This window comes from Doryrhamphus excisus, linkage group LG4 (assembly GCF_037039965.1).
Source record: "Doryrhamphus excisus strain RoL-2023G ecotype Guam linkage group LG4, RoL_Dexc_Guam_v1.1, whole genome shotgun sequence".
Lineage (NCBI taxonomy): Eukaryota > Metazoa > Chordata > Actinopteri > Syngnathiformes > Syngnathidae > Doryrhamphus > Doryrhamphus excisus.
Window position 1 is genome coordinate 24,458,004 of NC_136360.1, and position 68,799 is coordinate 24,526,802.

Sequence of the window (68,799 nt, forward strand, 5' to 3'; positions counted from 1 at the left end):
CGTTAAAGGTAGGAATTTGTTTTAAATAGTCCCTGATTTTGGTGAAGTTTCTACTCAAACTTCTGCTGTTGAAGTGTATGACTGAAAAGGTTCCATCCATTAATTTTTTTTCTGTAAATGTCTCATCTGTGTAGTAGTCACAGCTACAGTTAATTGTGTTATAATGATGATTTTCTGAATCAATACTATTGTCTATATCATACATCTTGTGTTCAGTGTATGCAAAAGTTTCCAAATTCAGCTGTTCTAAATCATGATGTTCACTGCTCACGCTGTCTGCCACAGTCTCAATCAGTCCATCATCGTCTAAATCACTGAAGGGAAGTCTATATTCATTGTTCAGTTCCATTATTGGCATCATAGTGTATCATATAAACACAGTTATAATTTGGGATAAATGCACTTTTGTTCATACCCTCATTTACCTCATATATTTCACTCATAATATCAATATCTATATTTATATATGCATCCATGTTCTAATATATGCCCATTTTCTATATCCCACCACAACATATTGTCCATAGCCTGTCTTTCAATCAATTATAACAACAATTGTTCATTTCCTTCTTCTAAGTTGTTCAAGGTCTTTCAAGTCTCTTATCATCCTCGGCTGTGACCCTTCTTGTTCTCTTATCCATATGTTGCCATTTCTGGTCCATGTTGCGAAAATGCTTTTTTGTTTTCTTAGTATCCTTGCCTCTCGTGCAATGTCCCCATTTTTCTTTGTCAAGTGCTCATTTAAGTATACATTTGTACCTTTAAGTTTCTTTGCTTGCATTAACAGTTCATTCCTATGCTTTCTACTGATAAATCTTATGATGATAGCCGGTTTCTCCTTCTCTGTCTTTCTGGGTAATACGTGACAGATAGATATATCAGCACTTTGAATGCTTATGTTCTTACTGTGCAGAAATCCCACTACTTGTTGCTCCAGTGTCAGTAGTTCTTCCCGTGGTGCATCTTCTGTTGTCTCCAAGTTAGCTGTAGCTCATGCGTAAGTTCGGTGTCGCGTTTCCAGACCTGTTAGTACCAAGTTGTCTCTTTTCGTGTATTGTTCCAATTCGTCCACCCTCTGCTCCAGCACAATAATCCTTCTGTCTTTTTCCATTAGCATAGCCTTCAAGGTTTTTACTTCCTCCACCAGTCCAATTAGTCGTTCCTGTTGTGATGTTAGCTTTGCAAGCTCACCAGACATAAAATTCAATGCTTTTTTAATCTCTTCCATGTCGTCAGCTGCTGCCGTGTCCTTATCTTTGTCCCGTGTATTGCTTCTCCCACTAGGCATTCTCGTTTCACTAGTCAGTGATTTGAGGGGGGGTAAATAATAATAATAATAATAGTCCGGTGTCTTCCGGGTTTGCGTAAAGCTTCACTCATTTCCCGGTAAGTCAGCATGATGTATTTTGTATGGATGAATTCATTGAAATCTCAAGATATATGATGGTTTGGCAGTAGTTTTAAAGCTCAGTCCGCTATATTGTCAAAAGTGTCACTCTTGTATTTTTTTCCTCTTATACAGCATGATACTCCAAAACAATTAGCTGCACCACATACAGTTGAAATAAAAGTCTATGGTCACGTCGCGGTAAAACAGTTCAACTTTGCAACAACTTTTCACTCCTTTCCCGGTCAGCAAGCATGATGTATTTGGTGTCAATGGATTGGTTGAAATCTCAAGATTCATATAATACCACTGGTTTGGTGCTACCTTTGAGTCCGCTAGATTGTCAAACATGTCCATGTTGCATTTTTCTCTCTTATGCAGTACGCTAGGAGCCTCCAGCACGCTAGGCCTAATGTTTGTAAACATTGCCAATCATGAATTGTTATTAGTAAGGATCATTTGAGATGGTTATGTTTTAATGTGATGTTTTGCTTAATGTCTATAGCCTGTACTATTTACAGCATCATTTAGTTTGTTTTTGTAACCCACATGGAAGTTATGCATCCTTGGAAAATAATGAAAATATATTTTATAATCAAATGATGATTATGAATATTTCTATCATATAAAAATATTCCCCGGTCTTTTATAACGTCCGTGAATGCAACCCAGTCACATGACGGAAGACGGAACGTTCTTCCGCTTGCGCTGCGTCTCAGCCAATCAGGTTCGCCAGGGCCGCAATCAAATACACCGGTGCGCTCTCCCTCACACACACTGGTGAGGAGACAGGCTACAGGACGCTGCTAACACGGTTAGTCTCGAACAAACTACTTCAACTTATATATATTGTTGATCGTTCTCTAAAACTTTGTGCATTATAAAACTTGTAGAAGCCGCGTGCCGTCGCTGCAGACATCTGGGTTCTAGCGGGGACTGAATTACGAGGGAATCGGTGAGTCTGGATGCTATTGTTGCGTGTGGTTAGCTTATGTAGCGTTAGCATATCAATGCGATCGGCAACCAACTTCGCTGCTGTAATGCGATTCATTGTTATGCTAACCCCCAAAACGATAATCAAACTTTTTAACTTGATTAACTGTTTAAATATTGAGCCACTGCTTTTGATTACTGTGTATTCTGAATGTTATGCACCTTAAATTGCATTTTAAAACAATCCTCTTTAAAGCTAAACCGGGGTTGATCATTGAAAATGTATTTTTATATTCTGATTTTGCATACTGATTCATTGATTTGTGTACACTGAGCTAGCTGATGATAATTATGACTGATTTACTGATAGTGGTCCTGTCTGTGATATACAGGCCAGGTGTGCCTGGTTGGGGACCCCGAGGCGAGCTAGACCCAAAGAGAACCGAACCACTTCAACATCCTCCTGCGGTCTGGTAGGGGTGTTGGCAGCCAGTTCTCTCCCACCTATGCACTGGTCACTTTATCTGTTCACATATGAACTCTGTTGCGCGCGATCATGGACAATTTCCACATATACCATGGACTCTGGGTTCCTATGAGATGGACATTCGCTCCACACATTGTTGTGGCCACTGACCCTTTATTGTGAATACTGTGATTTTGTGCTTTGTGTGATTTGAAGGGCGTTTACACCCTGGACTGTGCTGAACCACTGTTGAATTGTGATTTCTTTATTTGTAAGAAACAAATGAACTAGATTGAAAGACTGAAGTGCACTTCATCAAACAGCTATAGGAATTCCCAAAACCTCTATACCATTTTACTGCCGTTTGTAAATATTGTCAATAATTTGTCACTGTTTGCACTTAAAGCAAATAATAAGGCACCAAGCCACTTAAAAGTACATTTTGTGTCTTGTGTGATATTACTGTACCTCAACCTCCCTAGAGCCGAGCATAGATCTTCTGAGCTAGTCCGTACTTGTATTTAATTCATCTTGACCTTTTCTTGCATTTCTCATACGTATATGCTACATTTTCACAAAATGCAATTTGATATTGTAATACTTACTGTAATACATTACCGTTGTGGTGTACTGGCCACCGGTCCAGGGTGTACCCCGCCTCTCGCCCCCAAGTCAGCCGTACTATGTACTATGTACTATGTACTATGTACTATGACTGTTGTGATCAGAGGTGTAAATGTTCAGAAATCCTATGTGTTTGATTGTAGGACCTTCTGGGCTGTGACCTGTCTGAGACTTCAGGACCATAGACAGCGATGGTCACAGACTGAGTGCTGTCAGTCTTAAAGGTACTATATGTAAGAAATGTGTAGATTGATTGATTTTTGAAAAAATGGGACATGGGAGATGATAGCCGTATGGCTAATTTGCACTTCCCATTGGCAGCTTGGTTTTGAACATATAAATCACATTATTCATAAAACATGCAAGGTTATGTGTTTCATGCGTATTACTATATTGCAACTTGCCCAAGTGCACACTAGATGCTGTAAAGTGCTATTTTCATTTGACAATTCTCCAAACATTTTACAATCATGAAATACCAACAATGGTCATTTTATAATACTGAGAGAACTAGACTCTAAAAATGATTCATGGGATTAGTTAGTTGAGCTTAAAATCAAGAGCTTTTTCAACATAAAAGAATAAGGTTGTTACATGGACTTATTATAACAAGTTGGTAACTTATTTGAAGAAGTTGGTCCAGCTGAAAATATGGGCTTAGTTAGTTGAGTTGAGTTAAAATCAAGAGCTTTTTCAACATAAAACGATAAACTTGTGTCACTGACTTATTAAAACAAGTTGTTAACTTATTTGAAGAAGTTGGCCCAGCTGAAAATAGAAAAATAGAAATGTTAACTTAAATATGTATGTATATTTTGAAGCAAACTTTTGAACAAATTCAAATACAAAAACTTTATCTGTCCCCAGGGGTAATTCAAAGGCCACATTAAACATGCCGTTTCAAAACAAGAGCACCGCTCATGTTTCATGTTCATAGTAATGGGAGCTTTTATTTTGAAAAAAACAGGGAAGACGTTCTATTGTACGATGTCTCCGAGATGTCAGGACCAAACGTTTCTCCGAATTTTCTGGATGAAGGTAAGCTACAGGGTCACATTCTCACTTAAAAGGTTGTTAAAACTTGATGAAATGACATATTCCCACAGCTAGAGCCAAATGTTCAACAGCTTTCAGAAGCTGCTCTGCTCCTGCTCCTGCTTCTGGTTTTATCCTGCAATCACGTACAGAGAGGAGCCAGACTGCGACTGCTATTAATGCCTGTTGGAAAATCCCCAAAATCCCAAGAAAAAAACAAGAGTTTCTATGGAGCAATACGAGGTAAGTAACTGTTTTTGCTTTATTTTGTTCATAACGGCTACTAACTGTATCAGCAAATGTTGCACTAATTCGTGTTAACGCAGACATCATTGAAATGAAGCTAATGTAGCCATTTTGTAAAATGGTAGCTTCATAGCTGCCTATAACTGCATGTTACAAAACTTTAGAACTGAAGCTGTTCATAAATGTCCTTTTGCCCGCGCTCTCTCGCCCAGCGCCGCCCCTCGACCGTTTATCGTCAGACAAAGACGTCTGTGGCAGCCGAACGATTTGAATTAGCGGTAAACGTTAGTTAGTATATCACTCTTATCAAGGTAAGAGAAATGAGTGTATTGTTTTGTTCACATTTTTTCCAAGTTTGGACTACATTGATGAAGTTTGGCCAGCTAGTAGTTTCTGTTTTAAGTGACGTGTTGGTGTGTGTCTATGAGAGGTTAAGGCACCCACATTAGTTGTAGATACGCCATAGAACAAGTTTCCTTTTAGTAAGGCTGCAGTAGGCCTGGCTATTTTTCTCTTTTGCTATTGAGACAGGTGGCATTTTCTGAAGTTAGGAATGAATGTATACACACAAAATGTGTGTATAGTGGTGTGTAGTGTTTTTTTTTCTCATTTAGCTCACTTTAAAAGTCCAAAATATTGTGAAGCAGTTCAACCATATTTCAAATCCTTTAGAACCCAAGACAAAGGATCATTTTTGTGCAGTTGGTTGCAAGCACATTTTTCACACTTTTTCCATCTTCAATTTAGAAACACATCATAGGCAATATATTTTTCCAAGTCATGCTGCACACGCTGTAAGCACTAAAGCTATGAATCACTAAACAATTCCAAATGTCATGAAAAAATTCAAAGCCGTTTAAATAGAGCTTTGTTTAGTTTTAAAAATGAATTGGACCTGTAAACTTGTGTCAAGAAAAAGTGATCTTTGAAAGCATTATAGGCTTAGACCATGGTGGCCATGGTGGAGAACTTCTCCCTTGCCTCCATTGGGAGCGTTATTGGGAGCGTTATTGCTCGTTTAAAACATGGGGCAGCCTGAGAACCCATCTGTCAAGAAGCCATTCAACTCGTGAGACAGGGACACGCAGAGAAGTTCTGTCTTTGAAATGTTCATGTTGCTCTTTAAACACCATCTCCACAGAAAGAGAATACTTTGAACACATTGGCCGTCATTTAAAAAAGCAGGAAACAGTGTCTTGTGTTTTTGAAAATTGCTCTTGCTCTCAAAACAAACATTTCTGGAACATTTGCCTCTCATAGGAGCCGGAAACACACTCCTCATTCCCTGGATGACTTCAAGCCTGAGCTCTTGCAGAGGTACTGTATGTTCATCTTTCAAATACAGGGGTCCTTTTGATATGATCCTTTTGACGAGGATATGGAGGTTACAGTGAGTGAAGATCCTGAAGATGAAGAAATGAGAGAACTGCCACTGCAACTTCATTGAAAAAAATGTAGCCCACCTGCTGTTGAAAATGGAAAGCATATTCAATGTACCACAAAGGTGTATTCATGAGTTAGTGGAAGAACTGCACTTTATTTCTTCATCAGCTTCAGGTCCTCTTTTGAAAGATATTTTACAGTCATGCTTAAAGAGGCATAATTGTTGATGAAAAGTTGATGATGTGATCATCTCAGAGATGGCGACAGACCTATCTGTGCAAGTCTAAGCCAATGACATTAGCTCTAGGACATACTGCTCCTCTTTCCACCTTTCCACCTACAAAAGAAGGGAGCATTTTTCCATGGTGGAACCTACAGAATATCTAATCATGTCTTCTCAGTTCTTCTCAGGGAGAAGAAAAGTTTCCAACATGTACCAATTTGAAAGTCCTTGCATGAGGTTTTGAAGAAAAAAAGAGATCCAGGATTTGCTCAAACATAGCTCTGAAGCAGACAGCAGCTCTGACACTCACTACAATTCATTTCATGATGGCATACATTTGAAAAACAATAAATTGCTATGAGAAAAGAATCCAGCCATTTCTCTCATTCTGTATGTGGATGATTTTGAAGTGTGTAATCCACTTGGCACATCAAGAAAAAAACACAAAATGACTGCTGTGTATTGGGTTTTAGCCAATGTGCCACCATTGCTCAGATCCTCGCTCACATCAATCTACCTTGCCATTCTCTGCAAGGCTGATGATGTTCAAAAGTTTGGCTATAGTGCTGTGTTAGAACCACTGCTTAAGGACCTTCCTTGCCAGCCTAGAAGAAGAAGGACTTTACATTCCTTCAATAGGTCTACGAGTCAAAGGTACTGTGTATTGTGTCGTTGCAGATAACCTTGGTGCCCACTCTATTGGAGGGTTTGTGGAGAGCTTCTCACGTCTCACAAGTACACACACCTGCAGGTTCTGTCTTGGAGAAAGATCTCAATTCCAGGTGAGTGAAGTTAAAACAGGAACAACACAAGAGCACAGGTTGCATGTTCAGACAGCACAGAGAGATACAAGTGCATTCTTCTCATTGTTATGGAGTAAATAGACAGTGCCCACTGACTGACAAACTCAAATATTTCAATGTTTTATCTGGCTATCCACCTGATTTGCTACATGATCTCTTTGAAGGCGTTGTGCCTTTAGAGTTAGCACTATGCCTAAATGTGTTCATCAAAGAGAAATATTTCACACTCGAGGAATGAAATCAATGAATCAAAGAGTTCCCATACAGATGGACAGATAGAACGGATGCACCGCAACCAGTTCCACTGACTTTTGCTGCAAGAAAAACTGTTGGTGGAAATGCCCATGAAAACTGGGCTTTGCTTCGCCTCCTTCCCCTGATAGTTGGAGAAAGAATCCCTGAGAATGAACCAGCATGGCTGATCCTTCTGAACCTTAAGGACATAGTTGAACTTGTCCTTTCTCCTGTTCACACAGACCTCGCTGTTTGTTTCCTTGAAAGCAAGATTTCTGAGCATCGGCACAGATTCCTGGAGGTTTTCCCTCAGGAAAGCATCATTTTCTTGAACACTACCCACACCAGCCAGATGAAAGCTTTTGGTCCACTTGGTTCATTTGGTTCACTTTGTGGACTATGCGCTTTGAAGCTAAGCACAGCTTTTTGAAGCGTGTGGTCAGACATACGCATAGCTTCCGAAACATTCTGTTGTCTCTTGCAGTGAAGCATCAGTTAATGATTGCATACCATCTACATGGCAGTAAAATTGTTCAGTCTCTACAAGTAGCAAAAGTGTCAACAGTGGATTTGACTGTGCTGAGGGAAGACATTAAGAAAGCAGTGGAATGAAAATTCCCTGGTGAATCATTTGTCCACATGGCAAACACAGTGTGCTACAGTGGCACCAGTTATTCCACTGGCATGATCTTGGCACATGGTTCAACAGGTGGTCTGCCAGATTTTGTAGAATTGATGCAGCTTGTTGTCATAAATGGCAAGGTTGGCTTCATTGTCAAATGTTTCAATTCATGGTATATTGAGCATCTTAGAAACACAACAAGTGTTTTCAAGCTCATTGAGCCTCGTGAGTTGTTTGACATCTTCCCCATGGCAGCATACGGTGTTGCAGGGAAGCGTATGGTGACCCAGAAGTGCTACATGAATGTACCATAGATTGCAAAGGGGTCAGTATAACTCATCATTTGTTTGAGTTTATAGGAGAGACCTCAAAAATGGCATCATCCTCTCTGTATATGGGGTTACTGTCTCATTACAAAAACAAAGTTGTTGTTTTTTTTCAATGAACGTGCTTGCCCCACACTTGAGCACAAATGATCATTTTCACTTGCAGGTGTAGTGAGAATATACAACTCCTTGAATGTGTGTATTCCAATCATATTTTTGTGATGAAGTGTGATAATGTTCAACCTATAATCAAACATGAGACAATATTAGTTTGTCAATTTGCCAGAAGCATGGTAAGACTTTTAAACCCAGACCACACTGATTCTCGCTGAGGAGAGGATGTTAGGCTCTTGATGACTATGCCAATATGGAGATCTGAAATTATGATTAGTAGTAGTTGTAAATATGAGCTCCATAATACTGACACGAGATGGACAACAAGATGGTACAAGATCTTTGTAGTTTGACCTTTATGACATTATTCTTCAGGGGGAAATGTTCAAGTGAACAAAGCTTTGTTCCTATCCTTGTCTTTGCCACAGAAATAAAAGTCTTCAACATTTAATCATAGTATAAGCAGGCATATAGGATTCTTTGCATTGGCTTTTGTAGAAGTATACTTATGGACACAAATCTAAGACTTGGTGTGAAGTTTGATGATGAGGAAATGTCACGGATGTGTGATGTCAAATTTCTTGGAGACTGAATCAACCAGTACTTGTCAGCATACTAGTTTACTATATGATAAATGTGATGAAAATTCAAAGTCCAAAGCTTTTATTTATCTAGAGTCATTTTTAGTGGTCATATTCTTCTCCCATACTGAATGATGATGATTATATGATGTGTCTGCATGTATTCTAGAACCCAAACTGATGTCATGTTTTCTCTAATAGATACCCTGATGTCTCCTCAAGCCAAACTTGGGATCATTCTTCAGGACCGTGAAATTGGCAAACTGGACTTACCGGATGGAATCCCTGATGAACTTGAGTCTATTGTGAGGGAGAAATTTGGGCTTGATGGGAACTTTACCTTGCATTATAAGGATGCTGACTTTGGAGAGGAATATTTTTCTCTTACCTCAACAAGTGACACCAAGGACAAGGATACCATTAAGGTGGTTCACATTGTTGAACCTCCTACAGTTACTCTGACCTTTACTGATGGGTACTGACAGTTCCTTTGAAAGTGCATCAGTAGCCTCGCTCCCTAATTCTGAGACCTCTGTCCATCCTGCTAGCAGCAGCTGTTCCTCTGGATCGCAGGACACACTGATCACACTTTCATCACCTGAACAGGTTACTCACCGTACACAGTGTTGGCCCACTACATTTCCTGTACCTAATTTTGCTTACGACACAGAGCTTGTGCTGGCCTCAGGAAATGAAGTTTTCAAGAAGGATGGAATTCAGCTCAACTTTGCCACAATCCTTTGCCTCCAGACATCCTTGAGAAGCTGGCTGAAAGCATCTTACCCCACTAGTGCGCAGTTTAACCATGTTGCTGAGGCACTGATTCAGAAGCATCCTTGCCTTAAAGAACCAGGGTCATATAATGGATGCTACGCATGGCAACAAAGACTAAAACATAAAATGGCCAGCTATAGATCTAAATGGAGAGGGCTAGGATGCCCTGAGCTTGATGTGAACTCTCTCAGAAAGAAGCGAGCATAGAGCATGAGAAAGCCCCTGCAAAGAATATCCAAAAAAAAAGCCAAGAAGGGCAGGCAGAGGTGAACTATTTACCTCCTCACCCACAAGGAGAAACAGAAGGAACTTTGGAGCTCCTTGATGAAGTAAAGAAGAGGAACAACTGCCAGGTCATCAGTGAGAAAATGGCAAAGACTTTCTCCATTCGCAGGCAGGAAGTTGCACCACAAGCACCACAAATCTGTGACATAAGAGACCGATGGCCGGCTCTTTTCGATGCAACTCAGGTTAATCTTGTTTTATAAAATGGTTTGCAGTATGTGCTATGTCAGTCAATTTACTACATGAACAAATTGCACCTTTTTATTTGTATTTTACACAGATAAATGAAGAATTCAGAAGGATCACCGCTGGTTGCCTTGAGAGAACATTCATGGCAAAACTGGACCAGTATACCCCAAAAATAATGGCACTGGTGTCCTCAAGAGGAGGAGATTCAGCACATAAAGAACATGCTGCTAGAGGTATAAATAAATGTAACAAGGTTCATTTCAAATAGAAAAAAAAATCACTTTATTTTTAGGAGGTGTTGATGGGTTAGTTAAATAAATATTTCAATCAATAAATCATAAATTCATCTTTTTAAAGATTGTTTCATTTTCTTGTATTATTTTATTTACAGGACCAGTCGGTAGAAAGTAGGAGAGAAGCTGCAATCCGTAGCCTAATCGTGTACCTGAGAGAACAGGAGGAGGATCTCTTTAAAGAACAGCTGCTAAGTAATCCAACACTTCAACTTCAAGGATTTAACCTGGGCAGTATTTAGGGGTGGCAGACTGAATGACTGGGTGCAACTGAATGATAGGAACCAAAATCAGGACCATCAGTGATATATTCAGGAAGTTTGGTGAAAAGTGAAAGTTTTCTACGTTTTATCAGAACTTTATGGGCAGCGTTTGTTTGTCAAAAGTATGTCATTAAAAATGTTTGTTTTGCTACTAAACAGCCGTCCCCAAAGCCCACGTTAAATCCTGAAGTTAACCCAAGTGCAGATTCACTGTACATTATTCTTGTTTTTACATAAGACAAAAAACACTGATGTTGACTCTGATCTACTTATGCCAGAATGGTGATGAAGTGATGAAGATTGTTGTGAGCAGAGGGGCATCTGAACCAGCCAACGCAACAGTGGTGATTGAGGGAGCAGAAGTCCTGGATGGCCTGACTGTCCCAAGAGCATGTGCCTTGCTCATGGGACTAATGTATGCACTCAACCTGAGTTACCCAAAAGAGTTACCTGAAAAGCACTTTTGAGGTATTTCAAAAGATATTCCTTGAGCTGGATGCTCTGAGAGCAAGTCCCAAGGTAATGTCTCTAAAAGCTAAACTGCTGCACTGAAAATTAGGCTGCATTCTAATTTCACTGTTATGTTTAATGCAGTTTAATACAAGTCATTTCTTTGAAGGATCATTTTGAAGACTAGTTTGTCATTTTTTTTTTTTACTTTTGAGCTGTTAGCTGTCAATATTTAGACCTACATACATACGTACACATTTGATATATTCTGTGTTCTTTTTTGGAAGAAGTATGACTGCTATGTAAAATATGTTTCAATATTCTTCAGGAAGAAATATGTATAATATGTAATATTTGATTTCATGTCTTCATTTGGAGCTCCTCCATGTTTATTTGATGGTAAACAGTTGGACAAGTTGGCCATTATATGCAGTGGTGGAGTGAGTACACGACTTCAGTACTTGAGTAAGAGTACAAATCCTCCTTGTCAAATTTACTCCACTACAAGTAAAAGTAGCTCTGTCAAAATGTTACTCGAGTAAGAGTATGAAATCAATTTTCTACTCGAGTACAAATTACAAAGTACAAATCCTTAAAATCTGTACTCAAGTAAATTTACTCCGTTACTTTCCACCACTGATTATATGTAATAAACAAGTTTGACCATTAAACTGACTGAACTGTATTTATGTTCATAAAATTAATGTTATTGATAAAAAAAACAATTGAGAAAACAATTTGAAATATTTGTGATGAGGAATGAAAAACAAATGAGCTGGAATAGCTTAAATTAATTATATTGACAACTTCATTGAACTTGAACCATTTTATTAAAATTGAGTTGGTTCACCTGAATTGAACTTGAACCATTTTATTAAAATGAAGTTGGTTCACCTTAATTAACTGTTTGCAGGATGAAGTAAATCATGTCGGTTGTCCTTAAATAACTTAGTTTCTAACATTAAAAGACTTGTTGGATTTACTGAAAGGTTTTAGTTGGAATTTCTTAAAAAGATTGACGCAAATTGTTACCTTCATTGAATTAAGCTGAGCCACTATATTTTTTTTTAGAGTGTATAGAACAGAAATATAAAGTGCTTGTTGAATTGCACGTTGCTCTCCTGCCTAAGAATAAAAGATAAATGATGACAGAATTACAGACTTATGACATACTACAATAATGAATTAGCAGTTATAATTTGTGGCTACCCAACTATGTAAAAATGCAACATTATAACATACAATAGATAATAACACACAACAAATCAGCAGCAGTGGACAAGTTAAAAATGATCACAATCAGTGGCAACGGGTTTGATTTTCCAAAGTTGAAGATGCTTGGAAAATGAAGCAATAGTGGGTAGATCAGGCACTTGGTGCGGAGTTCCAAAAATTTGTCGCTCCGTAGGAAAAAGTTGCTTGACCAAAGGTCCTTCTCCTTAAAAGAACAGTGGGTTAGCACAGCAAATCAGAGACCTTTTCTCCAAAAATAACAGGTGGACGAGAGCTTGGATGACTCTGACCTATCTCGCTTATGGGCGGTACAAAGTCAAAGTCTTCTTTTGGAAGCCTCAGTCCTCCTGTGGGCGTCTCTTTCCCGAGTGAATGGTCTTATATGGTAGAAGCACATGCATGCAGAAGCCAACTTTTAACATACACTTGCATACTTGCACTTAAGTGCGTTCACACTGTGTACAAGCAGAACAGAGACACCTAGTGCCAAAAACGCAGAACTACAGCACACAGACTTCCCACAATGCCATTTTTCTTAAAGGGCCATGACGCACTTTCCGGAAACGATGGTCGCAACATTCAGATGAAGCACGGACGGCCGGAAGCCCCGCCCGGCACGCTATAGAGCGGTTTCAAATAAAAGAGGGACGGCCTGAGGGCAACCTGCTTCTTACGCACTTTGAAGAAAATTGAACAAGTGTGAGTAGTAAGTACGCAAACTCTCTGTACTCTTTGTACACGCTATTAAAACATTATAATTGTTAAATGGCTTTAAGTGACCTTTAAACGGCATACATTGAGCTAGCTTAAGTAGCACACGGCCTTCAACGTCAGAGGCTCATATTCAAAAAACTAAAGCAGACAGCAGGCTGAATTCTATATAGTTTGAAAGCATATTGACTGCGCTTTCCCTCCTTTTTTTGTTTTACAGAACTCCCTTCTATGGCAGGAGGCTGGTCCACCGGTCACACCTGTAATTGATTGCAGCAGCTACTAACAGTGAACATGGCCACCTTGTGCCATGCCATTCTGCGCATGCGTCAGAGGATCGTTTGAGCTCAGACTTCCCAAGACGAAGTTCGAGGGCGCCATGTTTTCACGGGAAGACAATGGAAGACGACGTGGACAGTCGTTTAACAAGGAAATTCATCGATGTGGAGCCATATGGGTAGGTCATATGCTTATCTGACTTGTTTTCTGTCACCTTTCCTGTTCCTGTTCAATGTTTACGTCAGTGTCATAATGTGACATACGCGACGTTAGCATTAGCTTACCTTTAGCCTGCCAGCCAGCTAGCTAGCTAGCTAGCTAGCTCGCTATCAACTGCGAGCTGTTTTCGGTTGCAGAACAGGAGATTTTTATGTTTATTAAATGTGTAAGGATTCGTCCCTTTTATATATGTTATGTGATTATTTTGGCAGCAGCAGTGTCCTCTAAGCCATGGGAACCGCGTGTAGCGCAAACATTTGTTGAAGTATGCTAGCGACCTGAGTCTTGTGGATACCGTCGGGGAGCGGGAGTTTTTGTTTGTGACAAGTATTCCATGGAAGTGAATTTTGGAACTTTAATTTCACCTATACACATACACCATCTCTAGACACCTGGGGTGAAGGACGCGCCACAGAGAGGCCGCCGCCGGGGTCAAGGTGGCCAACCCCTACAGAAGGTAACATTACAATATGTATATGGTTATTTGAATCTGGAAATGGCAGTTTAGCCTTTTAAGTTTTATTGATTTAAAGAGTTGGATAATGGAGTTCCTCAACGATATCCCGTTGTGAGGAAAAAAGAGTTTTGTTTAGGTTAGGTTTCAAGACACAGATGAAAAATGTGTATTAACCCGTAGATGCATAAGTGGGTCAAAAATGACCCAGTCAGGTTGTTTTCTTGAAATATCTTCATAATGAATTTTTTTTTTATCATTTCATATTCCAGTTATTCCGAAAAAAAACATGTTTTCAATATAATACCATTCAAATTTTTAACTTAGCTTTTATACATTTCAAGAAATATGGACTCTTATGGAAGAGTGTAGGGTCCAGTCACTCATGCATCTTAGGGTTAAGAACTAAGTTGATTTTGAGTGTTTTGTTTAAAAAAAAAAAAAAAAAAAAAAAAACCCAACAAATATTGTCAAGCAGCTTTGTCGTTTGGACTACTAACCATTGTGATGATTTTAGATTTTGTAGTTGCCATAATTGAAATGATTTCTCCATCCATTTAACAGAATGCTGAAGGATGTTGACGCTCAAGAATTTGGTCCCAACAGCTTAGACAAGGTAAGATTACAGTACAGCTGTTGAATGACACCAACATGGTTTAGTTATTCATTCATTTTCTATGTCTCTTATCCTCACTAGGGTGGGGGTATGCTGGAGCCTGATTTGGGGCGAGAGGCGGGGTACACCCTGGACCGGTGGCCAGCCAATCCCAGGGCACATACAGTACATCCGGAAAGTATTCACAGCGCTTCACTTTTTCCACATTTTGTCAAGTTACAGCCTCATTCCCAATTGTATTAATTTAATCTCTTAGCTCAAAATACTCCATTATGACAATGTGAAAAAGGTTTTTTTTTTTTACGTTTTTGAATTTATTAAAAATAGAAAACAAAAAAATCACATTTACATAAGTATTCACAGCCTTTGCCATGAAGCTCAAAATTGAGCTCAGGTGCATCTTTTTTCCACTGATCATCCTTGAGATAATAACTGTCTATATAAGGTCCCACAGTTGACTGTGCATGTCAGAGCACAAACGCCAAGCATGAAGTCAAAAGAACTGTCTGTAGACCTGCGAGACAGGATTGTCTTTAGGCACAAATCTGGGGAAGGATACAGAAACATTTCTGCTGCTTTGAAGGTCCCAATGAGCACAGTGGCCTCCATCCCTACAGTGAAGCATGGTGGTGGCAGCATCATGCTGTGGGGATGTTTTTCAGCAGCAGGAACTGGCAGACTAGTCAGGATAGAAGGAAAAATGAATGCAGCAATATATAGAGATATCCTGGATGAAAATATTGCTGCATTAATTTTTCCTTCTATCCTGGCTAGTCGAATAATGGGGGCCACTGTGCTCATTGGGACCTTCAAAGCAGCAGAAATGTTTCTGTATCCTTCCCCAGATTTGTGCCTCAAGACAATCCTGTCTCGCAGGTCTACAGACAGTTCTTTTGACTTCATGCTTGGCGTTTGTGCTCTGACATGCACAGTCAACTGTGGGACCTTATATAGACAGTTGTTATATTTCCAAATCATGTCCAGTCAACTGAATTTACTGCAGGTGGACTCCAATTGAGTGTATAGTAGACACCAAATGTCCAGAAGGAGGCGACTGGCACACTAGTGTGGGAAGTCCATACCTGCATGAGGAAAGTGGAAGTCAAAAAATAATCATTCTAATAATACGATTCCCAATTAAGGGAATAAATCCCAGGTCTTTGGTTTAGTTATGAAATGTTGAATTAATTTCACAGGTGCCTCAACCTGTGGCTGTGTTGTGTTTTTGTGCACCGCTATCTGGAAGTAAATACAGCTTTAGTACAAATGCAGTGAAGCTGTTCTGGTTTGAAATAATGTTTTGTAGAAGATGTGTTAAGATCATTTCATTCAAAGAAGGCCATCTTAAAAAAAATACTACACAATCATATTAGAAAAGTGGTGTAGGTGGTAGCTTAAATCATGTAAATATTACTTATAATTTGCTCCAAATAAAGTCAGGGAAAACTAGTTAAACAATCCTGAAAAGCGAGTACATTTATATGGATTTTGAAGTAGATTCAAAGGTAGTTTGGGGTCAAATTTACTAGCAAAGAGTACCTTTTTCATTCAAAAAAAGTAAATTTGACCAGAGTGTTTGCCAAGGAAAAGTTGCTTGGGAATTGTGCGTGCAAATTGTTACCTAGCTTTTCTCAAGTAAATGGCACTCCAAATTTTTTTCAGTGTACTGCCCAGTGGACCGCGACCTCCTCCAGCTGCTTTTGGGAGTTCTTTTGTCTCTGGACTGCTCCATGGTATGCCTTCTGCCCCCATCGCCTTGCTTTTCCTTTTTTGGACTGCACTAATGAATACAGATATTCTGGCTGCCACATGAATTACATGTGCAGCATTCTCCATCCATTTAACAGAATACTGAAGGATGTTGACGCTCAAGAATTTGGTCCCAACAGCTTAGACAAGGTAAGATTACAGTACAGCTGTTGAATGACACCAACATGGTTTAGTTATTCATTCATTTTCTATGTCTCTTATCCTCACTAGGGTGGGGGTATGCTGGAGCCTGATTTGGGGCGAGAGGCGGGGTACACCCTGGACCGGTGGCCAGCCAATCCCAGGGCACATACAGTACATCCGGAAAGTATTCACAGCGCTTCACTTTTTCCACATTTTGTCAAGTTACAGCCTCATTCCCAATTGTATTAATTTAATCTCTTAGCTCAAAATTCTACACAAAATACTCCATTATGACAATGTGAAAAAGTTTTTTTTTTTTACTTTTTTGAATTTATTAAAAATAGAAAACAAAAAAATCACATTTACATAAGTATTCACAGCCTTTGCCATGAAGCTCAAAATTGAGCTCAGGTGCATCTTTTTTCCACTGATCATCCTTGAGATAATAACTGTCTATATAAGGTCCCACAGTTGACTGTGCATGTCAGAGCACAAACGCCAAGCATGAAGTCAAAAGAACTGTCTGTAGACCTGCGAGACAGGATTGTCTTGAGGCACAAATCTGGGGAAGGATACAGAAACATTTCTGCTGCTTTGAAGGTCCCAATGAGCACAGTGGCCCCCATTATTCGACTAGCCAGGATAGAAGGAAAAATGAATGCAGCAATATTTTCATCCAGGATATCTCTATATATTGTTGCATTCATTTTTCCTTCTATCCTGACTAGTCTGCCAGTTCCTGCTGCTGCTGCATGATGCTGCCACCACCATGCTTCACTGTAGGGATGGAGGCCACTGTGCTCATTGGGACCTTCAAAGCAGCTGAAGTGTTTCTGTATCCTTCCCCAGATTTGTGCCTCAAGACAATCCTGTCTCGCTGGTCTACAGACAGTTCTTTTGACTTCATGCTTGGCGTTTGTGCTCTGACATGCACAGTCAACTGTGGGACCTTATATAGACTGTTATTATATTTCCAAATCATGTCCAATCAACTGAATTTACTGCAGGTGGACTCCAACTGAGTGTATAGTAGACACCAAACGTCCAGAAGGAGGCGACTGGCACACTAGTGTGGGAAGTCCATACCTGCATGAGGAAAGTGGAAGTCAAAAATAATCATTCTAATAATACGATTCCCAATTAAGGGAATAAATCCCAGGTCTTTGGTTTAGTTATGAAATGTTGAATTAATTTCACAGGTGCCTCAACCTGTGGCTGTGTTGTGTTTTTGTGCACCGCCATCTGGAAGTAAATACAGCTTTAGTACAAATGCAGTGAAGCTGTTCTGGTTTGAAATAATGTTTTGTAGAAGATGTGTTAAGATCATTTCATTCAAAGAAGGCCATCTTAAAAAAAATACTACACAATCATATTAGAAAAGTGGTGTAGGTGGTAGCTTAAATCATGTAAATATTACTTATAATTTGCTCCAAATAAAGTCAGGGAAAACTAGTTAAACAATCCTGAAAAGCGAGTACATTTATATGGATTTTGAAGTAGATTCAAAGGTAGTTTGGGGTCAAATTTACTAGCAAAGAGTACCTCTTTCATTCAAAAAAAGTAAATTTGACCAGAGTATTTCCCAAGGAAAAGTTGCTTGGGAATTGTGCGTGCAAATTGTTACCTAGCTTTGCTCAAGTAAATGGCACTCCAAATTTTTTTTCAGTGTACTGCCCAGTGGACCGCGACCTCCTCCAGCTGATTTTGGGAGTTCTTTTGTCTCTGGACTGCTCCATGGTATGCCTTCTGCCCCCATCGCCTTGCTTTTCCTTTTTTGGACTGCACTAATGAATACAGATATTCTGGCTGCCACATGAATTACATGTGCAGCATTCTCCATCCATTTAACAGAATACTGAAGGATGTTGACGCTCAAGAATTTGGTCCCAACAGCTTAGACAAGGTAAGATTACAGTACAGCTGTTGAATGACACCAACATGGTTTAGGTTATTCTATGCTTTACAGTGTCAAAACCTTTTTTCAAGTCGAAGATTGGTTTGAAATTGGAAACGGACAAGGATCTACGTTCTTATATATTGAATGACAGCTGATGCCTTCCATACACAAGGAAAAACTGCCGCAGAAATTGAGAGAGTGAGATTTGTGGTTACAGGAGTTATTGATGTACAATTGAGTTCTTTCAACATAAAAGTATCAATGCCCAATCTGCATCTTTTGTTTTAGAATATTTAATCCTTAATCCATTTGTAGAAAGCTTGCTGGCCACAGTAAAGTAGCAACTCGTCACATTATGAATACATGTACCAGATGATAAATGATGAGTTTTGTTGCTCCATCAGGTTACATCTGGAGGTGTTTGATAAAGACATGGACATGAAGGATGACTTTATGGGAAGGTACTGCTTCCAGTACACATTAGTAGTGTTGTTATTATCGATACTGTCACATACTGCAACTGCTTGATAATACTGCTTACTACCTCCAGCGCAGCGATGCCAGTATTGAGAAGAGCACCGCCATCCTCCTTTATCTACACTTTATTGTCCGATTCACAAGAAAAATTATGTCACACACTTACAGTATATTAAAGACAGGTTGTAGAATTTGATATGGTTGGAATCATTTAGAACATTCATGTAGAACGCAAATGATATTAAATATATATGTATAAATATCAAATATTGCAGTGTAAATAAATAAAAATAAACATGAATTAGAGAAAAGAAATCCATTCCATTATCAAGTGGTTGAAATAATTGTCATGTTTCTCAACATGCAGGCTGAAGGTCAAACTGAAGGACATAATTGATTCTCAGTACACGGATCAGGTATGGAAACGGCTTATATTATTGTCATTGAATTGTTCAAGCATTCAAAGGATTGTGTGTGTTTTATGTATCAGTGTATCAGTACACGCTCAGTGATGTCAAGTCAGGTCGCGTTCACCTGATCCTGGAATGGCTTCCAACAGCCTCGGAGGCAGACCAACTGGATAAGGGGGGTGCTTCCAGAAGAAGAAAAAGCGTACTAATGCTTCATTCAACTATAAAAAATACTAATATCGAACCATTCTCTTCAGATTCTCAAGTTCTACTCCAGGCAGTCCTACCAGAACAAAGCCGTTCCATCTGTGGGACTTTTGTTTGTCTTCATCGAACAAGCAGATGGTTTACCAGTAAGTGAGTCGAGGAGGTACTGAGGAGGCATGATCTGTGTTTTATTATGACCCATGTGGCGTGTCAACAGGTGAAAAAGAGTGGAAAAGAGCCAAAAGTGGGAGCGGATATGCTTCTTGGAAAAACATCCCACAAAACTACTGTGAGACTAAGCGTGGCAACTAGCCAAATAATAACCAGGGTATTGGCATCCGGGACTAACACGTCCATCTTTGCTGTAGGTGTGTGATCGCACGACATCACCTCAGTGGAATGAGGCGTTCTGCTTCCTGGTTCATGACCCTAGAGAAGAGAATGTTGTTGTCAAGGTAAGTTAACAATATTATTTTTAGTATTTCCACCATGTGATATCAACAAACTTGACTTGTATTACTACCTTTACACTTTGTTTCTCCAGCTCTCTCACAGCTGGACGTTGCCCATGGGTTCCTTAGTCGTCCCAATCAGAGAGCTGCTCTCGGAACCAGAACTGGTCCTGGATCAGTGGTTCCATCTGGATGGCGCCTCCCCAGAGAGTCAGATTCTTCTTCGAGCTGAACTCAAGGTAGGCGATCTCTCATTCTAGTCTTAACTCGCACCAGACTTCACATGCAATTGTTGCAGATGCTGATTCCGAGCAAATGTCCTCGTGGTGATCATGAGGCTAAATTCACTTCCAAAGACTCCGACCGCTCGACTGAGCAGCAGAAACGGGAGGCAGATGTGATGCAAAAGTGAGCGCTGCGTATATCCAAGCACACTAGTCTCAGGTCTTATTTGGTTTTCATGCTACATTGGGTTCTTAGGTCAAGTTTGGTGGACACTCCGGTAGAAACTCTTTTCTATGTCTTATCCTCACTAGGGTTGGGGTATGCTGGAGCCTGATTTGGGGCGAGAGGCGGGGTACACCCTGGACCGGTGGCCAGCCAATCCCAGGGCACATACAGTGCATCCGGAAAGTATTCACAGCGCTTCACTTTTTCCACATTTTGTCAAGTTACAGCCTCATTCCCAATTGTATTAATTTAATCTCTTACCTCAAAATACTCCACTCCACTAATGAACTGCACTAATGAATACAGATATTCTTGCTGCCACATGAATTACATGTGCAGCATTTTTGGTAGGTTGAGCGTTGTTGCGCTTCCACCTGAATTGGCATCAGCTGTTGGGGCTCGATTGCGAGGCGGTGCCAGGGTTATTGATGGGTCTTGGCGTCACCGGGGCGCTCATTGTTCCTTGCTGTTCACCTGTCGAGGCTGTGTTGGCGCGCTCCGGTGGCGGGCTCTGGTCTGTCGTGCCATCAGCAGCGTATGTGAAAGGTAGGCATAAAATTACTGGGCGTGTACCGGTGACGGTGCATCATGTGACCGCAGCCATGGTTGTTTTAATTTGCAGCGGGGTTGGTTGTTGAGGACCTGGCGTGCATTTTGGAGGGCTTGCAGGAAGTGCAGTGTCAGCCTCTTGAGGCTAGGATTGCACTGGCTGTGTGTTAAGCTACCTTTGCTCCGGTAAGCTGCCGATGCTTTAAACAAGCAGAAAGCTAACTTTAGCACCACATGTTGTCTGTCTCAAAGTTAAATGATCTGGTTAGATAATTATTTTTCTTTTTTGTGGTTAGCACAGAGAGGTTGTCACGTTCCGGCTTGGGAGCTTTACGGCACGACCCCAGGATGCAGAGATGAGGACCCAATAGCAGGTAAAAAGGCATTTATTGTTGATACTATGCAGCAGACCAACGCACTAGCATGTTCAACAGAGAAAACAACATCAATGACCCAACAAAGAAAGGAGCGCGCACCTGAACCAAATAGGCATCACAAATAATGAGAAACAGGTGCGGGAGATAATGGACATCAACTGAAAACACAGCAGAGCAACACAGGAAGGAAATACAAAACAAGGGCATGAACGAGGAACTGAGGAAAACTAAGAGCTGTCACAAGGGGGTGACAGACGTTAAACTATTTGTTGGCAAATTCAGGTTCAACATTCAGTGTGTGTGTAAAATGTTGCAGATTGAATAGTTTAACAGGCTAACACACATAATATTGTTTGAAGCAATGTCGGTTCATATTCAGGTTCATATTCCTGGATTCTATTTTTCAATTTCCCTAGGGTTCTCAACGGAAAGCGAATTCTGACTCCCAATGCCGAAGGGCCTCTGTGGCCTGGGTTGGTGGGGGAGTGGGGGGAACCGATTCCCCTCGCGCCATCAGATCCAAGAGCAGGGACAGCTGGTCACCGTAATCGTCGGATTCCTCTCCCGGTGGCTGACCTTGGTCGAGGTTTTTCTCTTTCCTCGTGCGGTAGCGCTGGAGTCTCAGGGGTTTTGTCCTTCGGCGGTAAGGATGTTTTGCAGGTCTTGGGATGAGGTTTTACAGGGTTCACAGGGTTCACAGGGTTCATATTCCTGGATTCTATTTTTCAATTTCTTAGGGTTCTCAACGGAAAGCGAATTCTGACTCCCAACGCCGAAGGGCCTCTGTGGCCTGGGTTGGTGGGGGAGTGGGGGGAACCGATTCCCCTCGCGCCATCAGATCCAAGAGCAGGGACAGCTGGTCACCGTAATCGTCGGATTCCTCTCCCGGTGGCTGACCTTGGTCGAGGTTTTTCTCTTTACTCGTGCGGTAGCGCTGGAGTCTCAGGGGTTTTGTCCTTCGGCGGTAAGGATGTTTTGCAGGTCTTGGGATGAGGTTTTACAGGTTTTACAGGGTTCACAGGGTTCATATTCCTGGATTCTATTTTTCAATTTCTTAGGGTTCTCAACGGAAAGCGAATTCTGACTCCCAACGCCGAAGGGCCTCTGTGGCCTGGGTTGGTGGGGGAGTGGGGGGAACCGATTCCCCTTGCGCCATCAGATCCAAGAGCAGGGACAGCTGGTCACCGTAATCGTCGGATTCCTCTCCCGGTGGCTGACCTTGGTCGAGGTTTTTCTCTTTACTCGTGCGGTAGCGCTGGAGTCTCAGGGGTTTTGTCCTTCGGCGGTAAGGATGTTTTGCAGGTCTTGGGATAAGGATTTACAGGTTTTACAGGTTTTACAGGTTTTACAGGTTTTACAGGTTTTACAGGTTTTACAGGTTTTACAGGTTTTACAGGTTTTACAGGTTTTACAGGTTTTACAGGTTTTACAGGTTTTACAGGTTTTACAGGTTTTACAGGTTTTACAGGTTTTACAGGTTTTACAGGTTTTACAGGTTTTACAGGTTTCACAGGTTTCACAGGTTTCACAGGTTTCAATTTCTTAGGGTTCTCAACGGAAAGCGAATTCTGACTCCCAACGCCGAAGGGCCTCTGTGGCCCGGGTTGGTGGGGGAGTGGGGGGGACCAATTCCCCTCGCGCCATCAGATCCAAGAGCAGGGACAGCTGGTCACCGTAATGGTCGGATTCCTCTCCCGGTGGCTGACCTTGGTCGAGGTTTTTCTCTTTACTCGTGCGGTAGCGCTGGAGTCTCAGGGGTTTTGTCCTTCGGCGGTAAGCATGTTTTGCAGGTCTTGGGATGAGGTTTTACAGGTTTTACAGGTTCATATTCCTGGATTCTATTTTTCAATTTCTTAGGGTTCTCAACAGAAAGCGAATTCTGACTCCCAACGCCGAAGGGCCTCTGTGGCCCGGGTTGGTGGGGGAGTGGGGGGAACCGATTCCCCTCGCGCCATCAGATCCAAGAGCAGGGACAGCTGGTCACCGTAATCGCCGGATTCCTCTCCCGGTGGCTGACCTTGGTCAAGGTTTTTCTCTTTCCTCGTGCGTTTGCGCTGGGTGCTGACCCAGGGGGTAGCGCTGGAGTCTCAGGGGTTTTGTCCTTTGGCGGTAAGGATGTTTTGCAGGTCTTGGGATGGAATGAGGGCACCCAAGTTTGTTTGGCTTGGGGGTCTCAACGGAAAGCTTGCAGCTGAATTTGTGTAGGCAGAAGTCGGTTCTATGTTTATACGACCTTTCGTTGGGGAGTTACTGGCGAAAAACGTCGCCCATTGAGATTGCATTGTTGGAAGCAGCAGTCCATTAAAGTGACCACGAGATGGTGGTATTTACCGAGTAGAATAGCATTACTTTAAAGTGACCCCTAGTTGGCAGTACATAGCAAGTAGAAATAGCAGCCTCCCCCCTCCCTCACCCCCTGCCTTCCTCATTTGGGCCCAGCCTTCCACACCCCAGTCCCCGAGCCCCCCAGCCTTCTACATTTAGGCCCAGCCTCCCCCGTCCCACACCCCAGCCCCCCACTCCCTCGCCCCAGCCCCCCCAGCCTTCTTACACTTGTGCCCAACCTGTGGAGGGCAGTAATACGCCTTGGAGCGTTGAAACAAAAGAGGAAGTAGACAGACTGGCAGAGAATGGTGGTATCAACGGACCAGCTAACCGAAGGAAACATGAGTAGTCTGCGCTGCGCCGTTGGGTAAGTAGTCAACATAGATCTCGTTTGAATGTTTGGGTTAGGGTTTTAGGGCTATGGTTGGAGGAGGGTTTTAGGGCCGAGTTAGGGCTGGCTAGGGCGAGTTGGGGCCAGGGCTCTTTAGGGCTGGCTAGGGCGAGTTGGGGCCAGGGCTGGCTAGGGCGAGTTGGGGCCAGGGCTCTTTAGGGCTGGCTAGGGCTCGTTAGGGCCAGATATAAATTTGACCATCCATTTAACAGAATACTGAAGGATGTTGACGCTCAAGAATTTGGTCCCAACAGCTTAGACAAGGTAAGATTACAGTACAGCTGTTGAATGACACCAACATGGTTTAGTTATTCATTCATTTTCTATGTCTCTTATCCTCACTAGGGTGGGGGTATGCTGGAGCCTGATTTGGGGCGAGAGGCGGGGTACACCCTGGACCGGTGGCCAGCCAATCCCAGGGCACATACAGCACATCCGGAAAGTATTCACAGCGCTTCACTTTTTCCACATTTTGTCAAGTTACAGCCTCATTCCAAATTGTATTAATTTAATCTCTTAGCTCAAAATACTCCATTATGACAATGTGAAAAAGGTTATTATATTTCCAAATCATGTCCAATCAACTGAATTTACTGCAGGTGGACTCCAATTGAGTGTATAGTAGACACCAAACGTCCAGAAGGAGGCGACTGGCACACTAGTGTGGGAAGTCCATACCTGCATGAGGAAAGTGGAAGTCAAAAAATAATCATTCTAATAATACGATTCCCAATTAAGGGAATAAATCCCAGGTCTTTGGTTTAGTTATGAAATGTTGAATTAATTTCACAGGTACCTCAACCTGTGGCTGTGTTGCGTTTTTGTGCACCGTCATCTGGAAGTAAATACAGCTTTAGTACAAATGCAGTGAAGCTGTTCTGGTTTGAAATAATGTTTTGTAGAAGATGTGTTAAGATCATTTCATTCAAAGAAGGCCATCTTAAAAAAATACTACACAATCATATTAGAAAAGTGGTGTAGGTGGTAGCTTAAATCATGTAAATATTACTTATAAATTGCTCCAAATAAAGTCAGGGAAAACTAGTTAAACAATCCTGAAAAGCGAGTACATTTATATGGATTTTGAAGTAGATTCAAAGGTAGTTTGGGGTCAAATTTACTAGCAAAGAGTACCTCTTTCATTCAAAAAAAGTAAATTTGACCAGAGTATTTCCCAAGGAAAAGTTGCTTGGGAATTGTGCGTGCAAATTGTTACCTAGCTTTTCTCAAGTAAATGGCACTCCAAATTTTTTTTCAGTGTACTGCCCAGTGGACCGCGACCTCCTCCAGCTGTTTTTGGGAGTTCTTTTGTCTCTGGACTGCTCCATGGTATGCCTTCTGCCCCCATCGCCTTGCTTTTCCTTTTTTGGACTGCACTAATGAATACAGATATTCTGGCTGCCACATGAATTACATGTGCAGCATTCTCCATCCATTTAACAGAATACTGAAGGATGTTGACGCTCAAGAATTTGGTCCCAACAGCTTAGACAAGGTAAGATTACAGTACAGCTGTTGAATGACACCAACATGGTTTAGGTTATTCTATGCTTTACAGTGTCAAAACCTTTTTTCAAGTCGAAGATTGGTTTGAAATTGGAAACGGACAAGGATCTACGTTCTTATATATTGAATGACAGCTGATGCCTTCCATACACAAGGAAAAACTGCCGCAGAAATTGAGAGAGTGAGATTTGTGGTTACAGGAGTTATTGATGTACAATTGAGTTCTTTCAACATAAAAGTATCAATGCCCAATCTGCATCTTTTGTTTTAGAATATTTAATCCTTAATCCATTTGTAGAAAGCTTGCTGGCCACAGTAAAGTAGCAACTCGTCACATTATGAATACATGTACCAGATGATAAATGATGAGTTTTGTTGCTCCATCAGGTTACATCTGGAGGTGTTTGATAAAGACATGGACATGAAGGATGACTTTATGGGAAGGTACTGCTTCCAGTACACATTAGTAGTGTTGTTATTATCGATACTGTCACATACTGCAACTGCTTGATAATACTGCTTACTACCTCCAGCGCAGCGATGCCAGTATTGAGAAGAGCACCGCCATCCTCCTTTATCTACACTTTATTGTCCGATTCACAAGAAAAATTATGTCACACACTTACAGTATATTAAAGACAGGTTGTAGAATTTGATATGGTTGGAATCATTTAGAACATTCATGTAGAACGCAAATGATATTAAATATATATGTATAAATATCAAATATTGCAGTGTAAATAAATAAAAATAAACATGAATTAGAGAAAAGAAATCCATTCCATTATCAAGTGGTTGAAATAATTGTCATGTTTCTCAACATGCAGGCTGAAGGTCAAACTGAAGGACATAATTGATTCTCAGTACACGGATCAGGTATGGAAACGGCTTATATTATTGTCATTGAATTGTTCAAGCATTCAAAGGATTGTGTGTGTTTTATGTATCAGTGTATCAGTACACGCTCAGTGATGTCAAGTCAGGTCGCGTTCACCTGATCCTGGAATGGCTTCCAACAGCCTCGGAGGCAGACCAACTGGATAAGGGGGGTGCTTCCAGAAGAAGAAAAAGCGTACTAATGCTTCATTCAACTATAAAAAATACTAATATCGAACCATTCTCTTCAGATTCTCAAGTTCTACTCCAGGCAGTCCTACCAGAACAAAGCCGTTCCATCTGTGGGACTTTTGTTTGTCTTCATCGAACAAGCAGATGGTTTACCAGTAAGTGAGTCGAGGAGGTACTGAGGAGGCATGATCTGTGTTTTATTATGACCCATGTGGCGTGTCAACAGGTGGAAAAGAGTGGAAAAGAGCCAAAAGTGGGAGCGGATATGCTTCTTGGAAAAACATCCCACAAAACTACTGTGAGACTACTAAGCGTGGCAACTAGCCAAATAATAACCAGGGTATTGGCATCCGGGACTAACACGTCCATCTTTGCTGTAGGTGTGTGATCGCACGACATCACCTCAGTGGAATGAGGCGTTCTGCTTCCTGGTTCATGACCCTAGAGAAGAGAATGTTGTTGTCAAGGTAAGTTAACAATATTATTTTTAGTATTTCCACCATGTGATATCAACAAACTTGACTTGTATTACTACCTTTACACTTTGTTTCTCCAGCTCTCTCACAGCTGGACGTTGCCCATGGGTTCCTTAGTCGTCCCAATCAGAGAGCTGCTCTCGGGAACCAGAACTGGTCCTGGATCAGTGGTTCCATCTGGATGGCGCCTCCCCAGAGAGTCAGATTCTTCTTCGAGCTGAACTCAAGGTAGGCGATCTCTCATTCTAGTCTTAACTCGCACCAGACTTCACATGCAATTGTTGCAGATGCTGATTCCGAGCAAATGTCCTCGTGGTGATCATGAGGCTAAATTCACTTCCAAAGACTCCGACCGCTCGACTGAGCAGCAGAAACGGGAGGCAGATGTGATGCAAAAGTGAGCGCTGCGTATATCCAAGCACACTAGTCTCAGGTCTTATTTGGTTTTCATGCTACATTGGGTTCTTAGGTCAAGTTTGGTGGACACTCCGGTAGAAACTCTTTTCTATGTCTTATCCTCACTAGGGTTGGGGTATGCTGGAGCCTGATTTGGGGCGAGAGGCGGGGTACACCCTGGACCGGTGGCCAGCCAATCCCAGGGCACATACAGTGCATCCGGAAAGTATTCACAGCGCTTCACTTTTTCCACATTTTGTCAAGTTACAGCCTCATTCCAAATTGTATTAATTTAATCTCTTACCTCAAAATACTCCACTCCACTAATGAACTGCACTAATGAATACAGATATTCTTGCTGCCACATGAATTACATGTGCAGCATTTTTGGTAGGTTGAGCGTTGTTGCGCTTCCACCTGAATTGGCATCAGCTGTTGGGGCTCGATTGCGAGGCGGTGCCAGGGTTATTGATGGGTCTTGGCGTCACCGGGGCGCTCATTGTTCCTTGCTGTTCACCTGTCGAGGCTGTGTTGGCGCGCTCCGGTGGCGGGCTCTGGTCTGTCGTGCCATCAGCAGCGTATGTGAAAGGTAGGCATAAAATTACTGGGCGTGTACCGGTGACGGTGCATCATGTGACCGCAGCCATGGTTGTTTTAATTTGCAGCGGGGTTGGTTGTTGAGGACCTGGCGTGCATTTTGGAGGGCTTGCAGGAAGTGCAGTGTCAGCCTCTTGAGGCTAGGATTGCACTGGCTGTGTGTTAAGCTACCTTTGCTCCGGTAAGCTGCCGATGCTTTAAACAAGCAGAAAGCTAACTTTAGCACCACATGTTGTCTGTCTCAAAGTTAAATGATCTGGTTAGATAATTAATTTTCTTTTTTGTGGTTAGCACAGAGAGGTTGTCACGTTCCGGCTTGGGAGCTTTACGGCACGACCCCAGGATGCAGAGATGAGGACCCAATAGCAGGTAAAAAGGCATTTATTGTTGATACTATGCAGCAGACCAACGCACTAGCATGTTCAACAGAGAAAACAACATCAATGACCCAACAAAGAAAGGAGCGCGCACCTGAACCAAATAGGCATCACAAATAATGAGAAACAGGTGCGGGAGATAATGGACATCAACTGAAAACACAGCAGAGCAACACAGGAAGGAAATACAAAACAAGGGCATGAACGAGGAACTGAGGAAAACTAAGAGCTGTCACAAGGGGGTGACAGACGTTAAACTATTTGTTGGCAAATTCAGGTTCAACATTCAGTGTGTGTGTGTAAAATGTTGCAGATTGAATAGTTTAACAGGCTAACACACATAATATTGTTTGAAGCAATGTCGGTGTGTTCTGTTGTACTTTGCTAGCTCTGACAGAGGTTTAAACTTCAAAAGTGGTGCCCTGTCTAATATTTTGTGTATGTGTTTTCAGGTTGCTGCAACGAACGTGACTCGGCACTGTAAGTTCTGTTCAGCTTTTTTTTTTACCACTAGAACATCTATTTAAACACTGTAGATTGCAGCACAACCACTTTTCAAAAATGAGCCCCCTCCCATGCCTCCATGATGATTGCATGTGCACATTTCAGACACTTGGTGCACTGAGTAGTCACCTGTCAAGATATCATACTTAATTGTGACTTTTTAGTGTCCTTTATGCACATCTGAGCAACCATTTTCAGTCTGTACTCCTCAGTCACATAAGATCACACTTAAAAAAGAACGAGACAGAGGTATAGTATATAAAATAATTATCTAACCAGATCATTTAACTTTTAAATAGACACAACACATGGTGCTAGAGTTAGCACAAATGTCTACTCTTCATTGAACGCCATAAAAGTAGAGTGCACCAAGGGAGTCTTGCATCAGACTTTTCTAGTGACATTGTCTTTGAGCATACTCACAATCAACATGCTTTCGGCTGGCTATATTTTCCTAATAACACGGTATCTATAGACATTAACTGTAGATACTGTACAAGGTGAGCTGATCCAAGAGCAGCCCCAGTCCTGTTTTTGTGAATGATTATATTTTGTTGTTGTTGACATGTGCTGGCAATTTGCTCCTCATGTGCTGGAATGTTGTTGACAAATGGTATGACGTTATTGTACATTTTTAGCGCGCGCGCTTTTATTTTGAATTTCTTTCAAACCCCGCCGACGGCAGCAGTGCGCTTTCGTCACTGGTGAGTAGCATGTCTTTATCTCTATCATGTAATATTCTCGTATTAAACCAACATTACCACAGACGTATTGTGAGCTAAGCCAATGGTAAATTTGCAAAAGTGCCTGTTTGAACTGTGCTAATGTTCTAGCTAACAAGTGTTTTGGCTAACCTTCTAGCTAACAAATGGTTTAGCTAACGTTTATAGTTAGTTAAACCTGGTTTAGTTAGTTAAATAAACAAAGGTGCAGTAGTACTATGGTGCCAGATATTGACCCCAGTCATTTAAGTAGGGACATTTTTTTTGGTCTTGTTTATGATAGTGTTACTCAACAGCTTGATGTGTTGCTTTCAGGGATTCAATGAGTTTAATTATCATCTCATCAGTTGATGTGTGTGAGTGCATATGTCATAACTTAGAAGAGAGTTAGGAGTCTTAGGAGAGAAAAAGTCACCCATTGTTGAACATCTATGCTGGCTGTACAGTCATAGCTAGTATATAGTTTGTGCTAAAATTGTGAATTTGACCTGAAATTGTATTTTACAGTTGGTGGGTGAATGTTGACCACAAAGCATTTACCTGTGCAAAAACAATAATTATAGGAAGTGTCCCTTGTTAACTTCTCTCAACCATTGTCTTCCTGTCCCATTTAGAATTGTCCAGATCACACTGCCAGAAAGTGTTCTTTGCCACGCGAGTCATTGAAATGTATTAGTTTGCCACATTTGCACAATGTACATGTTGTCAGTTTGTGCTCATCTGTCATTTTCAGTTCTGATATTACTGCACTTGCAAGCTCAAATTGTAGTAGGCCATGTGACGTGCATGATGACCACTAGTTGGCGGTACATACCAAGTAGAAACAGCAGTAGATTACAGTGACCCCTATTTTTGTATTTATATATCTATAAATATATAATATAATTATATATATTTTTGTATTAACCACAAGTGATGATCCCCCGTTGACAACCAGGGTTAGGGTCCGGGGTTGGAGTCAGGGGTTAGGATGAACTGAAGTGTTTGTGCTGTCTTCTACAGGCTGGATGAAGGCCAGCCTTGCTAGCGCTCTCCACTCACACCAGGCCTGTGGGGCAAAAACAGTATCTGCAGCTTCAACTCTGGGTTCTTCTCCCCGTCTTAACCAATGGAAGGGTTAGGATGCACTGAAATGTTCATGCTGTCTTCTCCTGACAATAGTCACAAGTTAGCAAAGGTGGGGTGTTTGTGCTTCCAGGTTCTTCTGTTGATCCCGAAGGACAACACCAGTTTTTCCACCTTTGTGGGAACGATTGCGTTGGCAAGAAGATCCTTGGCATTCCTGAAGGTGTCCCCCGGAAAGCTGTCCACCTGCAGGTCTGGGAAGTCATTTGGTGGAAACTGGAATCTCCCAGGATGACGAATCTCTTCCGCACGGCAAGTTGCCAATCAACCATTTTCCTGGTGGTGTGCCGATGACGCTGGACCAGTTGCTTTTGGCTCCCGCCGATTGAGCCGGACATAGAACTGTCGAAGCTGATGTCCGCCAGTATATCTTCCCATTGGCCTTTTTCCGCAGGTGACTCCCTTGGTGGCGTAAGTAGTGGGGCGTCGTCAAGCAAATTCTGACTCCCAACAGCAAAGGGCCTATGTGGTCCGAGTTGGTAGGGGACCGGGGGGTAACCGATTCCCCTCGCGCCATCTGATCCAAGAGCAGGGACAGCTGGTCACCGTAATCGTCGGATTCCTCTCCCGGTGGCTGACCTTGGTCGAGGTTTTTCTCTTTCCTCGTGCGTTTGCGCTGGGTGCTGACCCAGGGGGTAGCGCTGGAGTCTCAGGGGTTTTGTCCTTCGGCGGTAAGGATGTTTTGCAGGTCTTGCAGGTCTTGGGATGAGGATACCTCTGGTTCTGTTTGGATACCGGCATCCAGGCAGGCCCCGGCAACTGTTGGATCGAGCCGAGAACGAAGAGAAGTGGTTGGGATGGATGGCCTTCCGGCGTCCCAGAGGTGGAGGGTTCCTCCAAATCTTGTTCCAATCCTTGGATGTCAGGGTTTGTCGGTGGCGGATCTTCGTTTTGTGCGGGTGGTTTTACAGGTTCATATTCCTGGATTCTATTTTTCAATTTCTCTAGGGTTCTCAACGGAAAGCGAATTCTGACTCCCAACGCCGAAGGGCCTCTGTGGCCTGGGTTGGTGGGGGAGTGGGGGGAACCGATTCCCCTCGCGCCATCAGATCCAAGAGCAGGGACAGCTGGTCACCGTAATCGTCGGATTCCTCTCCCGGTGGCTGACCTTGGTCGAGGTTTTTCTCTTTACTCGTGCGGTAGCGCTGGAGTCTCAGGGGTTTTGTCCTTCGGCGGTAAGGATGTTTTGCAGGTCTTGGGATAAGGATTTACAGGTTTTACAGGTTTCACAGGTTTTCACAGGTTTTCACAGGTTTTCACAGGTTTTCACAGGTTTTCACAGGTTTTCACAGGTTTTCACAGGTTTTCACAGGTTTCACAGGTTTCACAGGTTTCACTTTCTTAGGGTTCTCAACGGAAAGCGAATTCTGACTCCCAACGCCGAAGGGCCTCTGTGGCCCGGGTTGGTGGGGGAGTGGGGGGAACCAATTCCCCTCGCGCCATCAGATCCAAGAGCAGGGACAGCTGGTCACCGTAATGGTCGGATTCCTCTCCCGGTGGCTGACCTTGGTCGAGGTTTTTCTCTTTACTCGTGCGGTAGCGCTGGAGTCTCAGGGGTTTTGTCCTTCGGCGGTAAGCATGTTTTGCAGGTCTTGGGATGAGGTTTTACAGGTTTTACAGGTTCATATTCCTGGATTCTATTTTTCAATTTCTTAGGGTTCTCAACAGAAAGCGAATTCTGACTCCCAACGCCGAAGGGCCTCTGTGGCCCGGGTTGGTGGGGGAGTGGGGGGAACCGATTCCCCTCGCGCCATCAGATCCAAGAGCAGGGACAGCTGGTCACCGTAATCGCCGGATTCCTCTCCCGGTGGCTGACCTTGGTCAAGGTTTTTCTCTTTCCTCGTGCGTTTGCGCTGGGTGCTGACCCAGGGGGTAGCGCTGGAGTCTCAGGGGTTTTGTCCTTTGGCGGTAAGGATGTTTTGCAGGTCTTGGGATGGAATGAGGGCACCCAAGTTTGTTTGGCTTGGGGGTCTCAACGGAAAGCTTGCAGCTGAATTTGTGTAGGCAGAAGTCGGTTCTATGTTTATACGACCTTTCGTTGGGGAGTTACTGGCGAAAAACGTCGCCCATTGAGATTGCATTGTTGGAAGCAGCAGTCCATTAAAGTGACCACGAGATGGTGGTATTTACCGAGTAGAATAGCATTACTTTAAAGTGACCCCTAGTTGGCAGTACATAGCAAGTAGAAATAGCAGCCTCCCCCCTCCCTCACCCCCTGCCTTCCTCATTTGGGCCCAGCCTTCCACACCCCAGTCCCCGAGCCCCCCAGCCTTCTACATTTAGGCCCAGCCTCACCCGTCCCACACCCCAGCCCCCCACTCCCTCGCCCCAGCCCCCCCAGCCTTCTTACACTTGTGCCCAACCTGTGGAGGGCAGTAATACGCCTTGGAGCGTTGAAACAAAAGAGGAAGAAGACAGACTGGCAGAGAATGGTGGTATCAACGGACCAGCTAACCGAAGGAAACATGAGTAGTCTGCGCTGCGCCGTTGGGTAAGTAGTCAACATAGATCTCGTTTGAATGTTTGGGTTAGGGTTTTAGGGCTATGGTTGGAGGAGGGTTTTAGGGCCGAGTTAGGGCTGGCTAGGGCGAGTTGGGGCCAGGGCTCTTTAGGGCTGGCTAGGGCGAGTTAGGGCGAGTTGGGGCCAGGGCTGGCTAGGGCGAGTTGGGGCTAGGGCGAGTTGGGGCCAGGGCTGGCTAGGGCGAGTTGGGGCCAGGGCTCTTTAGGGCTGGCTAGGGCTCGTTAGGGCCAGATATAAATTTGACCATCCATTTAACAGAATACTGAAGGATGTTGACGCTCAAGAATTTGGTCCCAACAGCTTAGACAAGGTAAGATTACAGTACAGCTGTTGAATGACACCAACATGGTTTAGGTTATTCTATGCTTTACAGTGTCAAAACCTTTTTTCAAGTCGAAGATTGGTTTGAAATTGGAAACGGACAAGGATCTACGTTCTTATATATTGAATGACAGCTGATGCCTTCCATACACAAGGAAAAACTGCCGCAGAAATTGAGAGAGTGAGATTTGTGGTTACAGGAGTTATTGATGTACAATTGAGTTCTTTCAACATAAAAGTATCAATGCCCAATCTGCATCTTTTGTTTTAGAATATTTAATCCTTAATCCATTTGTAGAAAGCTTGCTGGCCACAGTAAAGTAGCAACTCGTCACATTATGAATACATGTACCAGATGATAAATGATGAGTTTTGTTGCTCCATCAGGTTACATCTGGAGGTGTTTGATAAAGACATGGACATGAAGGATGACTTTATGGGAAGGTACTGCTTCCAGTACACATTAGTAGTGTTGTTATTATCGATACTGTCACATACTGCAACTGCTTGATAATACTGCTTACTACCTCCAGCGCAGCGATGCCAGTATTGAGAAGAGCACCGCCATCCTCCTTTATCTACACTTTATTGTCCGATTCACAAGAAAAATTATGTCACACACTTACAGTATATTAAAGACAGGTTGTAGAATTTGATATGGTTGGAATCATTTAGAACATTCATGTAGAACGCAAATGATATTAAATATATATGTATAAATATCAAATATTGCAGTGTAAATAAATAAAAATAAACATGAATTAGAGAAAAGAAATCCATTCCATTATCAAGTGGTTGAAATAATTGTCATGTTTCTCAACATGCAGGCTGAAGGTCAAACTGAAGGACATAATTGATTCTCAGTACACGGATCAGGTATGGAAACGGCTTATATTATTGTCATTGAATTGTTCAAGCATTCAAAGGATTGTGTGTGTTTTATGTATCAGTGTATCAGTACACGCTCAGTGATGTCAAGTCAGGTCGCGTTCACCTGATCCTGGAATGGCTTCCAACAGCCTCGGAGGCAGACCAACTGGATAAGGGGGGTGCTTCCAGAAGAAGAAAAAGCGTACTAATGCTTCATTCAACTATAAAAAATACTAATATCGAACCATTCTCTTCAGATTCTCAAGTTCTACTCCAGGCAGTCCTACCAGAACAAAGCCGTTCCATCTGTGGGACTTTTGTTTGTCTTCATCGAACAAGCAGATGGTTTACCAGTAAGTGAGTCGAGGAGGTACTGAGGAGGCATGATCTGTGTTTTATTATGACCCATGTGGCGTGTCAACAGGTGGAAAAGAGTGGAAAAGAGCCAAAAGTGGGAGCGGATATGCTTCTTGGAAAAACATCCCACAAAACTACTGTGAGACTACTAAGCGTGGCAACTAGCCAAATAATAACCAGGGTATTGGCATCCGGGACTAACACGTCCATCTTTGCTGTAGGTGTGTGATCGCACGACATCACCTCAGTGGAATGAGGCGTTCTGCTTCCTGGTTCATGACCCTAGAGAAGAGAATGTTGTTGTCAAGGTAAGTTAACAATATTATTTTTAGTATTTCCACCATGTGATATCAACAAACTTGACTTGTATTACTACCTTTACACTTTGTTTCTCCAGCTCTCTCACAGCTGGACGTTGCCCATGGGTTCCTTAGTCGTCCCAATCAGAGAGCTGCTCTCGGAACCAGAACTGGTCCTGGATCAGTGGTTCCATCTGGATGGCGCCTCCCCAGAGAGTCAGATTCTTCTTCGAGCTGAACTCAAGGTAGGCGATCTCTCATTCTAGTCTTAACTCGCACCAGACTTCACATGCAATTGTTGCAGATGCTGATTCCGAGCAAATGTCCTCGTGGTGATCATGAGGCTAAATTCACTTCCAAAGACTCCGACCGCTCGACTGAGCAGCAGAAACGGGAGGCAGATGTGATGCAAAAGTGAGCGCTGCGTATATCCAAGCACACTAGTCTCAGGTCTTATTTGGTTTTCATGCTACATTGGGTTCTTAGGTCAAGTTTGGTGGACACTCCGGTAGAAACTCTTTTCTATGTCTTATCCTCACTAGGGTTGGGGTATGCTGGAGCCTGATTTGGGGCGAGAGGCGGGGTACACCCTGGACCGGTGGCCAGCCAATCCCAGGGCACATACAGTGCATCCGGAAAGTATTCACAGCGCTTCACTTTTTCCACATTTTGTCAAGTTACAGCCTCATTCCAAATTGTATTAATTTAATCTCTTACCTCAAAATACTCCACTCCACTAATGAACTGCACTAATGAATACAGATATTCTTGCTGCCACATGAATTACATGTGCAGCATTTTTGGTAGGTTGAGCGTTGTTGCGCTTCCACCTGAATTGGCATCAGCTGTTGGGGCTCGATTGCGAGGCGGTGCCAGGGTTATTGATGGGTCTTGGCGTCACCGGGGCGCTCATTGTTCCTTGCTGTTCACCTGTCGAGGCTGTGTTGGCGCGCTCCGGTGGCGGGCTCTGGTCTGTCGTGCCATCAGCAGCGTATGTGAAAGGTAGGCATAAAATTACTGGGCGTGTACCGGTGACGGTGCATCATGTGACCGCAGCCATGGTTGTTTTAATTTGCAGCGGGGTTGGTTGTTGAGGACCTGGCGTGCATTTTGGAGGGCTTGCAGGAAGTGCAGTGTCAGCCTCTTGAGGCTAGGATTGCACTGGCTGTGTGTTAAGCTACCTTTGCTCCGGTAAGCTGCCGATGCTTTAAACAAGCAGAAAGCTAACTTTAGCACCACATGTTGTCTGTCTCAAAGTTAAATGATCTGGTTAGATAATTATTTTTCTTTTTTGTGGTTAGCACAGAGAGGTTGTCACATTCCGGCTTGGGAGCTTTACGGCACGACCCCAGGATGCAGAGATGAGGACCCAATAGCAGGTAAAAAGGCATTTATTGTTGATACTATGCAGCAGACCAACGCACTAGCATGTTCAACAGAGAAAACAACATCAATGACCCAACAAAGAAAGGAGCGCGCACCTGAACCAAATAGGCATCACAAATAATGAGAAACAGGTGCGGGAGATAATGGACATCAACTGAAAACACAGCAGAGCAACACAGGAAGGAAATACAAAACAAGGGCATGAACGAGGAACTGAGGAAAACTAAGAGCTGTCACAAGGGGGTGACAGACGTTAAACTATTTGTTGGCAAATTCAGGTTCAACATTCAGTGTGTGTGTAAAATGTTGCAGATTGAATAGTTTAACAGGCTAACACACATAATATTGTTTGAAGCAATGTCGGTTCATATTCAGGTTCATATTCCTGGATTCTATTTTTCAATTTCTCTAGGGTTCTCAACGGAAAGCGAATTCTGACTCCCAATGCCGAAGGGCCTCTGTGGCCTGGGTTGGTGGGGGAGTGGGGGGAACCGATTCCCCTCGCGCCATCAGATCCAAGAGCAGGGACAGCTGGTCACCGTAATCGTCGGATTCCTCTCCCGGTGGCTGACCTTGGTCGAGGTTTTTCTCTTTCCTCGTGCGGTAGCGCTGGAGTCTCAGGGGTTTTGTCCTTCGGCGGTAAGGATGTTTTGCAGGTCTTGGGATGAGGATTTACAGGTTTTACAGGTTTTACAGGGTTCACAGGGTTCATATTCCTGGATTCTATTTTTCAATTTCTCTAGGGTTCTCAACGGAAAGCGAATTCTGACTCCCAACGCCGAAGGGCCTCTGTGGCCTGGGTTGGTGGGGGAGTGGGGGGAACCGATTCCCCTCGCGCCATCAGATCCAAGAGCAGGGACAGCTGGTCACCGTAATCGTCGGATTCCTCTCCCGGTGGCTGACCTTGGTCGAGGTTTTTCTCTTTACTCGTGCGGTAGCGCTGGAGTCTCAGGGGTTTTGTCCTTCGGCGGTAAGGATGTTTTGCAGGTCTTGGGATAAGGTTTTACAGGTTTTACAGGTTTTACAGGTTTTACAGGTTTTACAGGTTTTACAGGTTTTACAGGTTTTACAGGTTTCACAGGTTTCACAGGTTTCACAGGTTTTACAGGTTTCACAGGTTTCACAGGTTTCACAGGTTTCACAGGTTTCACAGGTTTCACAGGTTTCACAGGTTTCACAGGTTTCACAGGTTTCACAGGTTTCACAGGTTTCACAGGTTTCACAGGTTTCACAGGTTTCACAGGTTTCACAGGTTTCACAGGTTTCACAGGTTTCAATTTCTTAGGGTTCTCAACGGAAAGCGAATTCTGACTCCCAACGCCGAAGGGCCTCTGTGGCCCGGGTTGGTGGGGGAGTGGGGGGAACCAATTCCCCTCGCGCCATCAGATCCAAGAGCAGGGACAGCTGGTCACCGTAATGGTCGGATTCCTCTCCCGGTGGCTGACCTTGGTCGAGGTTTTTCTCTTTACTCGTGCGGTAGCGCTGGAGTCTCAGGGGTTTTGTCCTTCGGCGGTAAGCATGTTTTGCAGGTCTTGGGATGAGGTTTTACAGGTTTTACAGGTTCAGATTCCTGGATTCTATTTTTCAATTTCTTAGGGTTCTCAACAGAAAGCGAATTCTGACTCCCAACGCCGAAGGGCCTCTGTGGCCCGGGTTGGTGGGGGAGTGGAGGGAACCGATTCCCCTCGCGCCATCAGATCCAAGAGCAGGGACAGCTGGTCACCGTAATCGCCGGATTCCTCTCCCGGTGGCTGACCTTGGTCAAGGTTTTTCTCTTTCCTCGTGCGTTTGCGCTGGGTGCTGACCCAGGGGGTAGCGCTGGAGTCTCAGGGGTTTTGTCCTTTGGCGGTAAGGATGTTTTGCAGGTCTTGGGATGGAATGAGGGCACCCAAGTTTGTTTGGCTTGGGGGTCTCAACGGAAAGCTTGCAGCTGAATTTGTGTAGGCAGAAGTCGGTTCTATGTTTATACGACCTTTCGTTGGGGAGTTACTGGCGAAAAACGTCGCCCATTGAGATTGCATTGTTGGAAGCAGCAGTCCATTAAAGTGACCACGAGATGGTGGTATTTACCGAGTAGAATAGCATTACTTTAAAGTGACCCCTAGTTGGCAGTACATAGCAAGTAGAAATAGCAGCCTCCCCCCTCCCTCACCCCCTGCCTTCCTCATTTGGGCCCAGCCTTCCACACCCCAGTCCCCGAGCCCCCCAGCCTTCTACATTTAGGCCCAGCCTCCCCCGTCCCACACCCCAGCCCCCCACTCCCTCGCCCCAGCCCCCCCAGCCTTCTTACACTTGTGCCCAACCTGTGGAGGGCAGTAATACGCCTTGGAGCGTTGAAACAAAAGAGGAAGAAGACAGACTGGCAGAGAATGGTGGTATCAACGGACCAGCTAACCGAAGGAAACATGAGTAGTCTGCGCTGCGCCGTTGGGTAAGTAGTCAACATAGATCTCGTTTGAATGTTTGGGTTAGGGTTTTAGGGCTATGGTTGGAGGAGGGTTTTAGGGCCGAGTTAGGGCTGGCTAGGGCGAGTTGGGGCCAGGGCTGGCTAGGGCGAGTTGGGGCCAGGGCTCTTTAGGGCTGGCTAGGGCGAGTTAGGGCGAGTTGGGGCCAGGGCTGGCTAGGGCGAGTTGGGGCTAGGGCGAGTTGGGGCCAGGGCTGGCTAGGGCGAGTTGGGGCCAGGGCTCTTTAGGGCTGGCTAGGGCTCGTTAGGGCCAGATATAAATTTGACCATCCATTTAACAGAATACTGAAGGATGTTGACGCTCAAGAATTTGGTCCCAACAGCTTAGACAAGGTAAGATTACAGTACAGCTGTTGAATGACACCAACATGGTTTAGTTATTCATTCATTTTCTATGTCTCTTATCCTCACTAGGGTGGGGGTATGCTGGAGCCTGATTTGGGGCGAGAGGCGGGGTACACCCTGGACCGGTGGCCAGCCAATCCCAGGGCACATACAGCGCATCCGGAAAGTATTCACAGCGCTTCACTTTTTCCACATTTTGTCAAGTTACAGCCTCATTCCCAATTGTATTAATTTAATCTCTTAGCTCAAAATACTCCATTATGACAATGTGAAAAAGGTTATTATATTTCCAAATCATGTCCAATCAACTGAATTTACTGCAGGTGGACTCCAATTGAGTGTATAGTAGACACCAAAAGTCCAGAAGGAGGCGACTGGCACACTAGTGTGGGAAGTCCATACCTGCATGAGGAAAGTGGAAGTCAAAAAATAATCATTCTAATAATACGATTCCCAATTAAGGGAATAAATCCCAGGTCTTTGGTTTAGTTATGAAATGTTGAATTAATTTCACAGGTACCTCAACCTGTGGCTGTGTTGCGTTTTTGTGCACCGTCATCTGGAAGTAAATACAGCTTTAGTACAAATGCAGTGAAGCTGTTCTGGTTTGAAATAATGTTTTGTAGAAGATGTGTTAAGATCATTTCATTCAAAGAAGGCCATCTTAAAAAAATACTACACAATCATATTCAAATAAAGTCAGGGAAAACTAGTTAAACAATCCTGAAAAGCGAGTACATTTATATGGATTTTGAAGTAGATTCAAAGGTAGTTTGGGGTCAAATTTACTAGCAAAGAGTACCTTTTTCATTCAAAAAAAGTAAATTTGACCAGAGTATTTCCCAAGGAAAAGTTGCTTGGGAATTGTGCGTGCAAATTGTTACCTAGCTTTTCTCAAGTAAATGGCACTCCAAATTTTTTTTCAGTGTACTGCCCAGTGGACCGCGACCTCCTCCAGCTGTTTTTGGGAGTTCTTTTGTCTCTGGACTGCTCCATGGTATGCCTTCTGCCCCCATCGCCTTGCTTTTCCTTTTTTGGACTGCACTAATGAATACAGATATTCTGGCTGCCACATGAATTACATGTGCAGCATTCTCCATCCATTTAACAGAATACTGAAGGATGTTGACGCTCAAGAATTTGGTCCCAACAGCTTAGACAAGGTAAGATTACAGTACAGCTGTTGAATGACACCAACATGGTTTAGTTATTCATTCATTTTCTATGTCTCTTATCCTCACTAGGGTGGGGGTATGCTGGAGCCTGATTTGGGGCGAGAGGCGGGGTACACCCTGGACCGGTGGCCAGCCAATCCCAGGGCACATACAGTACATCCGGAAAGTATTCACAGCGCTTCACTTTTTCCACATTTTGTCAAGTTACAGCCTCATTCCCAATTGTATTAATTTAATCTCTTACCTCAAAATACTCCATTATGACAATGTGAAAAAGTTTTTTTTTTACTTTTTTGAATTTATTAAAAATAGAAAACAAAAAATCACATTTACATAAGTAGTCACAGCCTTTGCCATGAAGCTCAAAATTGAGCTCAGGTGCATCTTTTTTCCACTGATCATCCTTGAGATCTTTCTACAGCGTAATTGGAGTCCACCTGCAGTAAATTCAGTTGATTGGACATGATTTGGAAAATATAATAACTGTCTATATAAGGTCCCACAATATTTTCATCCAGGATATCTCTATATATTGCTGCATTCATTTTTCCTTCTATCCTGACTAGTCGAATAATGGGGGCCACTGTGCTCATTGGGACCTTCAAAGCAGCAGAAATGTTTCTGTATCCTTCCCCAGATTTGTGCCTCAAGACAATCCTGTCTCGCAGGTCTACAGACAGTTCTTTTGACTTCATGCTTGGCGTTTGTGCTCTGACATGCACAGTCAACTGTGGGACCTTATATAGACAGTTATTGTATTTCCAAATCATGTCCAATCAACTGAATTTACTGCAGGTGGACTCCAATTGAGCTGTAGAAAGATCTGTGAATACTTATGTAAATGTGATTTTTTTGGTTTTCTATTTTTAATATATTCAAAACATGAATGTAACATGACAAAATGTAGAAAAAGTGAAGCGCTGTGAATACTTTCCGGATGCACTGTACCTTCATGGAGACAAACGTGTGTTGACGTCTCATGTAAGGTTAGTTGTTGTGACCTTTGACCCGTACTGTGCACTTTGCTTCCTCTGTCTTTCTTGTGGTTGGTTCAGGACTGAGCGATGACACCCTAGAGACTCATTTGGATCTCGACGTGGACCCCATGCTGTACGACTCTGCTGCAAACTCAGACGAGGATGTCGTGTACTCCAGCAGCCCTTTCACTGACTCTCAACTGTTGGACGTATCTTTGCTGCCGCCCGCTCTCTGACATCCCTGCTTTGGACATGGAGGATTGTCCTTGTCTTCAATTGCTGCTTGGAACCCCAGCCAAGCCCGCCTCACCCATGTGTGTGATGAAATGGCATTGTGTATATTATGCAATAAAAAATAAGTCAACTAAAGAGACCCACTCCAAAGGGCTGGCCTCTATGTGGTTTATATACGGTATGAATATATGGGTTGGTCAAGTAGTTCAAGGTGGAGGACAGCTGGGCTATGGTGGGTCCCGTGCCTGTATCTAGTGCGGTTAAAATAGAAGGGTGACCGAGCCAGAACCATGCCGAGGGCAAAGGAGTAGCCCCAAGGAAACCCCTCACCCCCTCCACACCCAATTGTAGACCAGCCCCCAAGGTTCCTAACGCAGCAGGGAGGATACTTAATAGGTATCATAGCTACATGACAACCTTCCCTCAATCGTTGGAACAAAGTGACAATTTGAAATCACTGCAGTACTGCCATAACGCCACTAGGTGACAGCATTGCTCCGCTAACACCCTCATAACTCCGAGTTAACTCCCAAGACCCAAAGTTTCCACCGTTTTGGGAAATGTGGTGCGTAAATCCGTGTAAAAATTGGCCATGAAGCTCAAGCATGCGACGAAACGATGAACATGCACACTGTAAGAAGGCGAATAGATGTTACACGCATTATTTTCATGATTTCTGCTTTTCCATCAACTATTTGTTTTTAGTAGAGATGGTGAAATGAGCCCGAAGCCTCGAAGTGTGTCAAGTCTTCCTGAGTCACACTGCTTCCAAATGGTGACCATTTCATCACGTGACCGCTGACGTCATGAGCATCTTATGTCACAGCGCGCATTGAAACGGACTGGTTATTTTGGCGCTAACTTGTGCATATAATGACCACCAAGCAATTGAACTGTTAATGACATGAACTAATTAAAGCATTTTTGTTTGTAATGGCGATCTGTCTTTCACTCGTTGTAGCGAGATTGCTTTGCCTTCCTTCTTCCACCAGATGTCGCTAATATTGCCTTTGACGGAGACAACGCTCCCAATGTGTTCCGGGACAATGTGAAGGACAACGAAGCTCAAGTTTTCATCTTCCGAGTACACTCGGACGTTAGGAACACACCATTTCCAGCACATGCATATTTCAACTGCTAAACACATTGCTAGACAGTAGAGTGGGATGAATGCCAATAGTGAACTTTTACTGCAACTATGAAGGATGGCCATCTTGAATTGGATGTATAAGTGTTGGATTATTTACCGGTAAATTTTGTAAAGTGGACTGACATGTTGCTACATGTTTCTGGCCTGAAAGGGCCAGCCTTAGAGGGCCAGCCTTAAAGGGCCAGCCTTAAAGGGCCAGCCTTAAAGGGCCAGCCTTAAAGGGCCAGCTTAAAGGGCCAGCCTTAAAGGGCCAGCTTAAAGGGCCAGCCTTAAAGGGCCAGCCTTAGAGGGCCAGCTTAAAGGGCCAGCCTTAAAGGGCCAGCTTAAAGGGCCAGCCTTAGAGGGCCAGCTTAAAGGGCCAGCCTTAAAGGGCCAGCTTAAAGGGCCAGCCTTAGAGGGCCAGCTTAAAGGGCCAGCCTTAAAGGGCCAGCTTAAAGGGCCAGCCTTAGAGGGCCAGCCTTAAGGGGCCAGCTTAAAGGGCCAGCTTAAAGGGCCAGCCTTAGATGGCCAGCTTAAAGGGCCAGCCTTAGAGGGCCAGCTTAAAGGGCCAGCCTTAAGGGGCCAGCTTAAAGGGCCAGCCTTAAAGGGCCAGCCTTAAAGGGCCAGCTTAAAGGGCCAGCCTTAGAGGGCCAGCCTTAAGGGGCCAGCTTAAAGGGCCAGCTTAAAGGGCCAGCCTTAGATGGCCAGCTTAAAGGGCCAGCCTTAGAGGGCCAGCTTAAAGGGCCAGCCTTAAGGGGCCAGCTTAAAGGGCCAGCCTTAAAGGGCCAGCCTTAAAGGGCCAGCCTTAAAGGGCCAGCCTTAGAGGGCCAGCCTTAAAGGGCCAGCCTTAGAGCGCCAGCTTAAAGGGCCAGCCTTAAAGGGCCAGCCTTAGAGGGCCAGCCTTAGAGGGCCAGCTTAAAGGGCCAGCCTTAAAGGGCCAGCCTTAAAGGGCCAGCTTTAAAGGGCCAGCCATAAAGGGCCAGCTTAAAGGGCCAGCCTTAAAGGGCCAGCCTTAAAGGGCCAGCCTTAAAGGGCCAGCCTTAGAGGGCCAGCTTAAAGGGCCAGCCTTAGAGGGCCAGCTTAAAGGGCCAGCCTTAAGGGGCCAGCTTAAAGGGCCAGCCTTAGAGGGCCAGCTTTACAGGGCCAGCTTAAAGGGCCAGCCTTAAGGGGCCAGCTTAAAGGGCCAGCCTTAAAGGGCCAGCTTAAAGGGCCAGCTTAAAGGGCCAGCCTTAAAGGGCCAGCTTAAAGGGCCAGCCTTAAAGGGCCAGCCTTAAAGGGCCAGCTTAAAGGGCCAGCCTTAAAGGGCCAGCCTTAAAGGGCCAGCTTAAAGGGCCAGCCTAAAGGGCCAGCCTTAGAGGGCCAGCTTAAAGGGCCAGCCTTAAGGGGCCAGCTTAAAGGGCCAGCCTTAAAGGGCCAGCCTTAAAGGGCCAGCTTAAAGGGCCAGCTTAAAGGGCCAGCCTTAGAGGGCCAGCTTAAAGGGCCAGCCTTAAGGGGCCAGCTTAAAGGGCCAGCCTTAAAGGGCAAGCCTTAAAGGGCCAGCCTTAGAGGGCCAGCCTTAGAGGGCCAGCCTTAGAGGGCCATCTTAAAGGGCCAGCCTTAGAGGGCCAGCTTAAAGGGCCAGCCTTAAGGGGCCAGCTTAAAGGGCCAGCCTCAAAGGGCCAGCCTTAAAGGGCCAGCTTAAAGGGCCAGCCTTAAAGGGCCAGCTTAAAGGGCCAGCCTTAAAGGGCCAGCCTTAAAGGGCCATCTTAAAGGGCCAGCCTTAAAGGGCAAGCCTTAAAGGGCCAGCCTTAAAGGGCCAGCCTTAAAGGGCCAGCTTAAAGGGCCAGCCTTAAAGGGCCAGCCTTAAAGGGCCAGCTTAAAGGGCCAGCCTTAAAGGGCCAGCTTAAAGGGCCAGCCTTAGAGGGCCAGCTTAAAGGGCCAGCCTTAAGGGGCCAGCTTAAAGGGCCAGCCTTAAAGGGCCAGCCTTAAAGGGCCAGTCTTAAAGGACCAGCCTTAGAGGGCCAGCCTTAAAGGGCCAGCTTAAAGGGCCAGCCTTAGAGGGCCAGCTTAAAGGGCCAGCCTTAAGGGGCCAGCTTAAAGGGCCAGCCTTAAAGGGCCAGCTTAAAGGGCCAGCCTTAAAGGGCCAGCCTTAAAGGGCCAGCTTAAAGGGCCAGCCTTAAAGGGCCAGCTTAAAGGGCCAGCCTTAAATGGCAGGCCTTAAAGGGCCAGCCTTAAAGGGCCAGCCTTAGAGGGCCAGCTTAAAGGGCCAGCCTTAGAGGGCCAGCTTAAACAGCCAGCCTTAAGGGGCCAGCTTAAAGGGCCAGCCTTAAAGGGCCAGCCTTAAAGGGCCAGTCTTAAAGGGCCAGCCTTAGAGGACCAGCCTTAAAGGGCCAGCTTAAAGGGCCAGCTTAAAGGGCCGACTTAAGGGGGAGGGCTTAAAGGGCCAGCCTTAAAGGGCCTGCCTTAAAGGGCCAGCTTTAAAGGGCCAGCTTAAAGGGCCAGCCTTAAAGGGCCAGCCTTAAAGGGCCAGCTTAAAGGGCCAGCCTTAAGGGGCCAGCTTAAAGGGCCAGCCTTAAAGGGCAAGCCTTAAAGGGCCAGCCTTAGAGGGCCAGCTTAAAGGGCCAGCCTTAGAGGGCCTGCTTAAAGGGCCAGCCTTAAGGGGCCAGCTTAAAGGGCCAGCCTTAAAGGGCCAGCCTTAAAGGGCCAGCTTAAAGGGCCAGCCTTAAAGGGCCAGCTTAAAGGGCCAGCCTTAAAGGGCCAGCTTAAAGGGCCGGCCTTAAAGGGCCAGCCTTAAGGGGCCAGCTTAAAGGGCCAGCTTAAAGGGCCAGCCTTAGAGGGCCAGCTTAAAGGGCCAGCCTTAAGGGGCCAGCTTAAAGGGCCAGCCTTAAAGGGCAAGCCTTAAAGGGCCAGCCTTAGAGGGCCAGCTTAAAGGGCCAGCCTTAGAGGGCCAGCTTAAAGGGCCAGCCTTAAGGGGCCAGCTTAAAGGGCCAGCCTCAAAGGGCCAGCCTTAAAGGGCCAGCTTAAAGGGCCAGCCTTAAAGGGCCAGCTTAAAGGGCCAGCCTTGAAGGGCCAGCCTTAAAGGGCCAGCTTAAAGGGCCAGCTTTAAAGGGCCAGCTTAAAGGGCCAGCCTTAAAGGGCAAGCCTTAAAGGGCCAGCCTTAAAGGGCCAGCCTTAGAGGGCCAGCTTAAAGGGCCAGCCTTAGAGGGCCAGCTTAAAGGGCCAGCCTTAAGGGGGCAGCTTAAAGGGCCAGCCTTAAAGGGCCAGCCTTAAAGGGCCAGTCTTAAAGGGCCAGCCTTAGAGGGCCAGCCTTAAAGGGCCAGCCTTAAAGGGCCAGCCTTAAAGGGCCAGCCTTAGAGGGCCAGCCTTAAAGGGCCAGCTTTAAAGGGCCAGTCTTAAAGGGCCAGCCTTAGAGGGCCAGCCTTAAAGGGCCAGCTTAAAGGGCCAGCCTTAAAGGGCCAGCTTAAAGGGCCGGCCTTAAAGGGCCAGCCTTAAAGGGCCAGCTTAAAGGGCCAGCCTTAAAGGGCAAGCTTAAAGGGCCAGCCTTAGAGGGCCAGCCTTAAGGGGCCAGCTTAAAGGGCCAGCCTTAAAGGGCCAGCCTTAGAGGGCCAGCTTAAAGGGCCAGCCTTAGAGGGCCAGCCTTAAGGGGCCAGCTTAAAGGGCCAGCCTTAAAGGGCCAGCCTGAGATGGCCAGCTTTAAAGGGCCAGTCTTAAAGGGCCAGCCTTAGAGGGCCAGCCTTAAAGGGCCAGCTTAAAGGGCCAGCCTTAAAGGGCCAGCTTAAAGGGCCGGCCTTAAAGGGCCAGCCTTAAAGGGCCAGCTTAAAGGGCCAGCCTTAAAGGGCCAGCTTAAAGGGCCAGCCTTAGAGGGCCAGCCTTAAGGGGCCAGCTTAAAGGGCCAGCCTTAAAGGGCCAGCCTTAGAGGGCCAGCTTAAAGGGCCAGCCTTAGAGGGCCAGCCTTAAGGGGCCAGCTTAAAGGGCCAGCCTTAAAGGGCCAGTCTTAAAGGGCCAGCCTTAGAGGGCCAGCTTTAAAGGGCCAGCTTAAAGGGCCAGCCTTAAAGGGCCAGCCTTAAAGGGCCAGGTTAAAGGGCCAGCCTTAAAGGGCCAGCTTAAAGGGCCAGCCTTAGATGGCCAGCCTTAAGGGGCCAGCTTAAAGGGCCAGCCTTAAAGGGCCAGCCTTAAAGGGCCAGCCTTAAAGGGCCAGCTTAAAGGGCCAGCCTTAAGGGGCCAGCTTAAAGGGCCAGCCTTAAAGGGCAAGCCTTAAAGGGCCAGCCTTAAAGGGCCAGCCTTAAAGGGCCAGCTTAAAGGGCCAGCCTTAAAGGGCCAGCTTAAAGGGCCAGCCTTAAAGGGCCAGCCTTAAAGGGCCAGCTTAAAGGGCCAGCCTTAGAGGGCCAGCTTAAAGGGCCAGCCTTAAGGGGCCAGCTTAAAGGGCCAGCCTTAAAGGGCAAGCCTTAAAGGGCCAGCCTTAGAGGGCCATCTTAAAGGGCCAGCCTTAGAGGGCCAGCTTAAAGGGCCAGCCTTAAGGGGCCAGCTTAAAGGGCCAGCCTCAAAGGGCCAGCCTTAAAGGGCCAGCTTAAAGGGCCAGCCTTAAAGGGCCAGCTTAAAGGGCCAGCCTTAAATGGCCAGCTTAAAGGGCCAGCCTTAAAGGGCAAGCCTTAAAGGGCCAGCCTTAAAGGGCCAGCCTTAGAGGGCCAGCTTAAAGGGCCAGCCTTAGAGGGCCAGCTTAAAGGGCCAGCCTTAAGGGGCCAGCTTAAAGGGCCAGCCTTAAAGGGCCAGCCTTAAAGGGCCAGTCTTAAAGGGCCAGCCTTAGAGGACCAGCCTTAAAGGGCCAGCTTAAAGGGCCAGCCTTAAAGGGCCAGCTTAAAGGGCCAGCCTTAAAGGGCCAGCTTAAAGGGCCAGCCTTAGATGGCCAGCCTTAAGGGGCCAGCTTAAAGGGCCAGCCTTAAAGGGCCAGCCTTAAAGGGCCAGCCTTAAAGGGCCAGCCTTAAAGGGCCAGCCTTAAAGGGCCAGCCTTAAAGGGCCAGCTTAAAGGGCCAGCCTTAAAGGGCAAGCCTCAAAGGGCCAGCCTTAGAGGGCCAGCTTAAAGGGCCAGCCTTAGAGGGCCAGCTTAAAGGGCCAGCCTTAAGGGGCCAGCTTAAAGGGCCAGCCTTAAGGGGCCAGCCTTAAAGGGCCAGCTTTAAAGGGCCAGCTTAAAGGGCCAGCCTTAAAGGGCCAGCCTTAAAGGGCCAGCTTAAAGGGCCAGCCTTAAGGGGCCAGCTTAAAGGGCCAGCCTTAAAGGGCAAGCCTTAAAGGGCCAGCCTTAGAGGGCCAGCTTAAAGGGCCAGCCTTAGAGGGCCTGCTTAAAGGGCCAGCCTTAAGGGGCCAGCTTAAAGAGCCAGCCTTAAAGGGCCAGCCTTAAAGGGCCAGCCTTAAAGGGCCAGCTTAAAGGGCCAGCCTTAAAGGGCCAGCTTAAAGGGCCAGCCTTAAAGGGCCAGCTTAAAGGGCCGGCCTTAAAGGGCCAGCCTTAAAGGGCCAGCTTAAAGGGCCAGCCTTAAAGGGCCAGCTTAAAGGGCCAGCCTTAGAGGGCCAGCCTTAAGGGGCCAGCTTAAAGGGCCAGCCTTAAAGGGCCAGCCTTAGAGGGCCAGCTTAAAGGGCCAGCCTTAAAGGGCCAGCTTAAAGGGCCAGCCTTAGAGGGCCAGCTTTACAGGGCCAGCTTAAAGGGCCAGCCTTAAAGGGCCAGCTTAAAGGGCCAGCCTTAGAGGGCCAGCTTAAAGGGCCAGCCTTAAGGGGCCAGCTTAAAGGGCCAGCCTTAAAGGGCAAGCCTTAAAGGGCCAGCCTTAGAGGGCCAGTCTTAGAGGGCCAGCTTAAAGGGCCAGCCTTAGAGGGCCAGCTTAAAGGGCCAGCCTTAAGGGGCCAGCTTAAAGGGCCAGCCTCAAGGGGCCAGCTTAAAGGGCCAGCCTCAAAGGGCCAGCCTTAAAGGGCCAGCCTTAAAGGGCCAGCTTAAAGGGCCAGCCTTAAAGGGCCAGCTTAAAGGGCCAGCCTTAAAGGGCCAGCCTTAAAGGGCCAGCTTAAAGGGCCAGCCTTAAAGGGCCAGCTTAAAGGGCCAGCCTTAAAGGGCAAGCCTTAAAGGGCCAGCCTTAAAGGGCCAGCCTTAGAGGGCCAGCTTAAAGGGCCAGCCTTAGAGGGCCAGCTTAAACGGCCAGCCTTAAGGGGCCAGCTTAAAGGGCCAGCCTTAAAGGGCCAGCCTTAAAGGGCCAGTCTTAAAGGGCCAGCCTTAGAGGGCCAGCCTTAAAGGGCCAGCTTAAAGGGCCAGCCTTATAGGGCCAGCTTAAAGGGCCAGCCTTAAAGGGCCAGCTTAAAGGGCCAGCCTTAGATGGCCAGCCTTAAGGGGCCAGCTTAAAGGGCCAGCCTTAAAGGGCCAGCTTAAAGGGCCAGCCTTAAAGGGCCAGCCTTAAAGGGCCGGCCTTAGAGGGCCAGCTTAAAGGGCCAGCCTTAGAGGGCCAGCTTAAAGGGCCAGCCTTAAGGGGCCAGCTTAAAGGGCCAGCCTTAAAAGGCCAGTCTTAAAGGGCCAGCCTTAAAGGGCCAGCTTAAAGGGCCAGCCTTAAAGGGCCAGCTTAAAGGGCCAGCCTTAAAGGGCCAGCTTAAAGGGCCAGCCTTAGATGGCCAGCCTTAAGGGGCCAGCTTAAAGGGCCAGCCTTAAAGGGCCAGCCTTAGAGGGCCAGCCTTAAAGGGCCAGCCTTAAAGGGCCAGCCTTAAAGGGCCAGCCTTAGGGGGCCAGCCTTAAAGGGCCAGCTTAAAGGGCCAGCCTTTGAGGTCCAGCCTTAGAGGCCCAGCCTTAAAGGGCCAGTTTAAAGGGCCAGACTTAGATGGCCAGCCTTAAAGGGCCAGCTTAAAGGGCCAGCCTTAAAGGGCCAGCTTAAAGGGCCAGCCTTAAAGGGCAAGCCTTAAAGGGCCAGCCTTAAAGGGCCAGCCTTAGAGGGCCAGCTTAAAGGGCCAGCCTTAAGGGGCCAGCTTAAAGGGCCAGCCTTAAAGGTCCAATCTTAAAGGGCCAGTCTTAAAGGGCCAGCCTTAGAGGGCCAGCCTTAAAGGGCCAGCTTAAAGGGCCAGCCTTAAAGGGCCAGCTTAAAGGGCCAGCCTTAAAGGGCCAGCTTAAAGGGCCAGCCTTAGATGGCCAGCCTTAAGGGGCCAGCTTAAAGGGCCAGCCTTAAAGGGCCAGCCTTAAAGGGCCAGCCTTAAAGGGCCAGCTTAAAGGGCCAGCCTTAAGGGGCCAGCTTAAAGGGCCAGCCTTAAAGGGCAAGCCTTAAAGGGCCAGCCTTAAAGGGCCAGCCTTAAAGGGCCAGCTTAAAGGGCCAGCCTTAAAGGGCCAGCTTAAAGGGCCAGCCTTAAAGGGCCAGCCTTAAAGGGCCAGCTTAAAGGGCCAGCCTTAGAGGGCCAGCTTGAAGGGCCAGCCTTAAGGGGCCAGCTTAAAGGGCCAGCCTTAAAGGGCAAGCCTTAAAGGGCCAGCCTTAGAGGGCCAGCTTAAAGGGCCAGCCTTAGAGGGCCAGCTTAAAGGGCCAGCCTTAAGGGGCCAGCTTAAAGGGCCAGCCTCAAAGGGCCAGCCTTAAAGGGCCAGCTTAAAGGGCCAGCCTTAAAGGGCCAGCTTAAAGGGCCAGCCTTAAAGGGCCAGCCTTAAAGGGCCAGCTTAAAGGGCCAGCCTTAAAAGGCCAGCTTAAAGGGCCAGCCTTAAAGGGCAAGCCTTAAAGGGCCAGCCTTAAAGGGCCAGCCTTAGAGGGCCAGCTTAAAGGGCCAGCCTTAGAGGGCCAGCTTAAAGGGCCAGCCTTAAGGGGCCAGCTTAAAGGGCCAGCCTTAAAGGGCCAGTCTTAAAGGGCCAGCCTTAGAGGACCAGCCTTAAAGGGCCAGCTTAAAGGGCCAGCCTTAAAGGGCCAGCTTAAAGGGCCAGCCTTAAAGGGCCAGCTTAAAGGGCCAGCCTTAGATGGCCAGCCTTAAGGGGCCAGCTTAAAGGGCCAGCCTTAAAGGGCCAGCCTTAAAGGGCCAGCCTTAAAGGGCCAGCCTTAAAGGGCTTGCTTAAAGGGCCAGCCTTAAGGGGCCAGCTTAAAGGGCCAGCCTTAAAGGGCAAGCCTTAAAGGGCCAGCCTTAGAGGGCCAGCTTAAAGGGCCAGCCTTAGAGGGCCAGCTTAAAGGGCCAGCCTTAAGGGGCCAGCTTAAAGGGCCAGCCTTAAAGGGCCAGCTTTAAAGGGCCAGCTTAAAGGGCCAGCCTTAAAGGGCCAGCTTAAAGGGCCAGCCTTAAGGGGCCAGCTTAAAGGGCCAGCCTTAAAGGGCAAGCCTTAAAGGGCCAGCCTTAGAGGGCCAGCTTAAAGGGCCAGCCTTAGAGGGCCTGCTTAAAGGGCCAGCCTTAAGGGGCCAGCTTAAAGAGCCAGCCTTAAAGGGCCAGCCTTAAAGGGCCAGCCTTAAAGGGCCAGCTTAAAGGGCCAGCCTTAAAGGGCCAGCTAAAAGGGCCAGCCTTAAAGGGCCAGCTTAAAGGGCCGGCCTTAAAGGGCCAGCCTTAAAGGGCCAGCTTAAAGGGCCAGCCTTAAAGGGCCAGCTTAAAGGGCCAGCCTTAGAGGGCCAGCCTTCAGGGGCCAGCTTAAAGGGCCAGCCTTAAAGGGCCAGCCTTAGAGGGCCAGCTTAAAGGGCCAGCCTTAAAGGGCCAGCTTAAAGGGCCAGCCTTAGAGGGCCAGCTTTACAGGGCCAGCTTAAAGGGCCAGCCTTAAAGGGCCAGCTTAAAGGGCCAGCCTTAGAGGGCAAGCTTAAAGGGCCAGCCTTAAGGGGCCAGCTTAAAGGGCCAGCCTTAAAGGGCAAGCCTTAAAGGGCCAGCCTTAGAGGGCCAGCCTTAGAGGGCCAGCTTAAAGGGCCAGCCTTAGAGGGCCAGCTTAAAGGGCCAGCCTTAAGGGGCCAGCTTAAAGGGCCAGCCTCAAAGGGCCAGCCTTAAATGGCCAGCCTTAAAGGGCCAGCTTAAAGGGCCAGCCTTAAAGGGCCAGCTTAAAGGGCCAGCCTTAAAGGGCCAGCCTTAAAGGGCCAGCTTAAAGGGCCAGCCTTAAAGGGCCAGCTTAAAGGGCCAGCCTTAAAGGGCAAGCCTTAAAGGGCCAGCCTTAAAGGGCCAGCCTTAGAGGGCCAGCTTAAAGGGCCAGCCTTAGAGGGCCAGCTTAAAGGGCCAGCCTTAAGGGGCCAGCTTAAAGGGCCAGCCTTAAAGGGCCAGCCTTAAAGGGCCAGTCTTAAAGGGCCAGCCTTAGAGGGCCAGCCTTAAAGGGACAGCTTAAAGAGCCAGCCTTATAGGGCCAGCTTAAAGGGCCAGCCTTAAAGGGCCAGCTTAAAGGGCCAGCCTTAGATGGCCAGCCTTAAGGGGCCAGCTTAAAGGGCCAGCCTTAAAGGGCCAGCCTTAAAGGGCCAGCCTTAAAGGGCCAGCCTTAAAGGGCCAGCCTTAAAGGGCCAGCCTTAAAGGGCCAGCTTAAAGGGCCAGCCTTAAGGGGCCAGCTTAAAGGGCCAGCCTTAAAGGTCCAATCTTAAAGGGCCAGTCTTAAAGGGCCAGCCTTAGAGGGCCAGCCTTAAAGGGCCAGCTTAAAGGGCCAGCCTTAAAGGGCCAGCTTAAAGGGCCAGCCTTAAAGGGCCAGCTTAAAGGGCCAGCCTTAGATGGCCAGCCTTAAGGGGCCAGCTTAAAGGGCCAGCCTTAAAGGGCCAGCCTTAAAGGGCCAGCCTTAAAGGGCCAGCTTAAAGGGCCAGCCTTAAGGGGCCAGCTTAAAGGGCCAGCCTTAAAGGGCAAGCCTTAAAGGGCCAGCCTTAAAGGGCCAGCCTTAAAGGGCCAGCTTAAAGGGCCAGCCTTAAAGGGCCAGCTTAAAGGGCCAGCCTTAAAGGGCCAGCCTTAAAGGGCCAGCTTAAAGGGCCAGCCTTAGAGGGCCAGCTTAAAGGGCCAGCCTTAAAGGGCCAGCTTAAAGGGCCAGCCTTAAAGGGCCAGCTTAAAGGGCCAGCCTTAAAGGGCCAGCCTTAAAGGGCCAGCTTAAAGGGCCAGCCTTAAAGGGCCAGCTTAAAGGGCCAGCCTTAAATGGCAGGCCTTAAAGGGCCAGCCTTAAAGGGCCAGCCTTAGAGGGCCAGCTTAAAGGGCCAGCCTTAGAGGGCCAGCTTAAACAGCCAGCCTTAAGGGGCCAGCTTAAAGGGCCAGCCTTAAAGGGCCAGCCTTAAAGGGCCAGTCTTAAAGGGCCAGCCTTAGAGGACCAGCCTTAAAGGGCCAGCTTAAAGGGCCAGCTTAAAGGGCCGACTTAAGGGGGAGGGCTTAAAGGGCCAGCCTTAAAGGGCCTGCCTTAAAGGGCCAGCTTTAAAGGGCCAGCTTAAAGGGCCAGCCTTAAAGGGCCAGCCTTAAAGGGCCAGCTTAAAGGGCCAGCCTTAAGGGGCCAGCTTAAAGGGCCAGCCTTAAAGGGCAAGCCTTAAAGGGCCAGCCTTAGAGGGCCAGCTTAAAGGGCCAGCCTTAGAGGGCCTGCTTAAAGGGCCAGCCTTAAGGGGCCAGCTTAAAGGGCCAGCCTTAAAGGGCCAGCCTTAAAGGGCCAGCTTAAAGGGCCAGCCTTAAAGGGCCAGCTTAAAGGGCCAGCCTTAAAGGGCCAGCTTAAAGGGCCGGCCTTAAAGGGCCAGCCTTAAGGGGCCAGCTTAAAGGGCCAGCTTAAAGGGCCAGCCTTAGAGGGCCAGCTTAAAGGGCCAGCCTTAAGGGGCCAGCTTAAAGGGCCAGCCTTAAAGGGCAAGCCTTAAAGGGCCAGCCTTAGAGGGCCAGCTTAAAGGGCCAGCCTTAGAGGGCCAGCTTAAAGGGCCAGCCTTAAGGGGCCAGCTTAAAGGGCCAGCCTCAAAGGGCCAGCCTTAAAGGGCCAGCTTAAAGGGCCAGCCTTAAAGGGCCAGCTTAAAGGGCCAGCCTTGAAGGGCCAGCCTTAAAGGGCCAGCTTAAAGGGCCAGCTTTAAAGGGCCAGCTTAAAGGGCCAGCCTTAAAGGGCAAGCCTTAAAGGGCCAGCCTTAAAGGGCCAGCCTTAGAGGGCCAGCTTAAAGGGCCAGCCTTAGAGGGCCAGCTTAAAGGGCCAGCCTTAAGGGGGCAGCTTAAAGGGCCAGCCTTAAAGGGCCAGCTTTAAAGGGCCAGCTTAAAGGGCCAGCCTTAAAGGGCCAGCTTAAAGGGCCAGCCTTAAGGGGCCAGCTTAAAGGGCCAGCCTTAAAGGGCAAGCCTTAAAGGGCCAGCCTTAGAGGGCCAGCTTAAAGGGCCAGCCTTAAGGGGCCAGCTTAAAGGGCCAGCCTCAAAGGGCCAGCCTTAAAGGGCCAGCTTAAAGGGCCAGCCTTAAAGGGCCAGCTTAAAGGGCCAGCCTTGAAGGGCCAGCCTTAAAGGGCCAGCTTAAAGGGCCAGCTTTAAAGGGCCAGCTTAAAGGGCCAGCCTTAAAGGGCAAGCCTTAAAGGGCCAGCCTTAAAGGGCCAGCCTTAGAGGGCCAGCTTAAAGGGCCAGCCTTAGAGGGCCAGCTTAAAGGGCCAGCCTTAAGGGGGCAGCTTAAAGGGCCAGCCTTAAAGGGCCAGCTTTAAAGGGCCAGCTTAAAGGGCCAGCCTTAAAGGGCCAGCTTAAAGGGCCAGCCTTAAGGGGCCAGCTTAAAGGGCCAGCCTTAAAGGGCAAGCCTTAAAGGGCCAGCCTTAGAGGGCCAGCTTAAAGGGCCAGCCTTAGAGGGCCTGCTTAAAGGGCCAGCCTTAAGGGGCCAGCTTAAAGAGCCAGCCTTAAAGGGCCAGCCTTAAAGGGCCAGCCTTAGAGGGCCAGCTTAAAGGGCCAGCCTTAGAGGGCCAGCTTAAAGGGCCAGCCTTAAGGGGGCAGCTTAAAGGGCCAGCCTTAAAGGGCCAGCCTTAAAGGGCCAGTCTTAAAGGGCCAGCCTTAGAGGGCCAGCCTTAAAGGGCCAGCCTTAAAGGGCCAGCCTTAAAGGGCCAGCCTTAGAGGGCCAGCCTTAAAGGGCCAGCTTTAAAGGGCCAGTCTTAAAGGGCCAGCCTTAGAGGGCCAGCCTTAAAGGGCCAGCTTAAAGGGCCAGCCTTAAAGGGCCAGCTTAAAGGGCCGGCCTTAAAGGGCCAGCCTTAAAGGGCCAGCTTAAAGGGCCAGCCTTAAAGGGCAAGCTTAAAGGGCCAGCCTTAGAGGGCCAGCCTTAAGGGGCCAGCTTAAAGGGCCAGCCTTAAAGGGCCAGCCTTAGAGGGCCAGCTTAAAGGGCCAGCCTTAGAGGGCCAGCCTTAAGGGGCCAGCTTAAAGGGCCAGCCTTAAAGGGCCAGCCTGAGATGGCCAGCTTTAAAGGGCCAGTCTTAAAGGGCCAGCCTTAGAGGGCCAGCCTTAAAGGGCCAGCTTAAAGGGCCAGCCTTAAAGGGCCAGCTTAAAGGGCCGGCCTTAAAGGGCCAGCCTTAAAGGGCCAGCTTAAAGGGCCAGCCTTAAAGGGCCAGCTTAAAGGGCCAGCCTTAGAGGGCCAGCCTTAAGGGGCCAGCTTAAAGGGCCAGCCTTAAAGGGCCAGCCTTAGAGGGCCAGCTTAAAGGGCCAGCCTTAGAGGGCCAGCCTTAAGGGGCCAGCTTAAAGGGCCAGCCTTAAAGGGCCAGTCTTAAAGGGCCAGCCTTAGAGGGCCAGCTTTAAAGGGCCAGCTTAAAGGGCCAGCCTTAAAGGGCCAGCCTTAAAGGGCCAGGTTAAAGGGCCAGCCTTAAAGGGCCAGCTTAAAGGGCCAGCCTTAGATGGCCAGCCTTAAGGGGCCAGCTTAAAGGGCCAGCCTTAAAGGGCCAGCCTTAAAGGGCCAGCCTTAAAGGGCCAGCTTAAAGGGCCAGCCTTAAGGGGCCAGCTTAAAGGGCCAGCCTTAAAGGGCAAGCCTTAAAGGGCCAGCCTTAAAGGGCCAGCCTTAAAGGGCCAGCTTAAAGGGCCAGCCTTAAAGGGCCAGCTTAAAGGGCCAGCCTTAAAGGGCCAGCCTTAAAGGGCCAGCTTAAAGGGCCAGCCTTAGAGGGCCAGCTTAAAGGGCCAGCCTTAAGGGGCCAGCTTAAAGGGCCAGCCTTAAAGGGCAAGCCTTAAAGGGCCAGCCTTAGAGGGCCATCTTAAAGGGCCAGCCTTAGAGGGCCAGCTTAAAGGGCCAGCCTTAAGGGGCCAGCTTAAAGGGCCAGCCTCAAAGGGCCAGCCTTAAAGGGCCAGCTTAAAGGGCCAGCCTTAAAGGGCCAGCTTAAAGGGCCAGCCTTAAATGGCCAGCTTAAAGGGCCAGCCTTAAAGGGCAAGCCTTAAAGGGCCAGCCTTAAAGGGCCAGCCTTAGAGGGCCAGCTTAAAGGGCCAGCCTTAGAGGGCCAGCTTAAAGGGCCAGCCTTAAGGGGCCAGCTTAAAGGGCCAGCCTTAAAGGGCCAGCCTTAAAGGGCCAGTCTTAAAGGGCCAGCCTTAGAGGACCAGCCTTAAAGGGCCAGCTTAAAGGGCCAGCCTTAAAGGGCCAGCTTAAAGGGCCAGCCTTAAAGGGCCAGCTTAAAGGGCCAGCCTTAGATGGCCAGCCTTAAGGGGCCAGCTTAAAGGGCCAGCCTTAAAGGGCCAGCCTTAAAGGGCCAGCCTTAAAGGGCCAGCCTTAAAGGGCCAGCCTTAAAGGGCCAGCCTTAAAGGGCCAGCTTAAAGGGCCAGCCTTAAAGGGCAAGCCTCAAAGGGCCAGCCTTAGAGGGCCAGCTTAAAGGGCCAGCCTTAGAGGGCCAGCTTAAAGGGCCAGCCTTAAGGGGCCAGCTTAAAGGGCCAGCCTTAAGGGGCCAGCCTTAAAGGGCCAGCTTTAAAGGGCCAGCTTAAAGGGCCAGCCTTAAAGGGCCAGCCTTAAAGGGCCAGCTTAAAGGGCCAGCCTTAAGGGGCCAGCTTAAAGGGCCAGCCTTAAAGGGCAAGCCTTAAAGGGCCAGCCTTAGAGGGCCAGCTTAAAGGGCCAGCCTTAGAGGGCCTGCTTAAAGGGCCAGCCTTAAGGGGCCAGCTTAAAGAGCCAGCCTTAAAGGGCCAGCCTTAAAGGGCCAGCCTTAAAGGGCCAGCTTAAAGGGCCAGCCTTAAAGGGCCAGCTTAAAGGGCCAGCCTTAAAGGGCCAGCTTAAAGGGCCGGCCTTAAAGGGCCAGCCTTAAAGGGCCAGCTTAAAGGGCCAGCCTTAAAGGGCCAGCTTAAAGGGCCAGCCTTAGAGGGCCAGCCTTAAGGGGCCAGCTTAAAGGGCCAGCCTTAAAGGGCCAGCCTTAGAGGGCCAGCTTAAAGGGCCAGCCTTAAAGGGCCAGCTTAAAGGGCCAGCCTTAGAGGGCCAGCTTTACAGGGCCAGCTTAAAGGGCCAGCCTTAAAGGGCCAGCTTAAAGGGCCAGCCTTAGAGGGCCAGCTTAAAGGGCCAGCCTTAAGGGGCCAGCTTAAAGGGCCAGCCTTAAAGGGCAAGCCTTAAAGGGCCAGCCTTAGAGGGCCAGTCTTAGAGGGCCAGCTTAAAGGGCCAGCCTTAGAGGGCCAGCTTAAAGGGCCAGCCTTAAGGGGCCAGCTTAAAGGGCCAGCCTCAAGGGGCCAGCTTAAAGGGCCAGCCTCAAAGGGCCAGCCTTAAAGGGCCAGCCTTAAAGGGCCAGCTTAAAGGGCCAGCCTTAAAGGGCCAGCTTAAAGGGCCAGCCTTAAAGGGCCAGCTTAAAGGGCCAGCCTTAAAGGGCCAGCCTTAAAGGGCCAGCTTAAAGGGCCAGCCTTAAAGGGCCAGCTTAAAGGGCCAGCCTTAAAGGGCAAGCCTTAAAGGGCCAGCCTTAAAGGGCCAGCCTTAGAGGGCCAGCTTAAAGGGCCAGCCTTAGAGGGCCAGCTTAAACGGCCAGCCTTAAGGGGCCAGCTTAAAGGGCCAGCCTTAAAGGGCCAGCCTTAAAGGGCCAGTCTTAAAGGGCCAGCCTTAGAGGGCCAGCCTTAAAGGGCCAGCTTAAAGGGCCAGCCTTATAGGGCCAGCTTAAAGGGCCAGCCTTAAAGGGCCAGCTTAAAGGGCCAGCCTTAGATGGCCAGCCTTAAGGGGCCAGCTTAAAGGGCCAGCCTTAAAGGGCCAGCTTAAAGGGCCAGCCTTAAAGGGCAAGCCTTAAAGGGCCAGCCTTAAAGGGCCGGCCTTAGAGGGCCAGCTTAAAGGGCCAGCCTTAGAGGGCCAGCTTAAAGGGCCAGCCTTAAGGGGCCAGCTTAAAGGGCCAGCCTTAAAAGGCCAGTCTTAAAGGGCCAGCCTTAAAGGGCCAGCTTAAAGGGCCAGCCTTAAAGGGCCAGCTTAAAGGGCCAGCCTTAAAGGGCCAGCTTAAAGGGCCAGCCTTAGATGGCCAGCCTTAAGGGGCCAGCTTAAAGGGCCAGCCTTAAAGGGCCAGCCTTAGAGGGCCAGCCTTAAAGGGCCAGCCTTAAAGGGCCAGCCTTAAAGGGCCAGCCTTAGGGGGCCAGCCTTAAAGGGCCAGCTTAAAGGGCCAGCCTTTGAGGTCCAGCCTTAGAGGCCCAGCCTTAAAGGGCCAGTTTAAAGGGCCAGACTTAGATGGCCAGCCTTAAAGGGCCAGCTTAAAGGGCCAGCCTTAAAGGGCCAGCTTAAAGGGCCAGCCTTAAAGGGCAAGCCTTAAAGGGCCAGCCTTAAAGGGCCAGCCTTAGAGGGCCAGCTTAAAGGGCCAGCCTTAAGGGGCCAGCTTAAAGGGCCAGCCTTAAAGGTCCAATCTTAAAGGGCCAGTCTTAAAGGGCCAGCCTTAGAGGGCCAGCCTTAAAGGGCCAGCTTAAAGGGCCAGCCTTAAAGGGCCAGCTTAAAGGGCCAGCCTTAAAGGGCCAGCTTAAAGGGCCAGCCTTAGATGGCCAGCCTTAAGGGGCCAGCTTAAAGGGCCAGCCTTAAAGGGCCAGCCTTAAAGGGCCAGCCTTAAAGGGCCAGCTTAAAGGGCCAGCCTTAAGGGGCCAGCTTAAAGGGCCAGCCTTAAAGGGCAAGCCTTAAAGGGCCAGCCTTAAAGGGCCAGCCTTAAAGGGCCAGCTTAAAGGGCCAGCCTTAAAGGGCCAGCTTAAAGGGCCAGCCTTAAAGGGCCAGCCTTAAAGGGCCAGCTTAAAGGGCCAGCCTTAGAGGGCCAGCTTGAAGGGCCAGCCTTAAGGGGCCAGCTTAAAGGGCCAGCCTTAAAGGGCAAGCCTTAAAGGGCCAGCCTTAGAGGGCCAGCTTAAAGGGCCAGCCTTAGAGGGCCAGCTTAAAGGGCCAGCCTTAAGGGGCCAGCTTAAAGGGCCAGCCTCAAAGGGCCAGCCTTAAAGGGCCAGCTTAAAGGGCCAGCCTTAAAGGGCCAGCTTAAAGGGCCAGCCTTAAAGGGCCAGCCTTAAAGGGCCAGCTTAAAGGGCCAGCCTTAAAAGGCCAGCTTAAAGGGCCAGCCTTAAAGGGCAAGCCTTAAAGGGCCAGCCTTAAAGGGCCAGCCTTAGAGGGCCAGCTTAAAGGGCCAGCCTTAGAGGGCCAGCTTAAAGGGCCAGCCTTAAGGGGCCAGCTTAAAGGGCCAGCCTTAAAGGGCCAGTCTTAAAGGGCCAGCCTTAGAGGACCAGCCTTAAAGGGCCAGCTTAAAGGGCCAGCCTTAAAGGGCCAGCTTAAAGGGCCAGCCTTAAAGGGCCAGCTTAAAGGGCCAGCCTTAGATGGCCAGCCTTAAGGGGCCAGCTTAAAGGGCCAGCCTTAAAGGGCCAGCCTTAAAGGGCCAGCCTTAAAGGGCCAGCCTTAAAGGGCTTGCTTAAAGGGCCAGCCTTAAGGGGCCAGCTTAAAGGGCCAGCCTTAAAGGGCAAGCCTTAAAGGGCCAGCCTTAGAGGGCCAGCTTAAAGGGCCAGCCTTAGAGGGCCAGCTTAAAGGGCCAGCCTTAAGGGGCCAGCTTAAAGGGCCAGCCTTAAAGGGCCAGCTTTAAAGGGCCAGCTTAAAGGGCCAGCCTTAAAGGGCCAGCTTAAAGGGCCAGCCTTAAGGGGCCAGCTTAAAGGGCCAGCCTTAAAGGGCAAGCCTTAAAGGGCCAGCCTTAGAGGGCCAGCTTAAAGGGCCAGCCTTAGAGGGCCTGCTTAAAGGGCCAGCCTTAAGGGGCCAGCTTAAAGAGCCAGCCTTAAAGGGCCAGCCTTAAAGGGCCAGCCTTAAAGGGCCAGCTTAAAGGGCCAGCCTTAAAGGGCCAGCTAAAAGGGCCAGCCTTAAAGGGCCAGCTTAAAGGGCCGGCCTTAAAGGGCCAGCCTTAAAGGGCCAGCTTAAAGGGCCAGCCTTAAAGGGCCAGCTTAAAGGGCCAGCCTTAGAGGGCCAGCCTTCAGGGGCCAGCTTAAAGGGCCAGCCTTAAAGGGCCAGCCTTAGAGGGCCAGCTTAAAGGGCCAGCCTTAAAGGGCCAGCTTAAAGGGCCAGCCTTAGAGGGCCAGCTTTACAGGGCCAGCTTAAAGGGCCAGCCTTAAAGGGCCAGCTTAAAGGGCCAGCCTTAGAGGGCAAGCTTAAAGGGCCAGCCTTAAGGGGCCAGCTTAAAGGGCCAGCCTTAAAGGGCAAGCCTTAAAGGGCCAGCCTTAGAGGGCCAGCCTTAGAGGGCCAGCTTAAAGGGCCAGCCTTAGAGGGCCAGCTTAAAGGGCCAGCCTTAAGGGGCCAGCTTAAAGGGCCAGCCTCAAAGGGCCAGCCTTAAATGGCCAGCCTTAAAGGGCCAGCTTAAAGGGCCAGCCTTAAAGGGCCAGCTTAAAGGGCCAGCCTTAAAGGGCCAGCCTTAAAGGGCCAGCTTAAAGGGCCAGCCTTAAAGGGCCAGCTTAAAGGGCCAGCCTTAAAGGGCAAGCCTTAAAGGGCCAGCCTTAAAGGGCCAGCCTTAGAGGGCCAGCTTAAAGGGCCAGCCTTAGAGGGCCAGCTTAAAGGGCCAGCCTTAAGGGGCCAGCTTAAAGGGCCAGCCTTAAAGGGCCAGCCTTAAAGGGCCAGTCTTAAAGGGCCAGCCTTAGAGGGCCAGCCTTAAAGGGACAGCTTAAAGAGCCAGCCTTATAGGGCCAGCTTAAAGGGCCAGCCTTAAAGGGCCAGCTTAAAGGGCCAGCCTTAGATGGCCAGCCTTAAGGGGCCAGCTTAAAGGGCCAGCCTTAAAGGGCCAGCCTTAAAGGGCCAGCCTTAAAGGGCCAGCCTTAAAGGGCCAGCCTTAAAGGGCCAGCCTTAAAGGGCCAGCTTAAAGGGCCAGCCTTAAGGGGCCAGCTTAAAGGGCCAGCCTTAAAGGTCCAATCTTAAAGGGCCAGTCTTAAAGGGCCAGCCTTAGAGGGCCAGCCTTAAAGGGCCAGCTTAAAGGGCCAGCCTTAAAGGGCCAGCTTAAAGGGCCAGCCTTAAAGGGCCAGCTTAAAGGGCCAGCCTTAGATGGCCAGCCTTAAGGGGCCAGCTTAAAGGGCCAGCCTTAAAGGGCCAGCCTTAAAGGGCCAGCCTTAAAGGGCCAGCTTAAAGGGCCAGCCTTAAGGGGCCAGCTTAAAGGGCCAGCCTTAAAGGGCAAGCCTTAAAGGGCCAGCCTTAAAGGGCCAGCCTTAAAGGGCCAGCTTAAAGGGCCAGCCTTAAAGGGCCAGCTTAAAGGGCCAGCCTTAAAGGGCCAGCCTTAAAGGGCCAGCTTAAAGGGCCAGCCTTAGAGGGCCAGCTTAAAGGGCCAGCCTTAAGGGGCCAGCTTAAAGGGCCAGCCTTAAAGGGCAAGCCTTAAAGGGCCAGCCTTAGAGGGCCAGCTTAAAGGGCCAGCCTTAGAGGGCCAGCTTAAAGGGCCAGCCTTAAGGGGCCAGCTTAAAGGGCCAGCCTCAAAGGGCCAGCCTTAAAGGGCCAGCTTAAAGGGCCAGCCTTAAAGGGCCAGCTTAAAGGGCCAGCCTTAAAGGGCCAGCCTTAAAGGGCCAGCTTAAAGGGCCAGCCTTAAAGGGCCAGCTTAAAGGGCCAGCCTTAAAGGGCAAGCCTTAAAGGGCCAGCCTTAAAGGGCCAGCCTTAGAGGGCCAGCTTAAAGGGCCAGCCTTAGAGGGCCAGCTTAAAGGGCCAGCCTTAAGGGGCCAGCTTAAAGGGCCAGCCTTAAAGGGCCAGCCTTAAAGGGCCAGTCTTAAAGGGCCAGCCTTAGAGGACCAGCCTTAAAGGGCCAGCTTAAAGGGCCAGCCTTAAAGGGCCAGCTTAAAGGGCCAGCCTTAAAGGGCCAGCTTAAAGGGCCAGCCTTAGATGGCCAGCCTTAAGGGGCCAGCTTAAAGGGCCAGCCATAAAGGGCCAGCCTTAAAGGGCCAGCCTTAAAGGGCCAGCCTTAAAGGGCCAGCCTCAAAGGGCCAGCCTTAAAGGGCCAGCCTTAAAGGGCCAGTTTAAAGGGCCAGCCTTAAAGGGCCAGCTTAAAGGGCCAGCCTTAAAGGGCCAGCCTTAAAAGGCCAGCCTTAGCGGGCCAGCCTTAAAGGGCCAGCTTAAAGGGCCAGCCTTTGAGGTCCAGCCTTAGAGGCCCAGCCTTAAAGGGCCAGCTTAAAGGGCCAGCCTTAGATGACCAGCTTAAAGGGCCAGCCTTTGAGGTCCAGCCTTAGAGGCCCAGCCTTAAAGGGCCAGCTTAAAGGGCCAGCCTTAGAGGACCAGCTTAAAGGGCCAGCCTTAAGGGGCCAGCTTAAAGGGCCAGCCTTAAAGGGCCAGCCTTAAAGGGCCAGCCTTAAAGGGCCAGCTTAAAGGGCCAGCCTTAAAGGGCCAGCCTTAAAAGGCCAGTCTTAAAGGGCCAGCCTTAGAGGGCCAGCTTAAAGGGCCAGCCTTAAAGAGACAGCTTAAAGGGCCAGCCTTAAAGGGCCAGCTTAAAGGGCCAGCCTTAGATGGCCAGCCTTAAGGGGCCAGCTTAAAGGGCCAGCCTTAAAGGGCCAGCCTTAAAGGGCCAGCCTTAGAGGGCCAGCCTTAAAGGGCCAGCCTTAAAGGGCCAGCCTTAAAGGGCCAGCCTTAGAGGGCCAGCCTTAAAGGGCCAGCTTAAAGGGCCAGCCTTTGAGGTCCAGCCTTAGAGGCCCAGCCTTAAAGGGCCAGTTTAAAGGGCCAGACTTAGCTGGCCAGCCTTAAAGGGCCAGCTTAAAGGGCCAACCTTAGATGGCCAGCCTTAAAGGGCCAGCTTAAAGGGCCAGCTTTAAGGGCCAGCTTAAAAGGCCAGCCTTAGAGGGCCAGCCTTAAAGGGCCAGCCTTAAAGGGCCAGCCTTAAAGAGCCAGCCTTAGAGGGCCAGCCTTAAAGGGCCAGCCTTAGAGGGCCAGCTTAAAGGGCCAGCCTTAAAGGGCCAGCTTAAAGGGCCAGCCTTAGAGGGCCAGCTTAAAGGGCCAGCCTTAAAGGGCCAGCTTAAAGGGCCAGCCTTAGAGGGCCAGCCTTAAGGGGCCAGCTTAAAGGGCCAGCTTAAAGGGCCAGCCTTAGATGGCCAGCCTTAAGGGGCCAGCTTAAAGGGCCAGCCTTAAAGGGCCAGCCTTAAAGGGCCAGCCTTAAAGGGCCAGCCTTAAAGGGCCAGTCTTAAAGGGCCAGCCTTAGAGGGCCAGCTTTAAAGGGCCAGCTTAAAGGGCCAGCCTTAGAGGGCCAGCTTAAAGGGCTAGCCTTAGAGGGCCAGCTTAAAGGGCCAGCCTTAAGGGGCCAGCTTAAAGGGCCAGCCTTAAAGGGCCAGCCTTAAAGGGCCAGCCTTTAAGGGCCAGCCTTAGAGGGCCAGCTTAAAGGGCCAGCCTTAGAGGGCCAGCTTAAAGGGCCAGCCTTAAGGGGCCAGCTTAAAGGGCCAGCCTTAAAGGGCCAGCCTTAAAGGGCCAGCTTGAATGGCCAGCCTTAAAGGGCCAGCTTAAAGGGCCAGCCTTAGAGGGCCAGCCTTAAGGGGCCAGCTTAAAGGGCCAGCCTTAAAGGGCCAGCCTTAAAGGGCCAGCCTTAGAGGGCCAGCTTAAAGGGCCAGCCTTAAAGGGCCAGTTTAAAGGGCCAGCCTTAGAGGGCCAGCCTTAAGGGGCCAGCTTAAAGGGCCAGCCTTAAAGGGCCATCTTAAAGGGCCAGCCTTAAGGGGCCAGCTTAAAGGGCCAGCCTTAGAGGGCCAGCTTAAAGGGCCAGCCTTAAGTGGCCAGCTTAAAGGGCCAGCCTTAAAGGCCCAGCCTTAAAGGGCCAGTCTTAAAGGGCCAGCTTTAAAGGGCCATCTTAAAGGGCCAGCCTTAAAGGCACAGCTTAAAGGGCCAGCCTTAGAGGGCCAGCTTAAAGGGCCAGCCTTAAGGGGCCAGCTTAAAGGGCCAGCCTTAAAGGGCCAGCCTTAGAGGGCCAGCCTTAAAGGGCCAGCCTTAGAGGGCCAGCTTAAAGGGCCAGCCTTAAAGGGCCAGCTTAAAGGGCCAGCCTTAAAGGGCCAGCCTCAGAGGGCCAGCCTTAAAGGGCCAGCTTAAAGGGCCAGCTTTAAAGGGCCAGCTTAAAGGGCCAGCCTTAAAGGGCCAGCCTTAAAGGGCCAGCCTTAAAGGGCCAGCCTTAGAGGGCCAGCCTTAAAGGGCCAGCTTAAAGGGCCAGCCTTTGAGGTCCAGCCTTAGAGGCCCAGCCTTAAAGGGCCAGTTTAAAGGGCCAGACTTAGATGGCCAGCCTTAAAGGGCCAGCTTAAAGGGCCAACCTTAGATGGCCAGCCTTAAAGGGCCAGCTTAAAGGGCCAGCTTTAAGGGCCAGCTTAAAAGGCCAGCCTTAGAGGGCCAGCCTTAAAGGGCCAGCCTTAAAGGGCCAGCCTTAAAGGGCCAGCCTTAGAGGGCCAGCCTTAAAGGGCCAGCCTTAGAGGGCCAGCTTAAAGGGCCAGCCTTAAAGGGCCAGCTTAAAGGGCCAGCCTTAGAGGGCCAGCTTAAAGGACCAGCCTTAAAGGGCCAGCTTAAAGGGCCAGCCTTAGAGGGCCAGCCTTAAGGGGCCAGCTTAAAGGGCCAGCTTAAAGGGCCAGCCTTAAAGGGCCAGCTTAAAGGGCCAGCCTTAGAGGGCCAGCCTTAAGGGGCCAGCTTAAAGGGCCAGCTTAAAGGGCCAGCCTTAGATGGCCAGCCTTAAGGGGCCAGCTTAAAGGGCCAGCCTTAAAGGGCCAGCCTTAAAGGGCCAGCTTAAAGGGCCAGCCTTAGAGGGCCAGCTTTACAGGGCCAGCTTAAAGGGCCAGCCTTAAAGGGCCAGCTTAAAGGGCAGGCCTTAGAGGGCCAGCTTAAAGGGCCAGCCTTAAGGGGCCAGCTTAAAGGGCCAGCCTTAAAGGGCAAGCCTTAAAGGGCCAGCCTTAGAGGGCCAGCCTTAGAGGGCCAGCTTAAAGGGCCAGCCTTAGAGGGCCAGCTTAAAGGGCCAGCCTTAAGGGGCCAGCTTAAAGGGCCAGCCTCAAAGGGCCAGCCTTAAAGGGCCAGCCTTAAAGGGCCAGCTTAAAGGGCCAGCCTTAAAGGGCCAGCTTAAAGGGCCAGCCTTAAAGGGCCAGCCTTAAAGGGCCAGCCTTAGCGGGCCAGCCTTAAAGGGCCAGCTTAAAGGGCCAGCCTTTGAGGTCCAGCCTTAGAGGCCCAGCCTTAAAGGGCCAGCTTAAAGGGCCAGCCTTAGAGGACCAGCTTAAAGGGCCAGCCTTTGAGGTCCAGCCTTAGAGGCCCAGCCTTAAAGGGCCAGCTTAAAGGGCCAGCCTTAGAGGACCAGCTTAAAGGGCCAGCCTTAAAGGGCCAGCTTAAAGGGCCAGCCTTAAAGGGCCAGCTTAAAGGGCCAGCCTTAGATGGCCAGCCTTAAGGGGCCAGCTTAAAGGGCCAGCCTTAAAGGGCCAGCCTTAAAGGGCCAGCCTTAGAGGGCCAGCCTTAAAGGGCCAGCCTTAAAGGGCCAGCCTTAAAGGGCCAGCCTTAGAGGGCCAGCCTTAAAGGGCCAGCTTAAAGGGCCAGCCTTTGAGGTCCAGCCTTAGAGGCCCAGCCTTAAAGGGCCAGTTTAAAGGGCCAGACTTAGCTGGCCAGCCTTAAAGGGCCAGCTTAAAGGGCCAACCTTAGATGGCCAGCCTTAAAGGGCCAGCTTAAAGGGCCAGCTTTAAGGGCCAGCTTAAAAGGCCAGCCTTAGAGGGCCAGCCTTAAAGGGCCAGCCTTAAAGGGCCAGCCTTAAAGAGCCAGCCTTAGAGGGCCAGCCTTAAAGGGCCAGCCTTAGAGGGCCAGCTTAAAGGGCCAGCCTTAAAGGGCCAGCTTAAAGGGCCAGCCTTAGAGGGCCAGCTTAAAGGGCCAGCCTTAAAGGGCCAGCTTAAAGGGCCAGCCTTAGAGGGCCAGCCTTAAGGGGCCAGCTTAAAGGGCCAGCTTAAAGGGCCAGCCTTAGATGGCCAGCCTTAAGGGGCCAGCTTAAAGGGCCAGCCTTAAAGGGCCAGCCTTAAAGGGCCAGCCTTAAAGGGCCAGCCTTAAAGGGCCAGCCTTAAAGGGCCAGTCTTAAAGGGCCAGCCTTAGAGGGCCAGCTTTAAAGGGCCAGCTTAAAGGGCCAGCCTTAGAGGGCCAGCTTAAAGGGCCAGCCTTAAGGGGCCAGCTTAAAGGGCCAGCCTTAAAGGGCCAGCCTTAAAGGGCCAGCCTTTAAGGGCCAGCCTTAGAGGGCCAGCTTAAAGGGCCAGCCTTAGAGGGCCAGCTTAAAGGGCCAGCCTTAAGGGGCCAGCTTAAAGGGCCAGCCTTAAAGGGCCAGCCTTAAAGGGCCAGCTTGAATGGCCAGCCTTAAAGGGCCAGCTTAAAGGGCCAGCCTTAGAGGGCCAGCCTTAAGGGGCCAGCTTAAAGGGCCAGCCTTAAAGGGCCAGCCTTAAAGGGCCAGCCTTAGAGGGCCAGCTTAAAGGGCCAGCCTTAAAGGGCCAGCTTAAAGGGCCAGCCTTAGAGGGCCAGCCTTAAGGGGCCAGCTTAAAGGGCCAGCCTTAAAGGGCCAGCCTTAAAGGGCCAGCCTTAGAGGGCCAGCTTAAAGGGCCAGTCTTAAAGGGCCAGCTTTACAGGGCCAGCTTAAAGGGCCAGCCTTAAAGGCACAGCTTAAAGGGCCAGCCTTAGAGGGCCAGCTTAAAGGGCCAGCCTTAAGGGGCCAGCTTAAAGGGCCAGCCTTAAAGGGCCAGCCTTAAAGGGCCAGCCTCAGAGGGCCAGCCTTAAAGGGCCAGCTTAAAGGGCCAGCTTTAAAGGGCCAGCTTAAAGGGCCAGCCTTAAAGGGCCAGCCTTAAAGGGCCAGCTTAAAGGGCCAGCCTTAAAGGGCCAGACTTAGACGGCCAGACTTAAAGGGCCATCTTAAAGGGCCAGGCTTAAAGGGCCAGCTTAAAGGGCCAGCCTTAGAGGACCAGCATAAAGGGCCAGCCTTAAGGGGCCAGCTTAAAGGGCCAGCCTTAAAGGGCCAGCCTTAAAGGGCCAGCTTAAAGGGCCAGCCTTAGAGGACCAGCTTAAAGGGCCAGCCTTAAGGGGCCAGCTTAAAGGGCCAGCCTTAAAGGGCAAGCCTTAAAGGGCCAGCCTTAAAGGGCCAGCCTTAGAGGGCCAGCTTAAAGGGCCAGCCTTAGAGGGCCAGCTTAAAGGGCCAGCCTAAAGGGGCCAGCTTAAAGGGCCGGCCTTAAAGGGCCAGCCTTAAAGGGCCAGCTTAAAGGGCCAGCCTTAAAAGGCCAGCTTAAAGGGCCAGCCTTAGATGGCAAGCCTTAAAGGGCCAGCCTTAAAGGGCCAGCCTTAGAGGGCCAGCTTAAAGGGCCAGCCTTAGAGGGCCAGCTTAAAGGGCCAGCCTTAAGGGGCCAGCTTAAAGGGCCGGCCTTAAAGGGCCAGCCTTAAAGGGCCAGCTTAAAGGGCCAGCCTTAAAGGGCCAGCTTAAAGGGCCAGCCTTAGATGGCCAGCCTTAAGGGGCCAGCTTAAAGGGCCAGCCTTAAAGGGCCAGCCTTAAAGGGACAGCCTTAAAGGGCCAGCTTAAAGGGCCAGTCTTAAAGGGCCAGCTTAAAGGGCCAGCCTTAAAGGGCCAGCCTTAAAGGGCCAGCTTGAATGGCCAGCCTTAAAGGGCCAGCCTTAAAGGGCCAGCTTAAAGGGCAAGCCTTAAAGGGCCAGCTTAAAGGGCCAGCCTTAGAGGGCCAGCCTTAAGGGGCCAGCTTAAAGGGCCAGCCTTAAAGGGCCAGCCTTAAAGGGCCAGCCTTAGAGGGCCAGCTTAAAGGGCCAGCCTTAAAGGGCCAGTCTTAAAGGGCCAGCCTTAGAGGACCAGCCTTAAAGGGCCAGCTTAAAGGGCCAGCCTTAAAGGGCCAGCTTAAAGGGCCAGCCTTAAAGGGCAAGCTTAAAGGGCCAGCCTTAGATGGCCAGCCTTAAGGGGCCAGCTTAAAGGGCCAGCCTTAAAGTGCCAGCCTTAAAGGGCCAGCATTAAAGGGCCAGCCTTAAAGGGCCAGCCTTAAAGGGCCAGCTTAAAGGGCCAGCCTTAAGGGGCCAGCTTAAAGGGCCAGCCTTAAAGGGCCAGCTTAAAGGGCCAGCCTTAAAGGGCCAGCTTAAAGGGCCAGCCTTAGATGGCCAGCCTTAAGGGGCCAGCTTAAAGGGCCAGCCTTAAAGGGCCAGCCTTAAAGGGCCAGCCTTAAAGGTCCAGCCTTAAAGGGCCAGCCTTAAAGGGCCAGCCTTAAAGGGCCAGCCTTAGAGGGCCAGCCTTAAAGGGCCAGCTTAAAGGGCCAGCCTTTGAGGTCCAGCCTTAGAGGCCCAGCCTTAAAGGGACAGTTTAAAGGGCCAGACTTAGATGGCCAGCCTTAAAGGGCCAGCTTAAAGGGCCAACCTTAGATGGCCAGCCTTAAAGGGCCAGCTTAAAGGGCCAGCTTAAAAGGCCAGCCTTAGAGGGCCAGCCTTAAAGGGCCAGCCTTAAAGGGCCAGCCTTAAAGGGCCAGCCTTAAAGGGCCAGCCTTAGAGGGCCAGCCTTAAAGGGCCAGCCTTAGAGGGCCAGCTTAAAGGGCCAGCCTTAAAGGGCCAGCTTAAAGGGCCAGCCTTAGAGGGCCAGCTTAAAGGGCCAGCCTTAA

At 48.3% G+C, this 68,799-nt stretch overlaps 4 long non-coding RNA genes across 5 annotated transcripts; all 4 read left to right on the top strand.

Moving 5' to 3' along the window:
• Positions 1-13,031: 13,031 nt before the first annotated feature.
• On the top strand, positions 13,032-14,677 carry LOC144898329 (uncharacterized). The gene is made up of 3 exons (XR_013627233.1): positions 13,032-13,170; positions 13,396-13,632; positions 14,062-14,677. It is a non-coding gene; the product is annotated as an uncharacterized LOC144898329 (long non-coding RNA).
• Positions 14,678-26,752: 12,075 nt separating this feature from the next.
• LOC144898330 (uncharacterized) lies at positions 26,753-27,854 on the top strand. 2 transcript variants are annotated; one of them, XR_013627235.1, is made up of 6 exons: positions 26,753-26,900; positions 26,972-27,043; positions 27,126-27,212; positions 27,302-27,449; positions 27,509-27,618; positions 27,747-27,854. It is a non-coding gene; the product is annotated as an uncharacterized LOC144898330 (long non-coding RNA). The 2 variants fall into 2 exon arrangements; XR_013627234.1 differs by lacking the exon at positions 27,747-27,854 and having other exon boundaries at positions 27,509-27,641.
• A 660-nt stretch (positions 27,855-28,514) lies between these two features.
• On the top strand, positions 28,515-31,766 carry LOC144898331 (uncharacterized). The gene is made up of 3 exons (XR_013627236.1): positions 28,515-28,583; positions 29,044-30,933; positions 31,016-31,766. It is a non-coding gene; the product is annotated as an uncharacterized LOC144898331 (long non-coding RNA).
• A 9,124-nt stretch (positions 31,767-40,890) lies between these two features.
• On the top strand, positions 40,891-42,825 carry LOC144898332 (uncharacterized). Its single transcript, XR_013627237.1, has 2 exons — positions 40,891-41,666; positions 41,736-42,825. It is a non-coding gene; the product is annotated as an uncharacterized LOC144898332 (long non-coding RNA).
• Positions 42,826-68,799: the final 25,974 nt, after the last annotated feature.